Below are 60,948 nucleotides of genomic sequence, written 5' to 3' on the forward strand. Positions count from 1 at the left end.
CACTTTATTAGGGTCCCTTTATTGGTCCATGGCCTCTCTACCCATTCTTCACTCCCCTTCCCATTCTCTTTTCCCATTCACTCCTTCCAGGAGCTGCTAAAAAACTAATATTTTTTATTAATTTTTCTTGATCAGATTTTTCCTTTTCAGTAATTCTGAAGTCCCTCCTCGAGCCACCACCATCAAGATGAGCCTTACTAGTTGCAGAAAGCTTCTTGCAAACTACTCTTTGAGACAGAAGCATACTTTCCCAAACCTGTCTTAAGAGGTTTTTCAAAGCCCCGCTGCCTGGGCGGCAAACTTTCTGGAGAGTTTATTAGAATCCTATGTAAATTCTAGAACATGAGTTTTTGGTATGAATTCCAACACGAAACTTGAAGTCATTTGTTTATTTATATATAAAGCTGCGCCTTTTAGACTCCTTTCGGCGACTTCCCTATACTTAGTCACCACTGCTTCCTGAAGAACTGTGGAAAACTGATTCCAAGTGGCTGAGCACAATGGGGATGTGGTCATTACCTGGAGAAAGGTAAGGTGAAGTCTTTTTCTAGGGTCTGAGGAACCGCTTGGGCTCAGACTCTGAGGCATGGAGATGTGTCTGTTTCAAAGGTGGGGAATGAAATATCTTTGTCAATGTGAAGATAGGCTAGCAGCTGGCCTGACAAGAGGTTCTAGGAAAAACCTGTGCTATACTTATAAGTTCTTTTCCAAGTAGTAACACTCTTTCAGCATTCCTAAATTTTCAGTAAAATATATTAACAGGTATTGTGTTTTCTTTATTGTATTCTGTTCCCTAAGGAAAGGTTCTGTGTCCATGCCAAAAATGAAATGGTGCAGGATAGTGTTGTGTTTCCTTCTCCCAAGCCAGACTGGATGTGCTCTGGCCTGGACAGCTGTGTCAGAGGAGCAAACCCACAAGGGTAGCCTCAGGGCTGGGAGGGTTGGACTTTCTATGAGGCAATTCCCAGAGAAACACTGAGAAAGGTCTGGAAAACCTAGAAATGCAGCTTTCTGGGTCCCATCCCAGATTAGTTGAATTGGAATCTTCAGAAGAGAGGCTCAGGAATTTCAACAGGCTTCTCCGGTGATTCTGAGGCAACTGACTGTTCCATGTTATGAAACAGCCTTTAGGAAAGACCACTCCTTCTATACTAGGACTTCTCTTAAACAGCTACATGAGCAAAGGGAGGCCAGAATTCAGTAGTTTTAACAGTCCTTTTTTGCTGCTATGGTATAAGGTAGACCTGAAAATTTCTGTCAGGATCTCAGTGGGTATCTTCAGCACCCTTCTCTCATTTTCCTTCCCAAATCTGCTTGCTCCATCTTGTTTCCTAGCATTATAGACCTTTCCCCTTAAATCCACTTTTTAATTCCCTGCCCAGTCACCACTGGAGCCATTCATTTTAAGGACAAATGGCCCAAAGACCTCATTCTATTATTGCCCTGAAGAAAAAAAAAAGAGCATTTATAAAGACCATGACTCTCATCAATAAAGTTAAATTATATTTAACACCCACTCTGTAGAAGGCAGGAAAACTTAAAGTTCATTTCAGAAAGATTGCTTACCAAAGTTGATTTATGTTGAGTAATTAGGAAAATTTAAACCAAAACTACAGTGAAATGACATTTCACACACAACAGATTGGCCAAAAAAAAATTATTTCCGACATTTCTGAGTGTTGTTGAATGTAGGGAACAATGAAAAGACTCCTACAATGCTGATAGAAGGGTAACTTTGTCTAGTCACTTTGGAGAACAATTTGGCATGTTTTTTCATTACTAAAATAGAATATTTGCATATCCAGTGAAAAAGTAATTTGAGTTCTAAATATAGAAATGAAAGGAGCTCTAACATCTGTCTTCAAGGAAAGAAGTACATATAATGTTGATTGTAGCATTGTTTGTAAGAGAATAAAAAAGAAAGCAAATTAAATTTCCATTAACAGAAGAAAGGGTAAAATAAATTCAAATTCATGTAAAATGTATAAATTTATTCATATAAAATGGCATTCTGTGCAGCAGATAAAATTAATTAACTAGAACTACATTGTATCATATGAAAAACTCTCAAAAACATTTTTAGCAAAAATCACAGTAATTTCAGAAAGTTCCATACAGTATGAGACCATTTATAAAAGACTTTCAAGCATTCAAAAGAGTATTATATTGTTTAAGGATATATGTATATGCAGGAAAAGTAATAAATACATGTATAAGGATAATAAAAATGTAACTCCTGAAGACATTTACCTCTGTTGGGTAAAGGTAAAAAATGTGATCAGAGGGAGTCCAGAGGATTCCTAACTAGTGTTATTTCTTAGAGAATTTGCATTGTGGGGACATGGGTATTTATTATATATACCATGTAAAATAAATATAAATATATGCATAAAATGTTAAAGGTTGAAGGTTTAAAAGAAAAGATTACATGCTTAAAAGAACCATTTCAGTTATCTAAAAAACTCCATTTCCATCCCCATTTTAAAGTAGACTGTGATAAGTTAAAGATGCAAACCGCTGAAAGCAAACACTAAAACATAAAACAAAAAGTATAGTTATTAAAGAAATAATTAATATAAAACAATGAAGAAAAAGAGGAAAAGGGTAACAAAAAAAATAGAAAACAAATAGCAAGATGGTACATTTAAATTCAAAACATCAATAATCACATTACATATAGATAATCTAAACACCCCAAATAATAGGCAAAGATTTTCAGATTTGTCAGATTTGACTTAAAAGGCAAGATCCAAATAGATGCTGTGTATAAGAAATCTTCTTCATGAAAACAAAATAAGTAAAAAGGATAAGGATGGAAAAAGATATGACATGCAAATGCTAATTTTAAAAAGGCAAAGAGGCTATACTCATATCAGATAAAGCTGATTTCAAGCAAGGAATTTTACACGAAATAAAATGGGTCATGCATAATGATAAAGGGGTCAGTTCATCAATAACAATTGTAAACATTGATATACCTAATAGCAGAGTTTAAGAATACATGAAGCAAAAGGTATTAAAACTGAAAGGAGAAATAGACAAATCCAAAATTAGAGTTGGAGATATATCAAAAAACTTCAATATTCTATAAAAGCAAGTAGCCAGAAAATCATGAGGGACAAGACTTAAACAATATAATCAAGCAATTTGACCTAACTGACATTTACAGAGGATTCTATCCAAACAGCACAATACACATTCTTTTTAAGTGCAAAACATAAATTACCAAGGTACACCATATTCTGGGCCATGAAACAGTCCTCAGTAAGTGTAAAAGGATTGAAAACATATAAAGTACATTCTCTGATCATAATGGAATTAAATTAGAAATCAATAAAAAAAGATATCTGAATTATCTCCAAATATCTGGAAATTAATACAATTCTAAATCACCCATGGATCAAAAAGGAAATCATAGGAAAATTAGAAAATATTTTGAACTGTGAAAATCAAAACCCAACACATCAAAATTTGTGGGATACAGCTAAAGCAGTGATCAGAGGGAAATTTATAGCTCTGGATGTCTATATTAGAAAAGAAGAAAATTAAAAATTAATAGCCTCTGCTTCCACCTTAACAAACTTAAAAAAATTTAGAACAAATGAAACCCAAAGTAATTAGAAGAAAGGGAATAGTAAATATCAGAGATAAAGTCGATGAAATAGGAAAGAGAAAAACAACAGATAAAATCAATTAAAATGAAAGCTGGTTCTATGAGAAGACCAATAGAATTTATAAACCCTTAGCCAGACTGATAAATGGAAGAAAAGGAAAAAGGATACAAATGATCAATATCAGGAATAGGAGAGGTGATATCACTATTGATCATACAGGTGTTAAAAGGATAGTAAGGGAATATTGTGAACTACTTTATACCAAAAATTCATCAATGTTAATGAAATGGACAAATTCCTTGAAAGACAGAAACCATCAAAGCCCACTCAAAAAGACATAACCTGAATGAATCTCTATTTACTGAATAAATTGAATTTATCATTAAAAGCCTTTTCACAAAGAAAGTTTCAGGTTTAGATGATTTCATTGGTGGATTCTACCTAATATTGAAAAAAAATATATTATTGATTCTACGTAAACTCTTGAAGGAAGAAAGATGAGGAGAAATACTTTCCAACTCATTCTATAAGACCAGCAACATACTGAGAGGAAAGTCAGACAAGGAAAAAAAAAAAAACTACAGCCCATATCACTCATGAATATAGATGCAAAAAATATTTCTAAAAACTTAGAAATCAAATCCAATAATATATTAAAATATAATACATATGACCAAGTAGGCATTCAGCCTAGGAATGCAAGGCTATTTTAACATCTGAAGCTCAATTAAAGTAATTCAGGCTCTCTACAAAATCAAGAATGGGGCTGGCAGCACTCTTCCTGAACAATGGGACAATAGGCCCATCCCTCCAAGTGCCAGGGCAGATGGCCTGCGCCCTCCAAGCTCAGGGATAGACCCACCCTTTCCACACACTTGGGTGGGGCCCACTGTTTTTGCCCAAGGAGATCCTTTCACTCCAGACCTTGGCTTCCATGGATCTTCCCTTGAAGTAATTCTTCCTTCAGTTCATCCCTTCTAGCTCCTTATAGTCCAGGCTGGCAGCAGTTCCACCCATATAAATTTTTCACACACAAAAAGAACTTATCAGCTTTGCATGCAATTCGCAGGGGTCCAAACTTTCAGACAACAGAACTTTCCACAGATCTTTCCTGAATAACTTATTTTCCAATTCTGATTTCCACAGAAATGGCTGCCTGGTTCCATGTTCAGGTAAACCCTTACATGGAGCCCTATTCTCTAGAGATTTGTTTTCCAGAAGCTCGAGGAGTTCCCTGATAGAGCTATGTCTGATCTAGTCACAGAGCATACAATCTAGATAGGCTCATAATTGTCCAAACAATCAACTTCTGGTTTCTTTGTGCCCAGGAGTTTAGTTTTCAGCTTAACCCTTTCCTCTTACAATTTACTATAAGCTGTAAGGAGAAACAAGGCTACAGTTTCCACACTTAGTTTGGAATCTCCTCAGATAAATATCCAAGTTCACTGCTTTCACGTTCTGCCTTTCATCCAACATTAGAACTCAATTTTGCCAAGTTCTCTGCCACTTTAATATAAGGGTTGCTTATCTTTCAGTTTCTCTGGGTTTTTTACACATTTTTTATTAAAGTTAATAGGTCACAAAGAACATTATATTAAAAAACATTAAAAAAAAAAGAGGTTCCCATATATCCTACTTCCCACCCCCACCCATAATTTTTGTAAATTATATTTTTTGAAGATATATACATCACACAAAAAAAATTACATTAAATAAAATGTAAGAGGTTCCCTTATACCCCCCACCCCACCCCCACCGCACTCCTCCCACACCAACCACCTCCTCCATCATTGTGGCACACTCGTCGCACTCGGTGAACACATTTTGGAGCACTGCTCCACCACATAGATAAGAATTTACCCTGTAGTTCACACTCTCCCCCAGTCCATTCAGTGGGTTATGGCAGGATATATAAAGTTCAGCATCTGACCCTGCATTATTATTTGGGACAACTCAAAGTCCCAAAAATGCTTCCACATCACATCTCTTCTTCCCTCTCCCTGCCTTCAGCAACTACTGTGGCCACTTTCTCCAACTCAAGGTTACAATTTCTACTATTACTAGTCACAATAGTTTTATAGTAGAATATCAGTAAGTCCACTCTAATCCATACTCTATTCATCCATTCTGTGGACCCTAGAATGGTGATGTCCACTCCACCTCTAGATCAAGAGGGAGATTAGATTCAACATAGATGATGGATGCAATTCCTCTGCTTGCAGTTGGCACTCTTGATTCCCTGATGTGGTGGTTGACCATCTTCACCTCCCTGTTAGCTGACCTGGGTAAGTCCAATGAACCAGAGAGTAGGAGTTGCAAGTCTGCTGAGGTTCAGGGCCCAGCAGGGCTTAAAGAATGGCCACATTTGACCAACATGGAGACTCTCAGGAGGTAACTCTTAGGCTCTGCAGCTCTAGGCCTAGTTCATATCTCAGGCATACAGGCTCATAAGCATAATCATCAGTATCAAGGGCTCATTATTGGACCATCCTTCCTTGTTGGTCTTTGCTGTTGCACTTGGGGGATTGCTGTTGTTCCACTGGGATATGTGACAGAGCTCCCCTGGGTCCTTCAGTTTCTTTTAACACAGTCATCATTTCCTTCCAAGGCATTATTGCTGTATCTTTAACACCCATAGTTCTACCATCAGTTTCTTCAAAGAAATTTAGGTTTTTTCTATCAACCACATCACAATTCTTCCAGCTTCTTTCCATTACCCATTTCCAAGGACTTGACTACATTTTTTGGTATTTGCAATAGCAGCACTCCACTCTCCTGGTACCAAAAAAGTCTTTGTTTCCTCATTGCTGAAATAAATGCCATGCGCTGGGTTGGCTTCAATGATGGGATTTACTGGTTCATGGTTTTGAGGCTAGGTGAAGTCCAAATCAAGTTGTCATCAAGATAATGTTTTCTTCTCAGAGACTGGTATTCTAAGGCTGGCTGCTGGAGATCTTGGTTCTCACTTTTCTGGTCTCTCATGAATGCTCGCTCTCTTGTGTGTTACATTGACTTTCAACTCTTGGCTGCTCCCTTTGTGGCTTTTTCTCTCTGTTACCTCTCCTATAAGGCCTTCAGTAATAAGATTAAGACCCAGCCTCATCAAAAGGTCCTATTTACAAGGGTTCACACCACAGGAATGGATTAAGTTTAAGAACATGTTTTCTCTGGAGTCCATAACTCCAAACCACCACACCATGTATAACAGTTTGGTATAATTTATTAATTCCAAAAATAGTCTGCTCCTCTGGATACATTAGATTGTATTGAATTCAGAGGTTTCACTTTTACTTGATTAAATTATGATTAAGGCTTTGATTGGGCCACATTAGTAGAATGTTGAATCCCTGCCCCTTTGGTGGGCAGGGATTCACGAGAAGATGACAAGGCAGAGGATCAGAGTCTTAATGCTAGAGCCCAGGAAGTAAATACACAGAGAAGCAGATATGTGAGGAAAGATAGAAAGCTCCATTAGACACAGCAGAGGCCCTGGGAAGAGAGACAAGCCATTCCCTTGATAGTTTACAGCTGGCCTTGTGGAGAGGACAGAGCAGGTAAGCCTGGCTCAAGACCCAGGAGAGAGACAAGACTTATCTTAGCCTACAGCTGATATTAGAAGAAGCTGGGACCACGGAGCCATAAGAGGAGGAGGAAGCCTGAATCCTTGCAGACGATGGCAGCCATCTTGCTCCAATACATGGCAACAGACTTTGGTGAGAGAAGTAACTTACATTTTATGGCCTGGAAATTGTAAGAATTTACCCCAAATAAATACCCTTTATGAAACCCAACAGATTTCTGGTATTTTGCATCAGCACCCCTTTGGCTAAATAATACACCATGTGACAGAGAATTGCCAAAAAGTCATCACCAGAACACTACAGACTTTGGAGAAAGTGTGGTCTTGTCAATACCCTGATTTTGGACTTCTAACCTCCAAAACTGTGTGACATAAATTCCTGTTGCTTAAGCCAACCAAAATATGTTATTTGTTATAGCAGTCCTAGAAAACCAAGACAGGTGGAAACAATCCAAACATCTATCAACCAATGAATGGATAAACAAAATGTGTCTTATATGTACAATGGAATATTATTTAATGATAAAAAAAAAGAATGAAGGAGTGCTTCAGCATGAATGATCCTCAAAAACAATGAAAAAAGTCGTTGATCAAAGGTCATATATTGTTTAATTCCATTTATCTGAAATGAAACGGGTAATCCCATATACACAGAAAGCAATTTAGTGGTTGCCAAGACCTTAAAGGAGTGGAATATGGAAAGCAACTGTTTAATGGGTGTGGGGTCTCCTTTGGAAATAATGATAATATTTGGGAACTACAAAGAAATAATAGTTGCACAACATTGTGAATGTACTAAATGTCACTAAATTATCTGCTTTAAAATGGTTAATTTTATGTTATTTTTAAAAATTAAATAAGTTTTTTAAAAAATAAATAAGAGGATGGAGAATAATGTACCATGCTAACCCTAACCAAAAAAAAATCTAGAGGAAAAAAAGAACAGTATCAAGCAAAAATAAAGAAAGCTTGAGTAGCTATATTAATCTCAGACAATGAAGACTTCAAAATAAGGAAAATTATCAGCAATAAAGAAAGATATTTGATATTTTGGAAAAGGTAAAATTATAGATATAGATAGTAGAAAGATTAGGGGTTGCCAGGGATTTGAAGGAGGTGGGTGGGATATAGGAAAAGCGCAGGGTTTTTAAGTAGTAAAACTATTCCATGTAATACTATAATTGCAGTTACATGACATTATGCATTTGTAAAAACCCATAGAAGTGTATAACACAAAGAATATGAAAACTATGAACTTTAGTTAATAATAATGTATTAATACTAGTTCATTAATTGTAACAAATACACCACACTAATATTAAAGCAACAATAATAAGGGGAAAACAGGGGGATGGAATATGGGAACTCTCTGTATTATCAGCTCAATTTTGTTGTAAAAATAAAATTGTTCTAAAAAATTTCTGTTTGAAAAGTAAGTGGTTTAAATACTCTAACTGAAAAAACAAAACCCAACTATAGGGAAGCAGATTTGGCCCAATGGATAGGGCATCCGCCTACCATATGGGAGGTCCAAGGTTCAAACCCAGGGCCTCCTGACCCCTGTGATGAGCTGGCCCACGCACAATGCTGATGCACACAAGGAGTACCATGTCATGCAGGGGTGTCCCCCATGTAGGGGAGCCCCACGCATAAAGAGTGCACCCCATAAGGAGAGTTGCCCAGTGCAAAAAATGTGCAGCCTGCCCAGGAATGGTGCTGCACACACGGAGAGCTGACACAACAAGATGACGCAACAAAAAAGAGACACAATTTCCGGGTGCCACTGACAAGAATACAAGCAGACACAGAAGAACACACAGTGAATGGACACAGAGCAGACAACTGGAGTGGGGAAGGGGAGAGACATAAATAAAAAATAAATCTTTAAAAAAAAAAAAGACCTAACTATATGCTTTCCACAAAAAACAAACTTCAATTATAAAGACATAGATATTTTAAAAGTAAAAGGATACAGAAAGCTATTTTATGTGGACATTTAAATAAAGCTAGAGTGGATATATTAATATCAGACAAAGTAAATTTCAAAATAATAGATACGTCTGGGTTAGAAAGTGATATTGCATAATGATAAAGGTGTTGATCTATCAAAAAGATTTAACAGTCCTAACTGTGCATGCACTAATCTTAAAAGCTTCAAAGTACATAAAGCAAAACTTGAGAGAACTGAATAGAGAAATATATAATTCCCAATGTTAGTTGAAGATGTCATTACTCCCCTCCAATCAATTGTTTGGACTAGTAGAAAGAAAGTCAACACAGTTATAAAAGACTTGAACACTGTCAACCAACTTGATCTTTGTAGAACACTCTACCCAAATCAGCAAGATATATATTCTTTTCCATTTCATATAGAACATTCACCAAGATAGACCATATTCATGACCATAAAACCAATCTCAACAACTTAAAAGAACTGAAATCATATAAACTATGTTCTCTGACCATGGTAGAATTCAGTGAGAATTTAATAACATAAAAATAACTGGGAAATTCTCTCCAAAAATATTTGGAAATTAAACAATATAGTTCTAAGTAACTCATGATTCAAAGAATAAATCACCAAAGAAAGGAAAATATTTTTAATTGAATGAAAATCAAAACACTATATATGTTTTTTAAAAATATAAATACAAATAAACAAGAGAGACAGAAACAGAATAGCAGCTTTGTATGTCAGGGGAAGCACAGAAAGATTGAGAGGTGATGAAGCTTTTTTTGCTTGTTTGTCTGTGTTTTTTTGTTTATTATTGTTACTATTATTGGAATAATGAAAATGCTCTAACAATGATTGAAGTGATGAATGCACAACTATGTGATTATACCAAATACCACTGATTGTACACTTTGGATGAATTTATGTTTTATTAGTATGTATCAGTAAAATTCATTTGTAAAAAAAAACACAACATATAAAATTTGGAAGACATAGTTAAAGCAGTATTTAGAAAGAAATTTATAGCTTTGAATGCTTCTGTTGGAAAAAAAAATTAAGGTTGCAAATCAATGATTTAACTTTCCACCTTAAGAAAGTAGAAAAAGAAAATACTAAATTTACCCCAAAGTAAGCAAACGAAAGTAAGTAGTAAAGGTAAAAGCAAAAACCAGTGACATAAAAAAAAAAAAACAGAAGATCAATGGAGAAAAATCACTGAAATTCAAAGCTAGTTCTTTAAAAGATAAATAAAATTTATTAACCTCTAATCAGATTAAATTTCTGATATCAATAATATGAGAAGTGATATCAATACAGACCCTGTAGACATTTAAAGGACAGTAAGGGATTGTCATAAACAATGTAAGCAAAAACAATTCTAAAACTTAAACAAAATATTCAAATTTCCTGAAAGACACAAACAACAAAGTTTACTCATAAATAAATAGATAGCCTGATTAGTCCTAGAACTATTGAAGAAATTGAATTTGTAGCTAAAAACATTCTTGCAAAGAAAATTCCAGACCCAGATAATATCATTCACTTTATGAGGCTAGCATTACCTTGAAACTAGGAACAGACAAGGCACTAGAGATCAATATCCCACATGAACACAAATGAAAAAAAAAAAAATTTAACAAGATAATAAAAAACTGGATCCAATGATATATAAAAAGATAATTAATTCATCTAATCGACTGCAGATTTATCCCAGAAAAGCAAGGGTCATTCAACATTTGAAAACCTGCCAATACAATCCAACTTCTCAGAGACTAGAAAAAGAAAAACCATTTTATCGTCTCAATAAATGTTTTAAAAAGTATTTAACAGGGAAGCGGCTGTGACTCAATCAGTTGGGGTCCCATCTACCATATAGGAGGCCCTGGGTTCTTGTCCTGGGGACTCCTTGTGAAGGCAGGCTTGCCTGCACACTGCAGAGAGCCACTGGCTTGCCAGCGCTGCAGAGCGCCGTCTCAGGAAGGTGATGCAACAAAAAGGGAGACAAGCAAAAAAAACACAGAAGAGCACACAGTGAATGGACACAGAGAGCAGACAACAAGCAAGCCACAAGGGAGGGAGGGGAATAAATAAATACAGACACAGAAGAATGCACAGTGAATGGACACAGAGAGCAGACAGCAAGCAAAAATCCACAAGGGATGGGGAAGGGGATAAACTTTTAAAAGTTATTTAACAAAATTCAACATCCACTCATGACAAAACAAAAACAACAACAAAAATTTCTTAGCAAACTAGGAATAGACTGTCCTTAATGTATTAAAGGGCATCTAAAGCTAACATCATACTTAATAGTGAGAGTCTGAATGCTTCTTCCCTACAATTGGGAACAAGCAAAGGATATCCCTTCTCTCCACTTCTATTCAATATTGTACTGCAGTTCTTAACCAGTGTAATAAGACAAGAAAAAGAAATACAGTCATTTAGGTTGTAAAAAAAAAAAGGGGGGGGGGGGAAGAAAACTTCATTTATCTCCAAAACATCTTGTCTATGTAGACAAACAAAAAGTCTACAAAAAATACTACTAGAACTAGAAGATGAGTTCAGCAAGATGCAAAAATCAATTGTATTTCTGTAAACTAGCAATGAACATTGGAAGTTGAAATAAAAAAACATATCCAATAATTTTTTCATCAAAAAATATGAAATACTTGGGGATGAATTTAACAGAATAACTACAAAACCTGTGCACTGAAAACTACAATATACTGGTTAAAGAAATTAAATAAAAGATAAATAAATTTAGATACACACTCTGCTCATGGATCAGAAAACTCAGTATTGTTAAGATGTCAGATATCCTCTAATTGATCCTCTGCAGATGTTAGCAAGTTGTATTTTGTAAAGAACTATATGATAAGTATTATAGGCTCTATGGACCATATGGTCTCTGTCCCAGCTGCCCAACTCTGTCATTTCAGTTCAAAAGCATCCACAGACAAAACAAAAACAAATGAGTGTGGCCATGTTCCTATAAAATTTTATTACAGACACTGAAATTTAATTTCATAAAATTTTCATATATCATAAAATATTATTCTTCCCTTCATTTTTTTCAATCATTTTAAAATGTAAAAACCATTCTTAGCTTACAGGCCACACAAAATTAGACAATGGGCCAGATTTGGTCCATGTGTTGTGGCTTGCCAAACTCTGACCTATGACTCAATGCAATCCCCATGAAAATTCCATCAAATATTTTGTAGATATTGTCATATTGATCCAAAAACTTAAATGGAAATTCAAATAAGTTAAAAGAGCTAAAGCAAATTTGAAGGAAAAAAAATAAAGAATTCACACTACCCAATCAGAAGACTTACAAAGTGACAACAATAAAGATAGTGTAGTATTGGTTTTGTAGATCAATGGAATGAAAGACAGAGTTCAGAAATAGATCTACACACAAATGATCAATTGATTTTCAACAAAGATGCCAAGGCAATTCTATAAGCAAAGATTAGTTTTTTTAACAATTGGTGCTAGAAAAATTGGATATCCACATACAAAAAAAAAAAGTCAACCTTTACATTATACCATATGCAAAAATTAATTCAAAGTGGATCATAGATTTAAATTTAAAAACTAAAACTATTAAACTTCTAGAAGAAAATGTAAGAGAAAATCTCTGTAACCTTGGGTTAGGCAGAGATTTCTTAGATAAGAAATAAGCAACACAAATCACAATTAAAATTTTTAAATTCAACTTCTTCAAAATTAAAAACATATGCTATTTGAAGAGTAATTTTTAGAGAAAGAAAAGAAAATCCACAGGCTAGAATATGTCTGATAAAGGGCTTGTATCCATACAGATTTTTTTTTAACTCTCAAAAACAATAATAGGATGAGAAATAATCCCAATTAAATAATGGGCAAAAGATTTGAACAGACATTGAACAAAGATAATATAAAGATGCCAACTAAGCATATGACAAGATGCTTAACATGATTAATCATTAGGGAAATGCTAATTAAAACCACAATAAAATACCACTACAAACCCACTGAAATGGCTAAAGTTAAAAGACTAACAATACCAAGTGGTGATAACGAAGTACCTGGAAATCTTATGCACTGCAAAATAGAACAGTCACTTTGGAAAACAGTACGGCAATTTCTTTTAAAAATTAATTTATGTTTACCATACAACCCAGAAATTCCACTCTCAGTTATTTACCCAAGAGAAATGTGAAAACACATGTTCACATAAAACCCCGTACAGCAATGTTTATAGCAGCTTTATTCACAGTAGTCAAAAACAGTCCAACATCTGATGAATGGTAAACAAATTGTGGTACATCTGTACGTGGAATATTATTCAGCAATAAAAATGAATGAACTACTGCATTCATACAACAATATGGATCAATCTCAAAAGCAGTATCCTAAATGAAAGAAGCTAGGCAATGTAGGCTACATACTACATGAGTGCATTTACATGTCATTCAAGAAAAGGAAACAGGAAATCAGGGGTTGGGGGGAGGAGGGAAGTAGTCATAACAGAGGGAATAGAGAATTTTGGGGATGATAGAAATATTCTGTTTCATAATGCAATAGCATACAATTGTGAAAACTCATCAAATGGAATACTTTAAAAGGATGAATTTTATTGTAAGGAAAACTGACATGAAAATTCAAAACTCTAGTAGAAAGTAAAGGTGCTTATATCTCAGACCTTGGGCTAGGGAAAGGTAGAATTCCAGACCAGACCTAGGTAGGCCTGCTTATGTGTTGGAAAGTAGGGCAGGTGGACCTGAGAAAAGAGTCTCGTTCCTCCAGTACTTCAAGTTCACATTGAAGGGCCGTGTTTCCAATGAATAAATTGCTCCACTGAGATACTACCATGCCTAATTCTTAATCACTACCAAACTTTTAACCACAGATGACACTTAATTAAATCACAAAGAACTTCCCTGAGTGGCTAATTAGTGCCAAAGCAGAGTCGCCAGGAGATCTTCAAATGGAGTTCCCCCAGGGCCTCATTAACAAAGCCAAGAAATGGGCCAGGCCCCACAGAGGCAGTCCCAGGTGTACTGAAACTTTTTTTTAATTTATTTGTTTTTGATGTCTTTTTTTTTTTTTAAGATACATAGATGACACAAATTATTACACTAAAAATATAAGAGGTTCCCATAAATCCCACTCCCCACCCCACCCCCCACTCCTCCCACATCAACAGCCTCTTTCCTCAGTGTGGCACATTCATTGCATTTGATAAATACATTTTGGAGCACTGCTACACAGTGTGGATTATAATTTACATTGTAGTTTACACTCCCCTCCCCCAGTCCATTCAGTGGGTATGGCAGGATATATAATGTCCTGCATCCGTCTGTGCAATATCATTCAGGACAACTCCAAGTCCTGAAAATGCCCCCAAATCACACCTCTTCTTCCTCTCCCTGCCCTCAGCAACTCCCGTGGCCACTGTCTCCACATCAATGATATGGTTTCTAGATTACTAGAGTCACAATAGTTCTATAGAAGAATACTAGTAAGTCCACTCTAATCCATATTTTATTCCTCCATCCATTTCTGATATTTTACACTTAAAGCCTCCTGGCTTCCCCAAGAGGTTAAAATCACCACCACCATCACCAGAAGCCTCTTTACAGCCTGGGCTCTACCTAACTCCCCAGTCTCATTTTTCTTCAAAACCTATAATTCTCCCAATTCCTAGAATAACAAATAGGTTTTATCTCTTTTGCCACTACTATTTAATTAAGAGTGCCCACCTAGGGTGCTGTTTTGAAAATGATTCAAAAGCTCTGTTCAATATCAATGAGAAATAATTCTCTATGAGATTAGCAATGTCTGCTATGGACAAGGAATGGGGGAGATAGTAGCACACAAGCTATATTCACCCTGCCCCAAACCAAATCTTAAACCTTGCTGCATTCCCTAAAATACTAAACACTTCCTCACACCTCCATGTTTTTGGATGTCATTTAATGTCCTTGCTTCTCTTCTCCACTTAGTCAATGCCTAGTTGCCATCCTTCAACACCTGACTTCTCTATAGTAGTCTCTGAATGGGATTAATAACTGTCTCTTCAGTATTCCCACTGTGACTTGAATATTTGCTTATCATTGCAATTATTACACTTCTATAATGATCTGGCTAATTGGGGTGCTGTGCAAGAATAACTTCTAGAGAGTAGTTCTTGGTGGAAGGGGTAAGAGGACAGGCCACAAGGGAGACTAGTAATGACCCTCTAGTGGGAAAAAGAAAACAAAAAAGTAGAGCTATTGGGGTAAAGGGGGTAGAAAAAGGAGAAGCTATAAGAATAGCCAAACCAAGAAACATGAGACACCCTTCCCCTTAGAGATATCAGTGAGGAGTTAGGTATATTGTAGACTAGGTTCTGTAGAGAAAAGTGAGTTATCAGTGAACAAAGTACAATGCAGGGATAATAACTGCCAGAAGTCCTGCACTAAAATGAGCACTGAAGGGTGTTCTTTAAGGAGAAGAACCCAGTTCTGATTCCAGAAATGGCAAAGTAGCTTGACTCAAACTGACCCTCCCATAATCATTATAAACTTCAGAAAAAAAAACATTTACTTGAAGGTATTGGAGATTAACCAAATGCAAGCAGAAAATGGAACAGGTTTGAACCTTGCAAAAAGGGAACCATTCTGGGTTGGCTTTTCTCCTGAGGGTACTCTCTAGGCCATACAATGCAAGGTGGCTAAAAGTCAAGCAGGGTACCAATATACCATGATCCAGAATGATAGAGGGGACAGCACTACATATCCTATGAACATTAAAAATATAATTAGGGAAGATTATGAACCTTTTAAAGTCAAAAATACAAGTAGGTTGACCATGAGAGGATGAAAAAAATACACCATGAAAGTAGTAAGCAAAAAAGAGCCAGGGTGACTGACAATATGCACCTAACAGCAGATCCCCAAAATACATGAAGCAAAAACTGACAGATTTGAAGAAGCAATTGACAGTTCTGCATTAATAGTAGGAGATTAATTTAGTACTTTCAATAATCAATAGAGGGAAGAAGATTTGGCTCAACTGATAAGAGTGTCCGCCTACCACATAGGAGGTTCAAACCCAGGTCTCTTGGCCCATGTGGTGAGCTGGCCCACACACAGCACTGATGTGCGCAAGGAGTGTTATGCCAGCAAGGGTGTCCCCCATGTAGGGGAGCCCCAAGCTCAAGGAGTGCACCCATCAAGGAGAGCTGTCCTGCACAGGAAAAAAAAAGCACAGCCTGCCCAGGAATGGTACTGCATACACAGAGAGCTGACACAGCAAGATAATGCAACAAAAAGAGACACAGATGCCCAGTGCCACTGACAAGAATGCAGATGGACACAGAAGAACACACATTAAGTGGACACAGAGAGCAGACAATGAGACAACAGGAGAGGGGAAAGGAGAGAGAAATAAATAAAATATATATATATAAATTAAATTTTTTTTTTAAAAATCAATAGAACATCAAATCAGAAGATCAATAAGGAAGTACAGGACCTGAATGATACACTAAACTCACTAGAACTAACAGACATATATAGAACACTGCACGCATATGTAGGGTCACTAAACAAGTAAATTCAAAAATATTGAAATCATAAAATGTATATTGTCCAACCAAAATGGAATGAAAGTAGAAATCAATACCAGGAGGAGAAAGGGAAAATACACAAATTTGAGGAAATTAAACAACTTACTCAAACAATAAATGGGTTAAAGAGAAAACCAGAAACAAAAATAAGGAAATACCCTTAGGTGAATGAAAATGAAAATACAATATAACAAAGTTTATGGGATGCAGTGAAGGCAGTGCTGACAAAAAAATTTATAGTTCTAAAGCTTATATTAAAAAAGAAGAAAGACTTCAAATCAGAGATCTAACCTCAAAACTGGAATAACTAGAAAAAGCAAACTAAACCCAAAACAAGCAAAAGGAAGGAAATAGCAAAGATTAGACTGGAGACAAATGAAGTAGGAAAAAAAATAGAATCAACAAAACCAAAAGTTGGTTCTTAGAAAAGATCAACAAAATTGACAAACCCTTAGTAAGACTGAAAAAGAAAAAAACAGAGAGGATGCAAATATATTATACAAATGATGAAATACAGAAATGAAAAGGGGGACATTACTACTGACTCTGTACTGAAATAAAAAAGACTATAAGTGGACACTATGAATAAATGTATGCCAATAAATTATATAATCTAGATGAAATGGACAAATTCTTATAAACACACAAACTACTTACATTGACTCAGGAGGAAATACAAAATCTCAACCAACAATTTACTAAGAAAAAGATTAAATCAGTCATCAAAAATCTCCCAACAAAGAAAAGCCCAGGACCAGATGGTTTCACAGGGGAATTCTACCAATCATTCCAAGAAGACATGACTTCAATTCTACTCAAACTCTTCCAAAAAGTTGAAGAGAGGGAACACTCCCTGACTCATTCTATGAGGTTAACATCACTCTCCTACCAAAGCCGGATAAAGGTACAACAAGAATGGAAAACTACAGACCACTATCTCTTATGTATATAGATGCAAAAGTTCCTAAACAAAATACTAGCAGACTGTACCCAACAGTATATTAAAAGAATTATACACCATGATTAACTGGGATTTATCCCTGGTATGCAAGGTTGACTCAACATAAGGATATCAATTAATGAAATGCACCACACTAACAGAATGAAGGGGGAAAAAAACCCATGATTATCTCAATTGACACAGAAAAGGCATTTGACAAAATACAGCACAATTTCTTGATAAAAACATTAAAACACTAGAAATAGAGGGAAACTTCCTCAACATGACAAAGGTCATAAATGAAAAGCCCACAGTTAACAGCCTATTTAATGGTGAAAGACTGAAAACTTTCCATCTAAGATCAGGAACAAGACAAGGATACCCACTATCACCACTGTTATTGAACTTTGTACTGGAGGTGCTTGCCAGAGCAACTGGGCAAAAAAAGGAGAAAAAAAGGCATCCAAATTAGAAAAGAATAAGTAAAATTTTCCCAACATTCAGATGATATTATCCTATATACAGAAAACCCTGGAAAATACACAAAGAAGCTCCTAGAGCTAATGAATGAATTCAGCAAAGTGGCAGGGCACAAGATTAACACCCAAAAATCAGTAGTGTTTCTATACACTAGAAATGAACATTCAGAACAAGAAATCAAGAAAAATATTCCACTCACAAAGCAACTAAATCAAATATCTAGAAATAAATATAAACAAGGATATAAAAGACTTGTACACAGAAAAGTACAAAACACTGTTAAAAGAAATTAAAGAAGACCTAAATAAATGGAAGGATATTCCATGCTCATGAATTGGAAGACTAAATATTATTAAGATATCAACACTACACAAAGCAACTTACAGATTCAGTGCAATCCCAGTCAAAATTCCAGCAACTTTCTTTGCAAAAATGGAAAGCCAGTCATCAAATTTATATGGAAGAGTAAGGGGCCCAAAATAGTTAAAGCCATCTTGATAAAGAAGAATAAAATTTGAAGACTCACACTTCCCAATCTTAGAGCTTATAACAAAGCCATATTAATCAAGACAGCATAGTACTGTCACAAAGACAGACATATAGACGGGTGGACTAGAATTGAGAGTTCAGAAATCAACCCTCACATTTATGATCAACTGATTTTTGACAAGGTGGCAAAAACTACTCAATTGGGAAAGAAAAACCTTTTCAACAAATGGTTCTGGGAAATCTGGATCTACATTTGAAAAAAATAAAAAGAAAGAGGACTCCTACCTCACACCATATACAAAAATCAACTCAAAATGGATCAAAGACCTAAATATAAGAACTAGAACTGTCAGACTCCTAGAAGAAAATGTAGGGAAGCATCTTCAGGACCCTATATTGGGCAATGACTTCTTAGACTTTACATCCAAAGCACAAGCAACAAAAGAAAAATGAGATAAATGGGACTCCATAAAAAAAGAAAAAAAAACTTTTATTCCTCAAAGGACTTTATTATGAAAATAAAAAGACAACCTACACAATGGAAGTAAATATTTGGAAACCACATATCCGTTAAAGGATTAATACCAGTGTACAAAGAGAAATCCTTAAACTTGACAACAAAAAGACAAACAACCCAATTAAACAATAGGCAAAAGACTTGAAGAGACATCTTCCCAAAGAAGATACACAAATGGCCAGAAAGCACATGAAAAGATGCTCAACATCATTAGCCACGATGGAAATGCAAACCACAATGAGATATCATTTCACACCCATTGGAATGGCTGTTATCAAAAAATAAAATAAAATAAAATAACGAGTGTTGGAGAGGATGCAGAGAACTAGGAATACTCATTCCTTGCTGGTGGCAAGGTAAAATGTGACAGCCACTTCGTGGTTCCTCAGAAAGCTAACTATAGAACTACCATAAGACCTGGCCATTCCACTACTAATTATATACCCAAAAGAATTGAAAAGGGGCCCAAACAGATATTTTCACACCAATGTTCATAACAGCATTATTCACAATTGCCAAAAGAGTCTGTCACTTTTGACACTTACCAAGGGTCTGTCAACCAATGAAAAGATAAAATGTAGTATATACATGCATGGAATATTACTCAGCCATAAAAAGGTACTGAGTCCCAATCATTTCATAACAGGGATGAACCCTGAAAATATCATGTTGAGTAAAGTAAGCCAGACACAAAAGGACAAATATTGTATGATTTCACTGATTTGAAACAATCAAAATAAGCAAACTCACAGAGTCAAAATCTAGAATATAAATTACCCAGGGATGGGATGGGAATAGGGAATGGGAAGCTAAAGCTTAAAATGTATGGAGTTCCTATTTAGAATGGTGGAAATGTTTTGTTAATGGATGGTGGTAACAGTAGCACAACATTGTGAATGCAACTAGCAGCCCAGAAATATATATCTAAATATGATTGAAAGGGGAAATGTTAGATTGCATATATGTAACAGAATATTTTTTTTTAATCCTTGGAACTATACTATACAAATAGGAAATCCTAATTTAAACATGGACTCTAATTAATAGTACAATTATAAAAAAGTGTCATCATAAATTGTAACAAATGTTCCATGCCAAAGCAAGGTGTTGGTGCTGGGATGGTATATGGGAATCCTGTATCTTGTGCTAGATAGTTTTGTAAACCCACACCTTCTCTAATAAAGGAAAAAATCATAGTATGTTAACTAGTCAACTAAAATGCATCTTAACTATATATATGTAAATTATATTAAGTGTTTATGGATGCATTTTAATATGTTCAGTATAATGTTGAATGGGGCATCCAAAAAAGATTTAACTTGGCCCAAAGGCTAGGAAAATATTGCCTTGATTACATGTCATATTATAAATCTTCAGTTAAGCTTATTAAACTTACCTTTCTTTTTGTGGACAAGGAGATTGCAATTGCTTTTTTCATTTCCAATTCCCCAAGTCAAATTTTATAGGATCTTGCCATCAAGCTACACCTCTTAACCCAGCATCCCAGATCCTGGAAAATTCCTAGAGCACACATCATTTGAATGTGTGCTGACCGCATGTTTTGCTACAGCTAATCTCTGAAATGGGAAGAATATGGGCTTTGAAGTCACCCAGACTTATTATGTTCATCACAAGAAAGGGCCTCTTAGATCTTGGTCATCATTTAGCATATGTTAGAAATAGCACTGGGCTGGGAGCGCTAGTCCAGGATCTGCCATTTTCAGGATTTGTGACCTCACCAAAATCTCTTTTCTCTTAGCCTTGATCTTCTCATTTATGAAATGGGAGCAAGAACCCCATTTTCAGAGCTGCTTTTGAGGTAATTAATAAGGTATTTGTATAAAGAGATTAATACAGTACCTGACATGTAGTGAATGCTCAAAAACTGTCAGACCCCATTCTCCACCCCAAGAAGTGAATGAGAAGGAGGAGGAAATTAGACTCCATCCTGAAATCCTCCCTTGTGGACAAGAATTGAGACAGAACCAAGACAAGAACAGACACGTGAGTATCGCTATGCGTGGAAGAGGACACGGAGGAGGAGGAGGCAAAGTTCTAGGGCTGGAGCATCACGCACTTGGCTAAAAGGGAGGGAGGGAAGAAGGGTAAGAGAACCAACAGATGGGGAGATAAATGGGCAAAGTTGTGCCCATTTGCAGGGGGGTAGACAGGGGTTCATGCTATTTTCAGGCTTCAGGAAACCAATTCTATTCAGTGAACATCGGCATGACATGCAGAATGCAAGTCACAGATCAGAAGAGAGTTAGCAAGCCTGGAAAAAGTGAGTCATGGAGAGATGGAAGAAAATGTCACTCATTCGAAGAAGAAAATAATGGCCAAGAGGCAGCAAGATATGACATAAAAGTCTCCATTTGAGGTTTATTGAAAGAATGATCAAGATGTATTAGGATCACCAATGCCCACCATACCACTCCACTCTATTCCTTCCATTCCCCCACCCCTACTGATTCGTTCATTCCCTAATTCAGTTCTGGAGGACTTAGGTGGGGCTACATGATAGAAAGAAGCCAAACTTGGGAATTTCTATGCTGCCTCCCACCGCTTCACATCTGTATGTCTCTGGACAAGTCACCTAACTTCTCTGCATCTCTAGCAAAATAGGAAACCTACTTAGGACTATTATGACAATATTACAAGATACAGAGATACAAAGTAGACTCATAATAAACATTTGTTTCCTTTTCCCTTCTCTCATGGTGCATGTCACACTCGTGAATCTATTTTCTCTTCCATCAATCTACAAAGCAAGAGAAAACACAGCAGGAGATTTTGAATAGAGAACAGAAACCCATTTCCATAATAAATATATATAAAAAGATGATGTTTTAAATAGAGTCTTTTCATGGGAGGCAAAATCTGCCATTTATTCATTATAGCCAGAAAATGCTCACAACCCAAATGCCCATCAACAATAGACTAGATAAATCAATTGTTTATTTATATAAAGAAATACTTAAATAGCAATGAAACAGATCAAACTACCAATACACACAACATGGATGTCAACAGATGTTAGGTTGAACAAAAGAAGCCAGACACAAAAAATAGATACTGTTCAACTCCAGGTATATGAAGTTCATGAAGAGGCAAAACTAATCAATGATGAAGGAAGTCAGAATAGTGGTTATCTGTGGGAGATTGTTGACTTGGAAGGGGCATAGGACAGCCTTCCAGAGTTCTGGAAATGTTCTCTATCTTCATTTGGTGGTTACTTGAGTTTATTATACATATGTAAATATTAATCAGGCTGTACACTTAAGATCAGTGCACTTTATTGTATGCAAATTATCCTCCAAAGGGGGTGGAAGGATGTACTGCCATATTGTCCTGAAACTCAAAATACCAAGCCTGAGGTTGCACAAATGTCTCAAAAGGCCATTTGACTAAAAGTATAAACATTGAGAGCAAAAGTAGTAGTTGATCAAGTCTGGGAGAAAAATAAACTTAAATTAAACAGGTAAGATGGTGGGAAAATATTTCATTATAGCATCTCTAATAATGTTCCAAAAAGTACTTTCTGAATGTAGTATTCTGTAGTATCATTCATACGTAGCTATTTTAGTATAAAAGTCCATTTTCATGAGAAAAGCATAATTAAGTAGAAAAGTGTGTTTTTCACTTTTTTTCACTCAAACATGAGATTGGACTACATGTACTATATGGCCCTTTGTATCCCTGCTATTCTTCTATAATTTCACTTCTTAAATTCTTTGCAATTATATTTAGCTGCTACCAGGTAACACTGTTATGTGATGTTTTCTGTGATATTTAATGGATAGTGCCCACCTAGTCAAAGAACTAAGAAAATGTGGATCCACTGGGACAGATTTTTTTTACATTTCCCAGTCCCTTTGATTACTCTTTCCCCTGTGTGGAGAGTTTCTCCCATTATGGGTCCTTCCCTTCACCCTCCTCCCCAAGATACAAGCCAGAAAGCTCGTTTTCCCACCATCTCTTGGAACATACAAGCACATGAGCTAGGCTGCAACCCTCAGATGTGAATTAGAGATGACTTTAATTCTAAGTAGCACAAAGTGAGGAAGGAGACACCACAGAATCCATTTTCTAGAAAGGCTGGATGTGGAAGCAGTCAACTTTTTGGGGCAACAGCAGTAGGCATTTGGGCAGCAGAGGTGCCATGGGAGATATCTGAGCCTGCTGGCAGCAGAGGCATCTCACTGGAGTAGTGGGTGCTCTTCCTGGGGGCAAGGATCCATCTAATTCTCTGGCTTTCCAGTGGTTCCATGAGCTACTCACTGTCCTATAACAAATTCCTTCCTGCTTAAACTGACCAGAAGAGGTTTTGTTGTTTACACTAAGAGCCCTAAATGAATCACCCATCAAATCAAAACACCAGGAGTACTCAAATTGTGAGCATCAAGATCATTCACTCTTGGGAAACAGATGTGGCTCAACCAATTGGACTCCTGTCTACCATATAGGAAGTCCAGGGTTTGATGCCCATGGTCTCCTGGTGAGGGCAAGCTGGCCTATGCAGAGTGCCAACCCATGCAGGGAATGTCACCCCACGCAGGAGTGTTGCCCTGCATGGGAATGCCATCCTACACAAGAAAGCTGCCCTGCACAGGAGTGCTGGCTGATGTGGAGAGCTGGCACAGCAAGATGATGCAACCAGAGACACAGAGGAGAGAAAATAAGAAGGTGGAGCAGAACAAGAAGCAGAGGTGTGCAGGAGAGTAATTGCCTCTCTCCTACTCCAGAAGGTCCCAGGATCGGGTCCCAGATTCTCCTAATGAGAATACAAGCAGACACAAAAGAATACACAGTAAATGGATACAGAGAGCAGACAACTGGCGGGGGGAGAAATAAAAAAAAATAAATCTTTAAAAAAAAAGATCATTCATTCTAAAGAAGTCAGCTTGGTACATTTAACATAAGTTTCCATTTGCAAAAATTTCCTACACAGGTGTCCAAGCAAAGCAAGATCCACAAAATTTAGGCTCCTGCATTTAATAGAGGAATATTCCTGGAATCTATTCCAACCTCCCATTCCCACATTCTTCTGCTGGCCTCCAACTCTTCCTGCTGTAGGCTATTGTCCACCCTACCCAAGGGCACTTTTTCTAAAGCATACTTAGATTGTGTTTACCTGATTAAAATTTCCTCCAGAGCCATTATAGTGCTTGTGTCATCTCAGGGCACAGCCTCCTGCCAGCAACCATTAGGATTTGGTTGCAAGCAACAGATACCAACTCTGATTTAAGCAAATGAAGAATTCATGGAGTGGCCCCCAAGATAGAAGGAAAAGCTAAGAGTCTTGAGAAGGTCAGGAATCTAGGATGGCCCCAGGATCTTTGAAGCAGGGGCTAATGGGCCGTCTTTTCAGAGATGAGCTGTCTATAGGAATCACACCGAGTCATCTTCAGTCTCCATGTACCTCCAGTCTGGAGTCAAATTAATGAAAGAACTTGTCAATGTGGGAGGAAAGGGGGGTGTGGGGAATGGGGTATATGGGAACCTCATATTTTTTTATGTAACATTTTGTGTGATTTATGTATCTTTTTTTAAAAAAAAAAGATAATTTTTTTTAAAAAGGAGAAAAAAAAATTACAAGGAGAGATTATCCAGTTGACTGAGATTGATGCACTCCTTGGCCAAGACGGGGACACTGACAGAACCACCAAGGCTGAAATTAATGATGGAGGAATAGGGATTCCCAGGCAAATTAGGGGTGTTAGCAGAAGAAGGAGAAGAGCTACTGAGCAAGTAAGGCCAAGACACAGACACTACAAGCTCTCTCTTTCAGCACCCCAAAGGATTCTCCTACATCTGAGCAACCGGGGCAGAATTCTCTGCAATCAACAGGTCCCAGATGGTCCAGGGGTCAAACCCCAGGCCTCCTTGACCTGTGTGGATCTGGCCCATGTGCAGTGCTTATGCACACAGGAGTACCGCGCCACACAGGGGTGTCTCCCGCGTAGGGGAGCCCCATGCGCAAGGAGTGCACCCTGTAAGGAGAGCCGCCCAGCGGGAAAGAACGTGCAGCCTGCCAGGAATGGCGCTGCACACACAGAGAGCTGACACAGCAAGATGACGCAACAAAAAGAAACACAGATTCCCAGAGCCACTGATAAGGATAGAAGCGGTCACAGAAGAACACACAGTGAATGGACACAGAGAGCAGACAACTGGGGGGGGGAGTGGGAAGGAGAAGGGGAGAGAAATAAATTTTTAAAAATTTAATCTTTAAATAAATAAATAAATAAATAAACAAGACCCAGAGGGAATGGTGGGAGCAGTCCCAACTAACTAAGGAAGAAACAAGGTCCTTTTGGACTATAGGACAAGAGGTCCAGCCCAGTGACCCTTTCTTGGACCTCAATTTCCTCTATTGTTTCTGGCCCATCATTCTTTCTGAGGAACTCTAAGCCCATGAGTGTGGAGCACAAGGGACACCTTTCCCTTTTCCTCTAGACTCTTGCTTTCACCCCCTCTGTCCTCTCTTCTGTCTTCATGTGGCTAGGAAAATGGTCTCAGTGTTAGGACTGGAGGGAAAATGGCATGTATGTCCTTCAATCGCTGCAGCTCCATCTCAGGTCTCCGGAGTAAAGTAAGAGACAGAATGTAGTGGCTTAGAAGGGATGTCTCACTCACCTTTTATTTATTTTACTTAATTGTTTTCGTGTTTACTGTCTGTTCTGCCATACAGAAATGTGAGGTCCATATGGGCAGAAGCCTTGTCAGTCCTGATCACACACTACTGTATCCCCAACTCAATACTATTAATTGGCATGTAGTAGGCTCTTAGGAAAATTAATTTTTTTACTAAATGAATAGCATGCATATAAAGTGGAGGCTACACAGTTGTATTCCATTCTTCAGTCTTTGACCCTGGGCCAGACAGGCAAGGTCAGGCTAGGCATTGAGTCAAACCAAGAAGCCAGGGAACACTGGATTTCAAAGAGCGTAAACTCTAGACTCAGACAGACCTGGGTTCCAGTCTGGCTTTGGCAACTGTGGGGCATGTTACTTTAACCACTCTGGGTCTCAATTTCCTTGGTTTTAAAATGGGGATTATACCACCTACCTTGTATGGTTGGTCTGAAGATAAATGAGAATTAACAGTGTGAAAGTGGCACACAGTAAGTGCTCTCCCCATATGGCCTTCATCTCTGTTGAACCCTCTGTTAGGGAAGAAGTTGTTTTAATCAGATGGTGGGAATGGAATGCAACATCTCCTGGAACTTGGGAATCATGTAGTTTCAGAAAGCAGTGTGGAAAAGATAGTACTTGACCCACAGGGATAAATGGAGCCGCAGTGGTGGAATATCTATACCATGAAAGGCCCCAGGAATCCCAGTGGAAAATCTAATGCTGTAATCTCTATCACACCTACCTTGTGGCTAGGAGAAGGGCCACTTCATTATTGCCTCTGCTTGTGAGGATGGAACCAAAAGAGATACATAGCAGGCAACTTTGGAAAGAGAACTTTATTTAGCCTCATGAGAAACAGCTGCCATGATTCAAAATTTGGATGGGATTGAGCTCTAGTGGTTTCCAATTAATGACATGGAAAACATCCAATCATTTTCTCTACATCCTCAGACCAGGGTCTAAGTGGGGATTCCAAGAACACCCCACCTCCTCACATCCTCAGATTCAGGCAATGCATTCTTGTTGTACATTAGATTTTCCTGCTCTATGGATATCTCATCAAACAGGAAAATTAATCAAACCAACATTCTAGACATTCATATCAGCACCGATCTGGTATATTAGCTGTTGTTCTGGATCATTAACCAGGAACACGACATTCTGTATCACCAATCAAAATATCAACATCCTAGAGAACCACCCAGAATTCTAGATTGCAAAATAAGAACTTCCTAACTTTCTAGATGATTTCATCAGGAGTTCCACATGCTAGAATGCCTATTTTTCAAATTAACCAGAAAGCTGACATTCTAGGTTGTCAGCTAGGAACCCAGTATTCTGGCATGCCAAATGAGAATGACTTCTAACATTCTAGATCATTAAACAGGAATTCAGCATTCTAGAATGACAAACAAACCACAGTATCCCAGATAATCAGTGAGGGACCCAAAGTTCTAAATGTCAACTCCAACACTCTCAATGCCTAACCAGAAACCCAATATTTAAGACTATAAACCCTGGCCTCAGCATTCTGGAATAAGAAGCACAAAGCTCCACCCTCTAGAATGCTGCTGCCCTGCCCCCTCAGAGTTCTGGGGATGGCCGCTCCACACCAGGCCAATGGTCCTGGCTGGGGTTGGGCACACGGAAGGAAACATAGGGACAGGTTTTGGTGTTGAGGCAAACCAGCTTCTTCAGCGTGGCAGTCTTGACAATGTTGAAGCCCTTCTCGCCACCAAATGTGCTGGGCTTCCAGTACTCTGGAGAACAGATGGCATTCCCTAGGAGGCCCTTGAGGGAAAAAGGAGCCCCAATTTCTATCATGCTCTCCCCAAAGATGGAGTTTGGATGGCACTTCTCAAGAAGAAGCCCTGGGTAGAACTCCAGGGCATCGATGTCTCCATATAACTCCTCCAGCTCAGCTGCAATCTCCTTCTCTCCTATAAAAGAGAAGCTAGGTCAGAGCCATGGTGCCAATAAGGTCAGTTTGGAGAGGGAATCTTCCCCATCCACCTTTATCTGGAGAGAATAAGGAACTCCAGGGAAGCGGATTTGGCTCACCTGATAGAGTCTCCACCTACCACAGGGAGGTCCAGGGTTCAAACCTAGGGCCTCCTGATCTGTGTGGTGAGTTGGCAATGCACAGTTCTGATGCATGCAAGGAGTGCCCTGCCATGCAGGGGTGTCCCCTGCAGAGGGGGGCCCCATACACAAGGAGTGTGCCCCATAATGAGAGCCACCCCATGCAAAAAAGAGCAGCCTGCCCAGGAGTGGCACCGCACACACCAAGAGCTGCCACAGCAAGATGACACAACAAAAAGAGACACAGATTCCCAGTGTCAGAGACAAGAATGCAAGTGGACACAGAAGAACACACAGTGAATGGACACAGAGAGCAGACAAGGGGAGGGGAGAGAAATAAATAAATCTTTAAAAAAAAAAAAAAGGAACTCCAGAAGAGCAATTTGAACAACTGAGCACATGTCCTAAAATCTAGCCCTGCTGACATTGGGGCAAAGGGTCGGGAAGTAAAGCATAGATTGATCTTCTTCCAAGGCTGGGTCTAGGGGAGAAGGTGCTTCTGAAGAAAAAGTCAAGGAGCCTGAATCTGCCACCAAACAGCATGTGACCTTGAGGATCTTGTCCACTTCTCCAGGCCCTCACTATCTGATCTTACAACAGGAGAATTCTACCCATCTTACTTCCTTCAATGGCAGGTTTTAAGGTCTTATGACAGTCCAAACCCCTTCATTCTACTGGAGCTTAGAGATGTAATGTAACTTGCCCAGGCTTACACAGAGATTTAGTGCAACTCTGGACTGTTTGTCATAGGAGATTAAAAAGTAAGCACTCCTTGGCAAATCCAAAGGTTGCTGTTCCAGGATTATAAGGAACTCATCCACTCATCCCAGGAACTGCCCAATTCTGTGAGACCCACATGTTCACAGAGAGTGACCAAGGAAAGGCAGATGAGGAGCTTTCTTGTGTTTCCATCCTCCATGGAGTCTTGCAGATTTGGATCATTCCATACCCTGCTCAAAACCCTTCAATAATTCCCATTATCTGTGACAAGGAATCCCAAATGTGACTGTCCAACAGCTGGGAAGTTTGAATAAAAAATATAAATATACAGATTCTTGGGCACCACCCAGGCCTACTAAATCATAATCTCTGGAAGAGATATCTGGAATTTGTTTTTTTTAACCAATTTTCCAAGTGATCCTTATGCAGCTCATACATGAGTGGACATTTAGGAACCATTAGACAGAATAAAATCTAAAAAAATCTTTAGCAAGGGATCCAAGATTCTTTCCAATTTGGCCCCAACTTCCCATCATTAATCATCCACATAAGCCTCCCACTCCAGCCACCCTACCACTACTGTTCTTCCAAATGGGTGGGTTCTTTCTGACCCTGTGCCTTTGTACTGGCTTTTTCTTTACCTAAAGGGCATCTTCCTTCTATTCTCCACCTAGAAAATTCCATTTATTCTTCAAACCCAGCTAACAAGCCACCTTCTCTCCCTTAGCAGGGTTCCTTACTCTACCATCCCTCTCCCCCTCCACACAGTGCCCCCACACCCCTCAGCGCTCTCGCAGTCAGGGTTGGTCTGGACGCGTTGTTGAATTCTGTTGGCCTATGTCTCTCTCACGTCACTGTAAGTCCCTGAGGGCAGGGACTGTGTTCAGGATGCAACTGCTCACCTGTGAGCTCCTGGAAAGAGGTGTAGGGCTTCATGGCAAACCTCTTGCGGTACTCATTGAAGGGCTGCAGCCGCAACTCTCGAGACTCCTTGATTACCTCCGTGGCCACATGCAGGACGTGCTGGTTTATGTTCCTACCCCCACCGATCTGCCAAGAGATAATCATAGCTATCACCTGAGAGGCAGGCCAGACTGTCCTAGGGCCTGTGTTAGGGCCCCCGGAAAAGGACTGCAGGACAAGAGTCTTCCCTGAGCTAGTACAGAGAGCACGGGCCAGGCTTAGAGCCACACTACTGGGGATCTGGCCTCAGGTCTGCCACCATCATGGACTCAAGGACCCTCTGAGTCTCAACTTCCTCATCTTTAAAGTATGGAGTGGGGAAGTGGACTTGGCCCAGTGGATAGGGCATCCGCCTACCACATGGGAGGTCTGAGGTTCAAACCCTGGGCCTCCTTGACCCGTGGTGAGTTGGCCCACATGCAGTGCTGATGCACGCAAGGAGTGCCATGCCATGCAGGGGTGTCCCCGCGTAGGGGAGCCCCACGTGCAAGGAGTGCACCCCGTAAGGAGAGCCACCCAGCATGAAAGAAAGTTCAGCCTGCCCAGGAATGGCACCGCACACATGGAGAGCTGACGCACAAGATGATGCAACAAAAAAAAACACAAATTCCCGTGCCACTGACAACAACAGAAGCGGACAAAGAACACACAGCAAATGGACACAGAGAGCAGACATTGGGGGGGGGGATAAATAATAAATAAATAAGGTATGGCATGGGCCAGGGGAACTTCTCTAGTGGCTCACCAGCTCACCTTCTTCCCCGACCATTTGAATCTAGGTGGAAGCCCTCTAAGTCCTGTTAAGGAAGGTTCTAGAACTATGAGGTTCAGCTATTAGGACTTTGTAGAGGAACTGCACGGTCACAGCCAAGAGCTCAAGCAGAGGGTGAGGGCACCCTAGCTCTGGAGGTGAAAGTTGGAAGGGCAGAAGGGTGTCTAAACCAGCAAGAGATGGGACTGGAAGAATGGAGGAATACTAGTTTGGGGTTTGAGAATTGGAGGGATCCTATAAGAAATCCACTTTCTGGAGATTTTTTTTTAGATTATGTTCTGGCAGAGATGACATGTGTTTGTCACTTTCCAAATAAGTTGGTTTGTTTTGTCATAGACCAGAGATCATCTTTTAAGGACCCTGCTAAGGAACCTGTTTATATTGCTTTTCATTTTCTATATCACAGTATTAAGATTCAACAAAATTTACTGAGCATCTAATATTAAAAAATGAACCCCTAGTAAAGGACCACTGCTCAGAAGGAGAAACTCAGAGCTAGAAGGTAGGAACACAAAGTATCAAGTCACTCCACTCAGACCAGATAAAGCCAATCACAGTAACATAGGCAACTACATTTATTCTTTCTCCTTTTTTCTGCCAAACTGCCTTGAAGGGGAGGATCATTAGCTAGAAGGGAGGGAGCTAAAATGTTCCCATAAAACCATAGCATCTAAACAAGTTTAGTTTAACTAAACTTAGAATTTTACTCCAAATGGGTAATAGCCTGAGAAGGGGAGGGAAATAGGGCTCAAAATCCAGGCAACAGAAGCGCACAAAGAAAAACACGCAGCAAATAGACACAGAGAACAGACAACTCGGGCAGTGGGGGGAGAGAAATAAATAAATAAATAAATACATCTTTTAAAAAAAAAAAAAAGACAGAAAATGTATAATTGGGTGGGAAAGAGGATGAACATGGTTGCATGCAAACAAGAATGTTGGAGCAAATTAGAGGCTGGTTTCAATCCTGGCTCCACCATTTACACGCTGTGAGCAAGTGATCTGAGCTATGTCCCAGTTTCCTCATATGTAAAAATGGAGAGGGGTAAGAGCACCCATCTCATAGGGTTGTAGTAAAGTAAATGACAAAAAGCATGCCAAGCAGTTATTATTAGAATCGGTTACATAGTAATCCCCAAGATGCCAGCAGTCAGTGAAGATTAATTACCAGGGGAAACTCTGCTTTATTGCTTTTCACACTCTTTTCAATACCCTTAGAGCAACACATTTCTGTCACCCTTCTGCCTTGACCCAAGCACCATGCTGAAGCTGTTCACACACATCATCCTGTTCATTCCTTGAAAATGCTCCAGAAGTCACACAGCATCACACAAATACTATTGTGTCTGCCCATTTCTGTGTCCCCACAATGAACAGAAACCCTAAACTAGCCAGCAGCCGCTCAAAGGTGGCAGCAGATGCTAACTGCAGTCAAAGACAGGAGGAAACGTAAATCCTTACAGTGCCACAGCTGCAAGCAGGGCAGCAGTTAGGAATTCCAAGGACAGAGACCTATGATTCAATGAACACCTATTATGCTCCAGTCACTTCCACATACATGAATGCCCTCCTGTTCCTCAAATCATCATGCCCTCTGACTTATAAGCCATTGTCTCCAAGGTGTCCCCTCTATCTGGAGCACAATCATCCCCTGCCACTAACACTACCTTCTCCCAGAATCTCTTTTCCTGGAAAACGCTTACTAATCCTTCAGATCTCAGTTCGGGCATCACTTCCTTACCCATAACTCTCAAATCTAGGCCAGAAGTTCCTCTCTGAGCCCCCAGAGCACCACGGGCTTTTAGTATTATGATTCTTATCATGTTCCTAAAATTCTGATAATATCAGGAAAGCACTTAGCACAGTGCCTAACACATAGCAAGTGCACAAATGATGTTAGCCATCGCATGACTCTTAGCCATTTCAGGGGTGCAAGCTCCAAAAGAATAAGGACCCAAGAACTATACCTGTCTTGTTCACCACTATCACCCCAGTTCCTGGCATATTATTGAATGGATAAACAAAGCAAAGAATTAATGAAGGAGGGAAGCAGATTTGGCTCAACTGATAGAGCATCCGCCTACCGCATGGGAGGTCCAGGGTTCAAACCTAGGGCCTCCTGACCCATATGGTGAGCTGGCCCACACGCAGTGCTGATGCACGCAAGGAGTGCTGCGCCACTCAGGGGTGTTCCCCGTATAGGAGAGCCCCACACGCAAGGAGTGTGCCACGCAAGGAATGCGCCCCGTAAGGAGAGCCGCCCTGTGTCAAAAAAGCACAGCCTGCCCAGGAGTGGTGCTGCACACACGGAGAGCTGCCACAGCAAGATGACACAACAAAAAGAGACACAGATTCCTGGTGTGACTGACAAGAATGCCAGCAGACACAGAAGAACACACAGTGAATGGACACAGGAGAGCAGACAACTGGGGGCGGGGAGAAGGGGAGAGAAATAAATAAAAAATAAATAAGTCTTAAAAAAAAAAAAAAAAGAATTAGTGAAGGAACGCTCACCAACCCCATTTTATAGAAGAGGACACTGGGATTTGGACCCAGACCTGTTGGAGCTCAGAGCCCACAGGCCTTAATCAAAGCTTCCTCCAAGGCTTACCTTACCAGCTCTCTGGCGAGAGAAGGCATCCACCAGGGCCTCAACCCCATAGTCCACCAGCATGGAGGTGTTGAACAAGAACTGCTTGTAGCTGTACTCTTGGGAGCCCACCTGGAAGGAGTCGGGCATGAGTGGATGCCAGTGGTAGAGCTGGTTGAACTCCATAGCAATGCGGTTGCGGTACTGGAACTGGGCGCTGAACAGCAGCTCAGGGTCAAACTTGAGCTGCAGGAAGTAGCCACTCAGCTGCTGCACATACTCCTCGATTACAATCTTGATGGTCTCCCCTGCACAGGGGAGGAGTGGAAGAGGGTCAACAGAACACAGTGGCTTGGGAGGCAGGCCAATTCATGGGGGAAGAAAAGTGCTTGTTTTTCACTTCTTTCTTATTATATTTTAAATTTTAGTTGGCCACTTTTCGCTTTGTCTTTCTGAACTGGGATGTTAAAATGGAACTGTCTCCGTTTTGACTGAAGTCCCAAGACAAGAGGCACCAGCCACTCCCACATTTCAAAAAGAGGATTTCTAGATCCAGCTAAACAGAAAGGACAAAGAAGGCACCTCACCCTCCACCAGCCCATTAAAAGGTGGGGGAGGCCACAAATGTGGAAAGTGGAAGATTTGCTTGTTGAGGGCTTGCAGCATGAGGGGGCTTTGGAGAGACAACTTTGAGAGCTGCTGAAGCAGCCGTCAAGGGCATAAGGAGAACCTGGCCTCTGATATGTTTGAAAAAATATATTTCTTATACGTTTCTATATAAAAGAATTCTTATGAATAGATATCTTCTTCTGCCTTCTCAATGACCATCTATAACAGCTAGGTGCTGGGGAAGAAGGAAACTGAACAATCCATAACAAAATGAAAACTGGTCAACTAAACATTAAAAGAAACTGATATTTCAGTCCATTGGCTATCAGACAAATTGGATTTTGCAAATTGATCTGGAGCTACTGGTTTGGGGATCAGCAGACCTGAGTCCAAATCCTGGCTCTGCTGTTAACATGTTACCATGTTCCTTAATCTCTCTGAACCTCACTTTGTTGATCTGCAAAATGTTTTTCATAAAAGTAGCATAGTAATAGTTGTGGGTAATTCACAATGAATGCATCTAATGGTCTGGCACATAACAGGCATCGATACATTTCTGCTGGAACTATAGCGTTAGGAGAGAATTCCCTCCACAAACTTGCACATCACAAAAGTTCAGAACGAAGCTTGCAACCCCCTGTGGTAGATTGAATTATGTACCCCAATTTAGACACGTTCTTAGTCTTAATCCACTTTCCTGTGGGTGTAAACCCACTCTCAATAGGACCTCTCAAAGGTGTTATTTTTGTTTAAGGCTTGGCCCAACTGAATGAAGGTGTGGGTCTCAACCCACACTACTGGAGGCCTTATAAAGAGAAGAAACCAGAAGCCGGAAGTTGGTGAAGGCCACAGGGAGAAGCCAGAAGTGGAAAAAGCAGAAGGGCAGGCACAAAGAGAGATCGCCATGTGGCAGGAGTCAGTGATGCAGGCCAAGGGCCCCAGCACCAGAATGCTAGTCTTCAGAGAGAAAGCCTGGTCCTACTAACACCTTGGCTTTGACTTCTTGCCTCTGAACGGGTTGCACCAATCCATTGCTTGGTATTTGTCATAGCAAACTGGCAAACTAAGAAACCCCTCCCCACTCAGGAAAGATCTCCCTTCATGACCTGGTGGAAAGTAGCAGGACTTCTGGTGGCAGCCAGACCTGGGCTCAGGTCTCCCTCTGCTGAGTGGCCTTGGGGAATTCACTTAACTTCTCTGAATCTTAATTTTCACCAAAGATAATCCTATCTAGCTGACAAGGCTATTGGGGAGGGCTAGGTGAAGAACTGGATGGACAGTGCCCTGTCTTGATTACCACTCAGTATGCTGGGCAGCTGCCTGCTACAGACTTTCCCTCTCTGGGCAAAGTCTCTGCAATGCTGGAAACTTGAAACCAGCCCCTCTTCCCTCTCCTGGACATTCCTGTCCCCAGTGCCTGACTCTTCCAGGCTCCAGTGAATCAGGACCTATCATTGAAACTAGCCATACCCAGTGACGTGTGGAGATGGGGAAAAGGCGTGACTCAGAAAGAACATGATCCAGACAGGGGTATCAGGGGCCAAATTCCAGGCAGGAAACCATCTGACATTTTAGGCTGCAGACTCGCCCCCATAGAAGGTACGAAAATATCCTGTCCCTGAGTCACTCAGAAATTTCCAAACTCCAGAAAGGCAGATGCATGCAGGGCAGGAAACATGCAGATTCCTAAAGGTTGGGCAAGCTGGGGATTGGATCTGCACACACTGAGGACATCACTGCATGCATCTGGGTGCAATACAAGGAAACTGAAATTTGGGGTGGAGAGTCAAATTTCACGACCACCCATTTTCAAAAAGCTTCCTATGTGCTAGCTGCCTTCCCATGCATCACCTCAACACATCCTTACAACCACCATTATCCCCGATATACAGATTTGGAAAGTGAGGCTCATGGAAGTGAAAGGACCTGCCTAAATTCTCATACTAAGCAGCAGAGCCAGGATTCTCATCCCAACTCCCTGTCCCCAAGCCCACCCATTTCTCAGGGTAGAGGTCATGACCTCCCGGGGTAGGGCTGGTGTGGATCCTCACCTATAAGGATGAGGCGTGCCGTCTGGAAGAGCTGCTCGTCGTCCCAGGTGGGGTGCTCAGCCTTCAGCAGGTCACATACACGGTTGTGTTCACGCAGCCAGAGCGTGGCGTAGAGCATGAGCCCGGGAAGCAGCCCAAACACCTCCTGGCCCACAGCCATCTGGCTCTGAGGAGGCACATTCTGCGGGTAGTGCATCAACACGGGCGCCTCTTCCACAGATGGCGGGTACACCTCTCCATCCAGCACCTAAGGGATGGGGCTGCCTGGCAACCTGGGGCACGGTGCCCACACCTGCCCACAGCTGGCACCCTTCCACTCCCACTTACAACTCCCATGTCACGGCCAGGCAGCTGCCCTGTCATCCTCAACCGAGGCTTCTTGGTTATACCTCCTAAATCTCTTTTAAAATCAGCCCCCTTCCTCCATTCCCTCTACTACCACCCTTGCGCAGGCCACCCTCATGTCCCTCCCCAATTACCCTTTGTAAGTGGGCACCCTACGTCCACTCCTGCCCCATGACAGGCCATCTCTGCACTGCAGCCAGAGCAATGCTTTAAAAACATACACAGATCTGGTTCATGCCCTAACTTGCAAACATTCACGATCCTCCCTCTGCTCTTGGCAGAAATTTCTAACTCCTTAAATATGCTCCCACAGACGTCTCCACCCTCATCAGGATGCATTCTTATCCTCAGTCACTGTGGATAAGAATGTGAAATATCTTATCAATGAATTTCATACGCTTACATATTGAAATGATATTTTAGATATATTGGGTTATTGTTATTATTATAAAAATTAATATATTACTAAAAACTAATTTCACCTGTTTCTTTTTACTTTTTTAACATGGCCACTAGGACGCTCTTAATTACATATGTTAGCTCACATCATATTTCTATTGCACAGCTCTGGTTGAGACAAAAGGCCTGCATGAAGCTAGCATCAGAGTTTGGCTGTGGCCCTGTAAGTTCCTTGTGGGCACAACTATGATGTTCACTCCTCTGTCATCTGTGCCAGGCATAACATAGTGCCTAATTAATAATTGTGAAATAAATAGAGGTAGATGGAGAGATAGAAAGATAGAGCCTAAGAATGCCCATCTCCTATTAAGCCCCAAAACCCACCTCCCAAGAGGACAGGAGAGGCCATGTCTGCTCCTCGTCTGCTTGTCTTGCCTGTCACCTTCCAGTGAGTTCCTGTTGTCCCCAACTCTCTCTCTCCCTGCACACATACCACCATCTCCTGCAGGTGGTCCTCTCAGGAGATCACCCAGGACACCCAGGAGCTTTTGCCAGGAAAGATCCTAGGAGGCCTTTCCCATTACCCCCACCCCCAGATCCAGTGCTACCTGGTACTTGAGTTTCCCATCCTTAAAGAGCCGCAGCTGATACTGACGTTCCAGATTGTCTCCATAAATATGGCCAAGGTCTACCTGAGGAAAGAGAGATGGTCCATTTGGATCACCCAGTCCTGCCCCAAAACGATGGCCTGTTGTGCCAAGTTAGGTCCCAAAGAAGTCCTGGGTTCCTCCTACATACTCACACCATGACCCAAGGCCTTGGTGAAGCCAGGGCCCATCTTGCCAGAAGTTTTGAAGAACTGGTGGGTGAAATGTTGTGCAAAGAAGGCAAACATGAGGTTGGCGCCTTGGGGGTCAGGTATGAATTTCCTCCTGAGCAGGAAGCGACGGGCCAGGAGCTGCGCATCTGGCAGCTGCTTCTTCCCTAGGTGGGGCAAGCAGGAAAGAGTAAGTACTGCCTTCCGTCTGGACCTCCCTGGACCAGGGCCTACTGGACTCACTAGGCCAAACCCACCCCCAAGCAGGAAGCCAAGACCACCTCCCTCCCACCAGGGGACCCCCTGAGACTTCTTCCTTACCAAAAGAACTTACAAGTATTGATGGGTGAAATGACAAGAAATCTGGAATTTTCTTTAAAATACTCCATAAAAATTAAGTGAGAGGGAAATGGATGAACTAAGATTGGTTACTTGTAGGCAAGTATTGAAACTGGGAGATGGATATATGGGATTCACTACACTTTCCTCTGGGGCAAGGTAGTCTGTGTTTAAACCTGGCTGTGCCATTTACCAGCTGCATGAATACAGATGTCATTTAATCTCTCTGAGCCTAAACTTCTCATCTGTAAAATATGTAAATGATATCAATTTTATAAAGTGGATTTAAGGATTGTATGAGACAATTAAGCCTGACAGGGTTCTGGTGAAGGAGAGTCTTTTATTTATTTTTTTTTGTTTTTGTTTTTTGTTTTGTTTTGTTTTGTTGAGTACGGTCTTTTAAATCAAGGGTCTGCAAACTTTTTCTGTACGAGTCCATAGTAAATATTTTAGGCTTTGTAGACCATACAGTCTCTATCTTATCTGATCAACTTTTCTGTTGCAGCACAAAAACAGTCAGAGTATAACTGTCTTCCAGTAAAATTTTATTTAGAAAAGCAGGGAGGTGGGCTGGATTTGACATATAGGCTATAGTTTTCTGACCCATTGTAAATGATGCCAGTATTTCTATGTCTGGAGTAAAGACAAGAAATCATCTGGAAGCAGGTGTCTGTTAAGGAATAAACACTTAAGAGGCCTTCCTTAATTAAATGTCAGACGAGTTAGCACCTAGTACCTTCACAGAAAGAAACAATAGAATTTTTTGTGTTCTGGTAAAGGCATCCTTTCATGATACCTCTTTGTGAGAACTAATGTTGAAGGTTCGAGATTAACAGAACCTCTTTGGATTAAGATGGCCAACTGGATTCCACCGGTGAAAAAAGGATACCAAGCACTCCAAAAAAGAAACGCCAAAAGGGAATTTGGAGGGTTGGTCTGTACCCATAACCTTGAAACGTCACTTGGGTTGATGGTGGGTAAGGACTGATTTCCAACATGTGTTGGCAGAGTCCAGAAACTCCACTAGACCTGACGGAATGATCGTGCTTTGGAAATAGCTAATACGTAAGTACAACCCATCAGAGTGGTACCCTTGAGGCCTAAGTATGGGCATCAATACCTATGCAACATTCTGAATCTACAAAAGCACACACCCATGGGACTGGCACAGACCAGAATTCAACAGTGACACCATGTGGCAGCAACTAAAATTATGGCAATTGTGATTGATTAGCCTCTCTTATCCTCTGCACTTGAAGCCGAATTGATGGCTCTGAACTAAGTAAAACCACCAGGTTATTAGCCAATTAAGGATAGAGTAGGAAGAAGGCCTTAGGAGGAAGACCCCTGCCAATGAGAAGATGTGGGCACCTGTATATATATATTTTTTTTAATTAAAATTATTTATTTATTTTTAAAAATTACATTAAAAAAATATGAGGTCCCAATCAACCCCACCACCCCCATCCCCCACTCCCCCCACAGCAACAGTCTCTCCCATCATCGTGACACATCCATTGCACCCGGTAAGTACATCTCTGAACATCACTGCACCCCGTAGTCAATGGTCCACATCATAGCCCACACTCTCCCACGTTCCATCCAGTGGGCCCTGGGGGGATCTACAATGTCCCATAATTGTCCGTGAAGCACCCCCAGGACAACTCCATGTCCTGAAAACGCCTCCACATCTCATCTCTTCCTCCCATTCCCCAAACCCAGCAGCCACCATGGCTACCCTTCCCACACCCATTCCACATTTTCTCTGTGGACATTGGATTGGTTGTATCCATTGTACATCTATGTCAAGTGGGGCTTAGATTCCACATGGATACTGGATGCACATATATTTGTAACCTACACTTATGAAGCATGTGAAACCATTTATATTAGTAAAACAATAAAGTAAAAACATGAAAAAACAGGACCAGAGTTAGCAACCAACAAATAGCAAGCTCTTCCTACTTTCCCACTTCTCAATTTTCAAGTCATCCCCGTCCCAACAAGGACCCACCCATTCAGAAGGCAAGGTTCAGGCAAAGCGGCAACCTGAAAATATGAAAGCACTAATCTGACTCAGCTACTGACTTTCTCAGTGACTTTAGGCAAGACCCTGCACTGCCCTTTCCTGTTCTCATTCTGGACATGTCATAAATCAAGTCCTGGGCATGTCATATATCTAGTCTTGGATATGTCATATATCTTGCCTTTGGCCCACCCATCTGTGAATTGGGCCAATCATTGCTCTTCTGCCTGCATTTCCCCAAAAGGAGAACTGCTCATCTCTTCTGATCCCCAAGCCCTGTCCCCACACCCACCCCATCTCGGTTACCTTTGGTTCCCATGGGCGTGGGGCAGTCTTGAGGCACAGAAGGCAGAACACGAGTGTAATAGGTCACGTTAGAGAAGGATTCCCAGCTGATGTAGTCATATGCAAAGTTGTAGGTTGGAGGGCTGGGGATAAGGTTGGAACGTGCTGCAGAGGGTGAAAATAATAGTGACAAGGGGGTTCTACACCCTTGAGTTGGAACTTATCTTATATGGGATCATAGAGTCTCCCCACCCACTGCCTTTATCAGCTGTCAAAAATTCCAAGAACTGGCAGACCCAACATCTTGTCTGATGCTCCTCAGATTAGGGGGACCCTGCTCCCCACCTACCTGTGAGTACCAGGCGCATGAGCATATCACGGACGAAGGTGGCATTTACAAATTCCCAGAACCAGCGCCCATGTGTCAGCAGGAAGTGGAGGAAAGAGGGGCTGGGTTTCAAGGAAATCCGGAGCCAGGTCCATAGGTCAGCTGCAGGGCAGGGGGAGCCACTCAGTAGGGCACTCCTGGCAGGACCAAAAGTACCCAGAGTGGAAGGTGGGAACTAGGGATGAGGGCCAGGGCAGAACAGGGTCATGCACATGGTATGGGATTGGTAAGTTTAGGGTCCTGGGAGTGAGAACATGCAAGAGCCAGGACCAAAAATGAGGACAGAACAGGGCCAGGGAATGAGATCAGGGCTGGGCAACAAAGACTCACTACAGAGCCCAGAAGCAGGGAGTGAGAGTTCATGATGGAACCAAGTCTGGAGTGTCAGAGCCAGGCAAGGAATGAGAATGGGGCCATAGCCAGAGACAAAGATGGGAATGGGGGGTCTGAGAGGAGGAGCCCATGGGAGCAGGAGGGGCCCAGGAGAGAAGGAGAGGGGCTGGAGGCCCGGCTTACGGACGGTGCAGTTGGGGCCGGAATAGCCCGTGCGGGTGCAGTCACACTGGTAGCGGTCAAGGCCGTAGCGGACACAGATACCCTGGTGCTGGCAAGGGTAGTAACAGCAGGGGTTCACTGTGGATGAGAAACGGGAAACATGGACTACTCTCGGGTGACCCCAGGATCCCTATCCTGCCTTTGATGGGGAAATGAGGGGCCAGAGGCATGGATTCAAGTCAGAGCTCTGTCCTAAATCACGGAGTAGCTGCTCGCTGGACTTCAGTACAGCCCTAAGGGCCCTCCTTGTTCCCACTGCTATGAACATAAAACCCCCAACACTGCTGCTCCCAGGCTCTGCTCTGCATCTCCAGCTGCACCCACATCAGGCCCCCAAGGGGAAGTCCCCCCTCCCTCCCTGCTGTCACCAGTGGAGGACAGGGGAAGAGTCCAGACCCCAGGCTGTGACATCAAAGGCTAGGAAATAGCTGATAAGGCACTGAAGCCACAGGCTTCTAGATCATTCACTTCCTGCTAAGTCAGGGCCCAGCAGCAAGGGCAGGGTTTGTGTAGTTCAGGAAAGGGACAAGTATGGGGGGAGGATATTCCCCCAGCCCAGCCCCCAAGCCCTGAGTACCTGGACACTAGGAAAATGCAGGCTCCACCCATCCCTCCACTTTTGCAGAAGGGAGGAGACAGTAAGCATCACCATACCCACTTTGCAAATGGGGAAACCAAGGCCAGGAAAGAGGAAACTCAGAGAGGTCACCCAGTAAGTCATGTTAGACCACTGCCAACCCTTCACTTCCACCCACCCCCACAAGCTTGGCAATCAAGTCCAAGAAAAGGCATTTTCCAGAACTGTGGGCTAGAGTGAGGGTTTGAATGGGGTAGGGCAGCCCCACAGTCTCAGTTTCCTCAGCCCCAGTTACTGAAAGGCCCAGACTTGGCTCCTGAAGAGGGTCAGGGACCAAGGGAAGAGGAGAGAACTGGTTGGAAGCTCTGGCATCAGCCCTCCTGCCTCCCAAAGAAACCCCCAAAAGGAGGTCCCTCCTTGCCTCTAACCCAGGTCTCACTGACCACAGCCCCCTTGCTCAAATCTGCACTGCCTCAGTGATTCTCCCAACATCAAACTTAGAGACTCCTTAGAGCTCATTCCACACTGGTCAGCTAGGGAAACTGAGGCTCAGAGGTGACAACTTGGCCAAGGACACAGAGCAGTGGCTTCTGCAGCCCCAGGACTCAGGGCTTTTGGCAGGAGGCTCGCTCCCCAGCCTTACCCAGCAAATGCCAAGCGCCCTCTGCAAACACACGTATTTCCTCACCTGGGCTCAGAGCCAACATTACGGGGAACTATTATTCTTTGTATGACTGATTATTGCGGGACAAGAGGGTAGCAAAAGGGAGCAGGAGCCTGGGATGAATGTAAGGTCACCTCAGGGGACTACAATCTGCGGGTGGGGTCTTGGGCAAGGCTTGACCCCCACACACACCAGTCTCAGCCTCCCCCTTCTGCAGCCTGGGTTCAGCCTGGTCAGGGACCTCCTAGCCCCCACCTCAGAGAGGGCCCCCAGCACCACACCTACACACACACACACACACACACCGCAGCAAGAATCATGCAAATAGTTTTGTTTAAGCTCTGGCGACTTCCCGTAGCCCCACAAAGGGCATCTGTGTGGCCCCAACAGAGGTGTAAGAGGGAGTGGTCAAAGGGAAGAAGTGGGACACAATGGCCTTATCAGGCTGACACAGGCAGGCCTGGCAGCCAGGACTCAGGGAAAGGGCCTGGCAGGACCCCAGGCTCCCCACACACACACACACAGGCCCAGAAATGCCACAGAGCCTAGGGATCATGCCCCCCATTGCCAGGGATCCAGTCCCTCAAAGGAAAGATTCCTCACTCCTGCCCAAGTTCTGCTCATTTGTTTCCTCCTGCTCTCAACACTCTGCTGACCTCCCTAATTCACCTGCCCAGGAGCCCTTCTAGCTCCCCAGTGCCCGGCTCCCAGCTTAGCACACAAAATCCTTTAACTCCAATCAATGGGCACAGAGAAGCCCATTCCTTCTCTGGGCTCGTTTCCCACCCCACCAAGAAGGGGTCTCAGAAGGTCCTGCTAGTTCAAACATTCTGTGACAGTCCCCTCTCTTAATCCCAAAGCCAAAAGGTCTTCATCCTTTACCCAGCTGTTGTACCTCCCTAATAAATTTTCTCCAAACCTACCTGACCCTCTCGATTGAAACAATCAATGCCTTGCCCCCACCGGGAAGCCTCTCCCAAATATCCCACACTCCAGCTCCTCTCACTCTCCCTCCCCCGGCTCCGGGTCCCAGCGTACCCTGCTCTTCTCCACCCTAAGCTCCTGAGGGAAAGGGCTACACCTGCCCATCGTTTTCTTCCCCCTACTATGGCTGTGCACAAAGCTGGATCTCAGTCCAGGTCCTGGAGAAATCCAGGGGCTCGGGGGAGGAGGGGGGTGGCCATTTATGGTGGCCAGATGTTGACAAATACGTGTTGAATTTATAAAATGAGGTGAGAAAACTGGCCAAGCCCAGCTTGGCCACAAAGACTCTCTCATCTTTCCCAGCCTTCAGTAGCTTGTTCTGAAGTCTAGCTTGGAGCCATCCTGCTATAAGTCTAGAGTTCTGTCCCAGCAGGCAGCAGAGATGGAAGCTCCAGAAAGCTCCACAGCTTTCTCCTGCTAGACAGAGAATGCATGCTGAGCTGAGGCTCCTCCCTCCCAGACAGGCTGTCCAACCTTCCCGCCTTCCTCCTTCACATTTTTCCATAAACACTAGCTGCCCCAGGGCAGGAAGAGCTCTCCCCAGCAAGAGGCCAGCTGCCGCTGAGGCCTCAGGGGTGCCAGGTGGTCAGAGAGGAGCCTGGGTCCGCTTCCCCTGAGATGAGCTCCACCACGGCTGGATTGTACAGTTGGGCCCAGGGAGCCAGGGCTTTAGCTGACCAAGCCCACGTGACCTTGCACACCTACCATTTATTTCTCTTCCCAGCACTCACTAGGAGGGGTGGGCTAGAATCTGCATCACACAGATGAAGAACGTGAGGCTCAAGCAAGGCAGAAGATTTGCCCATGCCCCACTGCTTCTAGGTTGCAGAGCTAAGATTCGAAACCCCTTCTCTTCCTACCCTCCACCTCCTAGAGGTGCCCCAGACCTGGATCTGGGAAAGGGATGGGGAGGGAGAGTCACCTTGGCCCACAGATGAGGTAGCTCCATCACCCTTCTTTCAAGGTGGACCTGAACATCCTGAATGAATAGAGCTAGTGCTCCAGAGGGATCACCATCCTGTGCCACAACCAGAGAGCCCTGTGAACTCTTCATACAGGAAGGTCTTCCTTCCGTCTAACCTAAATCCTGCATGCTTTCACACCAGTTCTGTGTTCAGTGGAGGACATCCTATAAAATAAACCACCAGGAAAGAGAACTAGGGAAATGCAGGCGCTGAGTCTATTTCATCTTGAGTGCCAGCACCCAGCACAGGGCTAGGCACCAAGTAGATAACTGCAAAAAATGTATTAGTGCTCTACCTGATTGGCTGTGTGTTCTTAGGCAAATCCCTTACCCACTCCGGGCATCCATTTTCCTGTGTGTCCCGTGAGGATGATAAAGCAGATGGGCTCTAAGGAGGCCCCGTGCACTGACGTCCTGCCCCCCACTTGTTCTCTCCTCTCCATTATTTGTATCGGTATGACTGCCCCTGCCACATCAGCAGAGAATGTAAACTTGCTCTTGAGAAGCCCTCGACAACCCCGAGGTGAGGATGATGAGCACGCCCACATTCCGTGAGGTGAACGAGACCCTAAGGCCAGCAACCGGTCCACATTCACCCAGACGAGGCCTGTCCAGGGCTGCCTGGCCCCAACCCTGTCTGAGGATTCGGGCAAGGTAATGCCCCCTTCTCACTGGCCCCGGCTCTAAGCTCAGGGCTGGCGTGACTAGGGCTGAGGCATAGCAGGGGAACACCAAGTCCTCCAGGATGTGGAGGCGACAGGCTGTAAGAGGGCCTGTTGCAGGGGCTGGACCAAAATCCCCTAAGAATAATATTTAGAGAAGCTCCAGGAGCCTGGCAGTGGAAGAGCACAAAAATGGCCCTGACTCGTAGGCCTGGGACCGCAACCCCTATACCCAGCGTGATCAAAAACCAGAGGCCAGACAGCACCAATCAGGCCTGGACAGCTGGGTCTAGCAGCTGGAAGAGCCCAGCTGGAGAGGAAGGCCCTCCCAGCCTGCAGGCCCAGCTGATGCTGGAGATAGGAGCAGGGAGGCAGCAGGGAGGGCTTGGCACACTGGGCCCCCCTCCCGCAACGTGCCAGGATAAACTGGCCTTGGGTCACTCCCTCTCCCTGGCATGGTTGTCTGTGCCTCCAGGTCATGCCCTGCCCCTGGCGGGGAGAGGGTGGTGCTAGGTCAAGTCTGAGTCTGGAGGGGGTGAACCCAAGTATCAAGAATCCCCTGGCACAGCCTTGCCCTCCAAGCTGGAGACTCCATCTCTTCCCCCTCAAGAGAGGCAGAAATAACATACTCTACCACCACCTGCCCTTTCCTGTGACACTGCAGCCCTCATCTCGGGATCCACCTTTGCTGCCCCTCTGGGGTTAACTAAGCCCAGGCCCGGGCTTCCTGGGGCAGATCCTCAGGCAGCTTGGGCTTGGGCCTCAGTTCGCTCACAGACTTGGAAGCAGAGGCAGCCCAAACCCTCTGACCCTGCATCCCATTTGTCTTGCCCTCTGCTCTTCCCTTGACCTCTGCAGCAGCCTCATTACTGGTTTCCAGGCCTCCAATCTCACCCCTCTAAGCCATCCACCCAAACTCACTCTTCTGCTCTCAACTACCCTCAGGTCAATGTGCAAGCACCTTACCCTTGCATACAAAGGCCCCTGTTGTCCACCACCAGCTTCATGTCCTACTGCTCCATATGCCCCCATCTTCCTCCTGTTCTTCAGACCTTTGTGCCTTTGAGCTGACCAGAAAGGCCCTTCTCATAGTGCCCCCACCTCCTTCAGCATCCAGTTCATGTGTCACCACCTCCATGAAGCCGACCTCAACTCCTCACACTGAGAGGCAATTGCTCCCTGCCCTGAGCTCAACAGATCTCTGTGCTTCCTTCAGTCATGGCCTTGATGTCCTGGAATGATAGTCTAGTGGCATTTCTGTCTCCACCATCAGACTGTGAGCTCCTCCCCACTCCATATCTCCAGCCCCCAGGAAGTCTGGCATAAAGCAAGCCCTTGGGAATGTTTGTGGAGTTATGGGACAGGCTGGTCAACCCAGCCCCTTGTCACAACTTAGACACGTGGGCTCACCCATCTAAACCCTTCTGTGCAATGGGTCTACACATGTCCCTCACAGAGCTGCTGTGAGCACCAAGGAAGAGGATACCCATAGCCATGTTTTGTAAACTGTTCAATGCTGACCATCTAAGTTTTCTCCCTCTTCTTTCCAAACTCCTTGCCTGGAGCACTCTCCATCCTCTTTTTGGCTTTCCCAAATGCCACACACTCAAACCGTCTCCTCCAGGAAGCCTAGTCTGATTTGCAGTTCACCTGGATATCTTTCCTCTCTCTTCCAGAACATCAAATCCCTAGAATATCACAGCAGAAAGCTCAGGTCCCCCTTTCCCACCTATCCTCCCTCACCCCCATTTTAGAGATGGGAAATGGAGACCCAGAGAGGGATAGGTCACACAGATAGGTGATGGTGGAGGCTGTCGGGCAGCCCCCGCCACTCCCTACCCCCATACTACCTGCCTCCACCCCACACACAAAAGTATCCTGGGGGAGGGCTGCCTGAGTGAAGAGATGAATCCCATCACCTGGAACCTCTCACCTGCATTGCGGGAGGGGTGGGATTTCACAGACCTGACTTTGCCCATCATCTTCTGGGTGCTGAAACTTGAAGGGGCCCAGGGTCCACTGAGCAGGGCAGGAGCAAACTCTGAGCTCCCAGAGGAAAGATCTTGCAAAGTACTTGGAGTAAGACAGACCCTGGTTCAAGTCCTGTCCCTACCACACCCTGTGTGAGCTTGGGGACATCACTGCACCCATCTGAGCCTCTGTTTCCTCATCTGACCAGTGGGGAGCTCATGAGTGAGGATTAAACTTCAAGGAAGCCACCCAGCTTTCTTGAAGTTTCTTCACCAAAAACCAGCCTACACTTAGGCTGGGAATCAGGATGGGTCCACAGAAAGTTAGAGGAGTGGAGAAAGGGAACTCATCCTCAGGCCTTTCTCCCCGGTGCCTCCAGCTTCCTCTGAAGGATGGACCCCACAGGAAAGAGTGGAAGTGTTCCCAGCGGAGGTGGCTTGACAGCTGGGGGACCCTGGACAGGTGAGGGGCTGGAGGAGGGCTGTCCCCTTCCCCAAGCCAGTACGAAATCCCAGCCGGCCTTTCCTCTCCCCCCCCCCCCAAAGAAAAAGAAGCAACTCACCCAAGGCCCAGTTTTCAGAGAACCCCCATTCCTCCAGAGTTAGACCCCGCTCCCCTCCCCAGGCACCTCCAGCAGAAAGGGAGGATTGACCCGCTGGAGGGGAGAGGAGAAAGGGAATGGGACGCAGCCAGAGGTGCGGGACCAGAAACTCCCCGTGGGCAGGGAGGGGGCCGCCTACCTGGCGTGGGCGCCCCGGGGGCCGCGAGCAGGACCAGGGACGGCTGCGGCAGCAGCAGCAGGAGCAGCGGGAACCGGAGCGAGAGACTCCGCCCTGCAGAGGGAGAAAGACGGGGGACTGAGCCTGGCATTCAAGGCTCCGCCAAGAAGGGAAGATTCCTGGGTGCGCGGGGGCATGGGGGCCGGGCTCACCGCTCATGGTACGGGGGTGGCACGGGTGCGGGGCGCAGACTGTGGACTCCTGGCTGCGTCTCCAACACTGCCCTGGAGCTTTGGCCCGGCTGGCCCGCCCCCTTCCCACCCATCTCCGGGCTCCACCCCCACTCCCCCCTCCAGCTGTCACCTCAGCCGCCGCCCACTTCCTCTGCACCGTCCCAGCCAAGCCATTTTATTAATTATTGTATAATTGATGCTAGGGAGATTATTCACCCAAAATCCTTGAGGCTCTTGATCTTTTAAAAGCCTGATGGAGCCGGAATTGAGTCCATCTAGTAATGGAAATGAGGCTCAGAGAACTGATGTACAATGCTGCGGTCTCCCAGGGCTTAGGGGCAGAAGGGAGTATTTCAGGCTGGAAGTGGCTGGTCTGGACAACACTCCCTGGGCCTCCCTCTCCCCCCCGCCCATCCCCCAAGAAAAGTGGCTAAAAAAGGGGGCGGTGCAGTCTGGTCTGCACATGGTTTCCTTCAGACAGCTCCAACAGGGAGAACTTACTTCCTCCAGGGGCTAGACTCTTTTCTCTGAAGCCACGGAGCCCTTCACGAGTTTCTACAGGCAGAAATTAAGAGCACAGGCTCCATGAACTCAAATCCAGACTCCACTGCTTACTGTGTCACCTCAGACAAGGTACTTGTCTTCTCTAGTCCTCAGTATTCCCCTCTGCAAAAGGGAAATAATGAAAACCATCCTGAAGGGTTATTGTAAAAGTCAATGAGATAATGCACCCAAAACTCCAGATGCAGTACCTAGCACATAGAAGGCACTCAATTGTCAGGAGGCTTTTTTCCCCAAAGATTCCATGTGTCGGGAAGCGGATGTGGCTCAACTGATAGAGCTTCCGTCTACCATACGGGAGGTCCAGGGCTCAAACCCAGGGCCTCCTTACCCGCATGGAGCTGGCCCACACGCAGCACTGCTGCACGCAAGGAGAGCCATGCCACGCAGGGGTGTCCCTCACATAGAGGAGCCCCACGCACAAGGAGTTTGCCCTGCATTGAGCCACCCAGAGCAAAAAGAGCACAACCTGCCCAAGAGTGGCGCTGCACACACACAGAGCTGACGCAGCAAGACTACGCAACAAAAAGAGACACAGATTCCCAGTGCCACTGAGAATGCAAGAGGACACAGAAGAACACACAGCGAATGGACACAAGAGAGCAGAGAACAAGGGTGGAGGGGGTGGAGGGAATAAATGAAATTAAATTAAAAATATATATATATTCCATGTGTCAAGGATCAGTGCTCCAGCTGGAGTCACATCCACCCACCAACTTTACAGAATCCTAGCATCTAGCTTCTCTTTTTAAAGGTGGGGAAAATGAGCCTAGAACAGGGAAGGGATGGGCCCAAGGTCACACAGACTCTTCTGGTCCCTACACCCACAGGCTCTCTCCTTCAGTTTCCCCACCACCTCCAGCCATTCTGCAGTCATGCAGGAGGGCTAAGAGGTCTTTGTGCAGCTCCAGGCATCCCCTGGTAAGGCTTGGGAACCATGCCAGGTGAGAGCTGTTCCCATGTTCCACTGGGGAAAAAGCCAACTGCCCTGAGGAGACAGAAGCAAGCCAGGACAGACCCAGGGAAGGAGTGGGGCAGGTAGAGGACCTGGGGCCCAGGGTGTACTGGGATGGGCTCCAGCCCTCCCCACCACTCCAGATCCACAGCACAGAGTTGCTGTGGGATACTCCTGGGATTATCCGCAAAAGGGATGGGGTCAGGGTGGGAATTTGGGTGGTCTAGTTACCCAGAGAAAAGGGGTTTTCTGGAAATAAAGAAAGGAGAGAAGAGCTTGAACTCTGCCCTACTTTCCATTCCCAGGCTCTCCCTCCCTTCAGGCCCTGGGCCCAGCAGTTACCACACCTGTACCTCCTTCTGACTTCTTACTCCCAAGCCACCCTCCTGATATGCAGAATAACAAACCCTTGGTTTGCACTGGCTTTGGGGGGAAAAACCTTAACCTGGGAGTCAAGGGAACTGGGTTCAAATCTCAGTTCTTCTACAGTATGTCCTCAGACAAGTCTCTTGACATCTCTGGGCCTCTAATTCCACCACTTGAACAATAGAAAGTTTAAAGCAGATGGTCTCTGAGGCCAGACCCAATTCCAGCATATGGTGATTGAGCCCTCACTGTGGCCAGGCTCTGTGACCAGCACTGGAGATCTTGAGATGGAAACAGTGAAGGAGAGGCCCAAAGCCAAGATAGCAGAGAGGGTGCCAGTGCAATCCCCCAGTGACAGGGCTCGGGACGAGAAGGCAGGGTGGGGAGAAATAGGCAGAGCAGACAGAAATGTTGCAGTAATGCCAGGGCTTGGTGACCTGTTGGCACTGATGTTTCAGGGAAAGAGAGCTGTCAAGAGGACGTATGGGTTTCTGCCTTGATGCTGGTGGTAATACATAAGGAAGGAACCAAGGAATTAGATAAGTGGAGTTCAGATTTGGACTTGCTGTGCTTTGGGCAATCTCAGGAAAGGTCCAGCATGCAACTGAATATACAGGGGGAAAGTCCAGGCTTGCCCTTACCCCACCCCTGGGACAGGGGCCGCAGCACAGGGTCACTTTTCCCTGTACCTCTTGCCTAAAACCTAAACATCTAGGCAGGTTTTCTAAGCCTCAGGTTGGTGAATTCCACTCATGGGGTAAGACTTAGTTCAAATGTCCCCTGGAGTCTCCTATGACATGTCTCCCCCTCCTTCTCTCCTCTGAGGAAGCCCCCGTACCTTCCCTATTTACAGGAAGTAGCACTCTGGATTGAGTTGTCCCTCTCTCTTCCTTATTGCACTGCAAGCATCTTGATCAATCTTGTATCTCCAGGGCCACAAGGTGGCCAAATCTCCAAGATTTGACATACAGATGTCCAGCAAATGTCAGTTGAATAAAGAAATGATTGAGTGTCCATGCAAGGGATTAAATGCATGAAAAAATGTAGACCTTCTGTGAGTAAGTGAGGGTCCAGGGCAGCCTCATCAAGATGACTGCCAACTCATCCATCTGCTGTGACTACCACTAAAAGTGCCAGTGCTCTGCCTCAGCTTCCCTGCCTTCTGCAGCTGGGCCCATTGACCAGAACCCACAAAACTCCTACAGGTCCAGTTCCACCCCAGGCCCTGAGCCCCTCCCAGCTAAGTTGGCAAGGACCCTCTTCCCTTGGGCCCCACTGGTGACACAGGTGGGGTTTCTCTCTCTGTATACCCCAATCCTTGCTCCACACCAATTACATGCCCTCCTGCCCATCCTCACCAAGGGTTGCATTTTAACATTTGTAGACACGTCTCACCTCTGCTTACCTCACCCACTCTTTGGAAATCCGCAGCTGACTCTCACCTGAATCACTCATGGGTGCAGCCCCACTCAGCCCCACCTCTGCAGGCAGTGTCAGTGCTAGGCAGGGCAACTCTGGAATCAGTCCAACATCTCTTCAAACCCCAGTCCCTCTACAAAGTCTTAGTGTGACCTCAGGCAGCCAACTGTCCCCCTTGGGCCTTAGTTTCCCCATTTGTAAAATTACTGCAAGACGTATTGTGAAGACAAAATAAGATGGTCTATGTGAATATGCCTAGCATCCAGTAAGAGCGCAACATCAGGTCTTTACCTGCCCTTCCTGTCATCCCCTACCCAAGCAAGAAGGTTTCATGCAAAGTTCTGCCTCCGTCCTCCTCTTTACCTACTCAGGACCAGACTAGACTTGGGCATTGGAGGTAATAATTACAATTGCTAATATTTCTTAAATGTCTACTACGTACTGGCAGAGTGCTATGTGTCTTGCATGCACTATCACAGCCCAATGAAACCCTACAAAATCAGTATTAGCACCGTCATTTCATTTATTTATTTTTTAAAGATTTATTTATTTATGTATTTCTCTCCCCTTCCCCCCAACCTGGTTGTTTGTTCTCTGTGTCCATTTGCTGCATCTTCTTTGTCTGCTTCTGTTGTTGTCAGTGGCACAGGAATCTGTGTTTCTTTTTGTTGCATCATCTTGTTGTGTCAGTTCTCTGTGTGTGCAGCACCATTCCTGAGCAGGCTGCACTTTCTTTTGTGCTGGGCGGCTCTCCTTACGGGGTGCACTCCTTGTGCGCTGGGCTCCCCTAAGCGGGGGTCACCCCTGCATGGCAGGGCACTCCTTGCGCACATCAGCACTGCTCATGGGCCAGCTGCACACGGGTCAAGAAGGCCTGGGGTTTGAACTGTGGGCCTCCCATGTGGTAGACAGACGCCCTAACCACTGGGTCAAGACTGCCGCCAACACCGCCATTTTATAGAGAATGAAATTGACCCAAAGAGCTGAAGTGATTTGCCCAAAGTTACACCATTAGTAAGGGTTAGGTTTCCAGGCCCAACCCCTTTGTCCTGGAATACCAGGTGCCAAATACCTAAGCCCCAGCACAGCCAGTGTTTAGAGTTAATAGGAAACAGAAAGGTGATACTGATAACTCTGCTTATGAGCCTGTGTGCCTGAAATATGAACTAGGCCTAGAGCTGCAGGGTGCCTAAGAGTTACCTCCTGAGAGCCTCCATGTTCCTCAAATGTGGCCATTCTCTAAGCCAAACTCAGCATGTAAATGCATTACCTTCTCCCCAGCATGGGACATGACTCCCAGGGATGAGCCTCCCTGGTGCCAAGGGATTGCTACCAAACACCAGCTGGTGATGTAACCAGAAAAAGTCCTGGAATAAAAGGGCCAACTCAGACCAGCAGAATGCCTCAGCCTACGTGTAGGATCATGTGTTAAAAACTGCTTTTTGACCTTGAAAAAAGGGGGAAATGGCAAAGACAAATGAGTTTATATGGCTAAGAGTCTTCAAAAAAGAGTTGGGACGTCATCAGAAGGGTCGCGCTTATGCATGTCTCAGCAGGACCCCAGAGACAGCCAAAGTAGATACAACCTAGGCACTGGTTCTCCTGAGGGCTACAGAGACCCACAGGGTCTATGGTCATAGCAAATGGCTTTGGACTTCAGTGCCATGTCAGTGGGCCCTACTTTGGAATTTGTGTTCCTGAGTGTGATGGAGTTGAACTCAGTTGTGACCTTCCTACACATGCCTCTGTCACTTTTACTTAACTTGTGGTTGATGCTGGAGTTGGTGTATACTCAGGAGACTTGAATCTCTGGACTGTTCATGTACTAGCTGGGTCCTGAGCCTCAGCAGACTTGCAACTCCTACCCTCTGGTTCATTGGATTTACCCAGGCCAGCTAACAGGGAGGTGAAGATGGTCAACCACCATACCGCGAAACCAAGAGTGCCTACAACTGCAAGTAAGAGTATTGCATCCATCATCCATGTGGAATCTAAGTCCCTTCTCGATAAAGAGGTGGAGTGGACATCACCATCCTAGGGTCCACAGGATGGAGGAGTATGGATTAGAGTGGATTACTGATATTCTACTATGGAACTATTGTGACTAGTAATGGAAGAAATTGTAGCATTGATGTGGAGAAAATGGCCACGGTAGTTGCTGAGGGCAGGGAGAGGGAAGAAGAGATGTGATGTGGGGGCATTTTCTGGGCTTGGAGTTGTCCTAAATGATACTGCAGGGAGAGATGCTGGACATTATATATATCCTGCCATAACCCACTGAAGGGACTGGGCGAGAGAATAAACTACAATGTAAACTATTATCCATGTGGTGCAGCAGTGCTCCAAAATGTATTCACCAAATGCAATGAATGTGCCACAATGATGAAAAGAAAAAGAGGAAACAGAAAGGCACTGCTGGGTGGTGGTTGGCTGTGAGGGGATGGGGATCCCATTTGAGCAACATTGTTCAGCCAAGAACTGAGAGTCACAAAATGATTTTACATCACTTTCTCAGTGAAATATAACAGCCCCCAAGAGGAAGGTATCATTATTTCATTATGCAAAAGAGGAAACTGAGGTGCAAAGATTTCCCTCGATCATGCAGTAAACAGTAATTGTGATAATAATAATAATATTAAAAATAACAACCACTTCTGGGGCAATTACTATATGACAAGCATTATGCTAAGGGCTTTCAGTGCATCATCTTTGGACCTCATAACAGCCCTAGGAGGTTTATTTTCTTCTTGTCCCCATCTTTGTAAACAGGAAAACTGACTGCTTTCTAAAAGGCACATGCTAGTAGGAGGTAGAGTTGGCATTTGAACCCCAGTCTGTTTCATTTCAACATCTACAAGCTTAATTCCGTGCTTTGTTCCATCCTTGACTCACTTGAGTCCCAAACCCTGGATCTTTAAAACAAACACCCAAATCCTGGCAGAACAGGCAGATAAACAAGCAGCATATTGGCAAGTGGAGAGTCTCCAAACCTTTCTGGGGAGTTTCCACTGCATGGTCCCCTGCCCTACAAGCCTTTCCACTAGGCAGCTGGCGCCATCTGATCAGCACAGAACGGCCATGCGGTCACATTGCCAGCATCCTCCCCGCCCGCCCCACCATCAGCACAATCTGCTGAGCATCAGACATCAGCTCCTAGGATCTGGGGGCCCAGCTTCCTGTGACAGAAGAACTGTGGAAGAGGCCACTGTTTGGCTAAGGGATGATAGTTGTTTAGGAGGTTGCTAGGGTTTAAAATGTCTGTCCCCTCCTCCCACTCCTCCTTTGGTGTATGAAACACCCTCCTAACTCTGCTCAGAATTCTTCATAGCTCCCACTGACCCCAGACCTTAGCCTGATCTTCAAGCCCCTTCATTTTCTAACAAGCAGTTTGTCTTTGCAAGATCTCTGGAATGGGGAACCAGGTGGCCTGATTTCTAATAACATGACCTCCCTGAAATTCACTGTGTGACCTTGGGCTAACCTCTCTCCCTCTTGAACCTCAGTTTCTCTCCCTTAAATGAGCATGTTGCTAATGAGCAAAGTTTTGGCTAGGGGGGATGAAAAAGTTTTGGTAATGGATAGTGGAGATGGTAGAACAACATTGTGAAAGTAATTAACAGCACTGAATTGTATACTTGAAAGTGGTTAAAATAAGAAAGGTAGTGTATATGCTATCAACAAAAGGAAAACAAAAAGAAGAAAGAAAAGACACATTGAATGAGATGTGCTTATGGTGGAGAGCAGGGGGTTTGGGGTCAGGGGGATATGGATTTGGAGTCCAGTTTCAGTACTTCCAGCTGAATGACTATGAGCCAATCACTGGTCATCTCTGAGTTCAAGTTTCCTCATCTGAAATGGAAATATTGGTACCTATTTCCTAGGTCCCTTGTAAGGAAAAGATCACTTTGCTCAATTCCTGGCACTAAGGAAGACTTGGGAAATGATAATTATTGGTGGAATTATTATAATTAATCCAATTGTCACTGTGGTCCTAGATGAAAAAACTTGTACTAGACACCTAGAAAGAGTTTTAAGAGAGAATGGGCAACAGGCAAGCGTAAGTCTAGTGTATCAGGAATGCATTTGACTGTGTACAACAAAGGCCCAAACATGGAGGCTTAACAAAAAAAGAAGGGGATGGCATTCTTTTTCTGAAATAACCAGAAGCCCAGGTAAGCAGCCCAGGTCTGTTGCAGCTGCTTCAAGAACACTGTCAGGAGCCCAGGCTCTTTCCATTTTCCTGCCAAGTCATTTTCACAATGAGTTACTTCCTTGTGCTTAGCATCTCATGTCCACATTCCAAGCAGAAAAAAAAGAGGAAAGGGAAGAGGCAGCACCAGCAGATTTCCACTTGAATCTCTTTCAGCCACCTGTATCATGTGACCTCTCTTGGCTACAAAGGAGGCTGGAAATTTTAGTTTTGAGAATGGGCAGCAAGAGAAAAGAAGTTGGAAATGGAGATTGGGTCAGCCAATCTCCAGGGTCTGCCAGATTCCAAATAGAGTCTCTTTCTGGTGTGGACTATGATTTAGTATCCCTGGGTGTATTAGTCAACCAAAGGGGTGCTGATGCAAAATACCCAGAAATTGGTTGGTTTTTATAAAGGGTATTTATTTGGGGTAGGAGCTTACAGATACCAGGCCATAAAGCATAAGTTACTTCCCTTACCAAAGTCTATTTGGAGCAAGATGGCTGCCGACATCTGCGAGGGTTCAGGCTTCCTGGGTTCCTACGTTCCTGGGGCTTGCTTTTCTCTAGGTTCAAGGTTCCTTTCTTCCTGGGACTGGCTTCTCTTTCCTCTATGAGCTTGTTTCCCAGGGCTCCAGCTTAAGACTTCAGCATCAAACTCCAACATCAAAACTCCAACATCAGAAACCCTCAACTCTGTTCCTTGCCATGCCTTTTATCTGTGAGTCCCCACCCACCAAGGGGTGAGGACTCAATGCCCTAATCATAACTCAATCATGCCTGGGTACAGATCATATTACAAGCATAATCCAATATTTCTTTTTAGATTTCATTGATAATATTGAACTGCTACACTGGGAAATCCAAGAATGGGTATATGTACAGTCTCCAGAAGTGAGCAGACACTCCTTGTCCTTGGGCAGAGTTTGGGAATTGCAGGACTGCAGTGGGTCGGAACCATGAGGTTCCTAAGAGATGGTCCAATCCAGCCTCTGTCAGGTGACAGGCACAGAATCAGAGACTAAGAGCAAGGCAAGAAGTCGCCCAAGTGTCTATAGCTGATGACTCTCAGGGTCAGGCCTGAGATCTTCTCCCTGCATCATATGGCTTCTTGGAAAATAGGCAACCTTGAAATAAAGTCACCTCAAAAACATTGTGCCCCAAATCAAGAACACTTCACTCTTTGAAAATCTGTACCAAGTAAACTACAAATTAAGGGGACAAAACTCACATTTCTAAACGACTCTTCAGCTCTCATGCAAAGCCCTTAAAGGCCATTTTTTTAGCCTTTTGGAAAGAACTGGACTGACTCATCATTCGCATGGAATGTGTGTTGCTGCTTTAACACCTTGTTAATAACTCACCATCATTCAGCCACATACAGTTTATAAAAACATTTTCACTTACCTCATCTTCTCCTTTGATCCATACAGCAACATTTTGATGTAGGTTTTTTTAGCCCCAGAATAAGTCAAGATTCTTTCCATTACGGGTGACAGATGCCCAGTTACAACTGGTTTAGACAAAAGTAGAAAAAGTATTGGCTCCTGAACTGAAAATTCAGGAACATATGTGGCTGGATCAGGTCTCAGATGAATTCTCTCTCTCTCCCTCCCTCCCTTTCTCTTTTTCCCTCTATCTGTCTCTCTTGATCTTAGTCTCCGATCTCTCTCTTTCTCTTTTTGGCCTTGTTCTTAGGTATTTTCTCCCTAAGTGATATTACAAAGGTCTTAGGCAGCTCCAGGCTTGCACTGCCTTGCGTACCAATACCACATGAAGAGAGAATGCCTCTTTCCCGGAGGTCCCAAGAAACTTGCCTGGGACAATTCTGACTTCTCTTACTTAGGTCATGTGTCCATCCCTGAACCCACTACTGTGACCAGGAAGATGGAATACCCTATTTCTGATTGGCCAGCCCTTGACCATGTGCCCACGTGAACTAAGAAAGGCAGAGGAACGTTCCTCCAGAGAAGCCAAGTGTGGTTATCAAAAGTGGAGGGAAGGGATATAGAGCAGGCAGAAGCAGCAGGTATCTACCAAAGCTCTGTTTCTCCATTGGACAGATGAGGAAACCAGGGATCAGAGAGGTCTCTGAGGCTCATAGCTGATAGTTCAAGAGACTTTCTGGTCTTTCACCCTGGACCTGGGTAGAGAGAAGAGCCTACCTTGATTAGAGCCTCCTAGAGAATTTTCCTTAGTACCTCCTCAAGAGGGAGAGAGAAAGGTTTGGAGGGACTAGAAGTCCAAGCTGCTTCCCCTTTGCATCTTCTTTCATTTGCTTGGGCAGGAAAGGATGCCCATGTTTGTTGAGCCATCACAGCCTGCCAGACACTATGGGAACATCATATTCATAATCTCTCTAGCTATGTTTTTCAGATGGGGAAGCTGAGGCTCAAAGGATGAAATGATTTGTCTAAGGTCACATGACCTTAGAATGGCAGCACCAAGACTCAATCCAAGTCTGGGATGACGCCAAAGCCCATGCTCTTTCCTTCAATGGTTTCCCAGTGGGGAACTATTGACACTTTGTATAAGATTGCCCCACACAGGACAAGAAAAATTTTTTTTATAGATGTTCATAGCTTTATTCATAGTAGCCGAAAATTGGAAACAACTCAAATGTCCATCAACAAAAGAATGGATAAGCAAATTGTGGCATCTTTGTGCAATATAATACTACTCAGCAATAAAAAAAAATGAACTACTGATACATGTGAGAACATGGATGAACCTCAAAAACATCATGCTGAATGAAACAAACCAGACACAAAAGAGTTAGTTGGGTCTCCCAAGAAAAGGACAGGAAATTTAGCTGGCTAATAATAGGCTCAGTCATGGCAACAACCAAAAACTGTCCTCATGCATTTCCAATCCCCCCACAGGGCCTTTATTAAGAAAATGCACTTAATAAAGGTTTGAATGGATGAATGAATGAAATACTCTGGAATTAAACAGGACTAGGTTCAAATCCCAGCTCTACCACTAGTAAGTGGTAAATTACTTAACTCCTCTGTGCTTCAGTTTCCCCATATGTAAAATGGGGGTGATACTAGTACCATCCTCACAGGATTGTTATGAGGATTAAATGAGTCGATTTTAATAAACCACTTTTCTAAGTGTTGCCAGATGTTTAAAAAGCACTGTATCAGTATTTGTTAAATAAATGATCAAATGAATTAATAAATGACTATCACTTATATATGTATATAAATGATATATATACACACACATATATAAACATACATGCATATGCCTGTGTAAATATAATCAGGAGTGTGCAGTTTACAAACACTTTCATATTTGCTATCTAGTGTGATACTCTCCATTACCTTCTGAGATAATTATGCCCATTTTACAGATGAGGAAACTCAGGTTCAGAGAGGCGAGGTAACTTGACTAGAGTCTTCTGCTTGTTCAATTGCAGCTCCGGAAGTCAGACTCTAACTTTTCCTTTTTAATCAAAGAGTGAATGAGTAAATGAAGGAGCTACAGGGAGCAGGAACTCTTAGAGAAGCTGGACAGCAAGAGGCTCCCTGGGAGTTGTGGCTCGTACTCATCCAACACGGTCTCTTTCCTGGAGCCACCCTGTGGTATGTGGTGTATGTGATTGCGTGTGTGTGTGTGCGCGCACGCACGTGTGTGCATGTGAGTCTGGGATCTGGGGAGGGAAGGCCGAGCCATCTGGCCAACACCACAGGACCAAAAGAGAGAACTGGATGGTGGGTGAGGGCTGGTCAGCTGCCTGCCCATGGCCTTCACTCTAGGAAGAGAGGAGCACTGGCTCTGTGGAAACTCCAGGGCCCCCACACCTGCACTCCTCCCCAGGCTGCGCACAGGACAGGAACTGGACATCTCTTCAGAGCACAGCACCCAGCACACAGGAGGGATCTCATTGCTCCATTCCACCCATTCTACAAATACTCGTGAGAAGGCATTTTGGCCAACCTCTAGATCAGCTACTGGAGGTGAGCTTTAGAGAAACAGAAAATGAAAGAAGGGGGAAGGAGGTGCTTGGAATCTCCTTGCAAGGCACCACCTGCCCAGAATTTAGGAGGACTCCAATTCCCAAATTGGAAGGTTCGTAAAGCAAGAATTGGCCCCGCTGCTTAGCAGAGGCAATACATTCCATAATAAGCGTCGATTAACATGGTGCCTCTGGGCTGCCCTTATCTTCTTATTTTCTATCTCACCCTTCAATCTACCCTGTCTCTCCACCCCCAGCCCCTAACCTCTTCTCACCCTCAACCTCACTCTTACTTCCCCGAAATTTCCTCCCTACCCCTGAACTTGCTTCACTCCCTCTGCCCATCCAAACCCTTCAGACTTTCTCTCACTCTCTTGGAACAAAGGAAAGAACATGGTCTTTAGAGATATACTGACCTGGGTTTGTATCACATTAGCTGTGTGATCTTGGCCATGTTGCTTCAATTCCCAGGGCTACAGTTTCTCCATTGTAAAACGGAGAGATTTTATAAGGATTTAATAGAATGAGGAATGTGAAAATTGAGCAGTAGGTGCTCAAATAAATACTATGTTCTCTTTTCTGGCCTTTGTTCCCTCACCTTCCATACCCCACTCACTCATTCTTCTCTTAAAATATTCATGCCAGTGATTAACCCAAACAGAACCCCTTCTCTGCAGAAGTCAAGACTTGCTATGGGATAGCGATTCTCAAAGGGGGGAATGTCCCAGCTTGGATGGTATTAATATTTAAGAATCACCTCTGTGTGTTTTTTTCAAGTTACACACATGCACACATATACACAATGAGATTCTTATATTCCCTTCTTCCCATGTGTGATGATTTGGAGCTATGTACCCCAAAAAAAAACATGTTATTATACTTAATCCACTCCTATGGGTATGAATTCGTTGTAAGTAGGACCTTTTGATGAGGTTACTTCAGGTAGGGTGTTGCCCAACTCAGTCAGGGTGGGTCTTAATCTTATTACTGGAATCCTTTAGGAACAGAATGAAATTCATACAGAGAGAAAGCCTCAGGATGCAAGAAGCTGAATGTCAGTGGAACCCAGAAGAGAAGGGAGAGGCCAGAAGAGGCTGCCATGTGCATTGCCATATGACAGAGGACCCAGAATGCCAGTCTTCAGAAAGAAAGCATCACCTTGATGATGCCTTGATTTGGACTTCTCTTAGCCTCAAAACTGAGCCAATAAATTCCTGTTGTTTAAGCCAACCCATTGCATAGTGTTGGCTTTGGCAGCCAATAACTTAAAACACCATGTCAAGATGCAAAATCACAGCCCTAGTGAACCTCTGTTACCAGTAGAAGCATAGAGGAGAAAAAAGTAAAGAAACACTGAGATGATATTTTTCATGTAACATTTATGTAATTGAAGCATCTTTTTTAAAAAAGTAAACATATTTTAAAAAAGAAACACTGAGATGGATCAACATCATACATCAAACCATCTCAAACTCAGGATCTGCTTAGATCTCAGTCTCGGACATCTCCCCTCACCAGATCCCTGCTTGTTGAGATCTCACTCTACCTTCTTCAGACATGGCTTTCCTGATTCTGGGCTCCTCGTTATCTACTTGGAGACTTTTTTTTAGAGATGTTGCATCTTTACAGAAAAATCATGCATAAAATACAGGGTTCCCATATACCACCCTATTATTAACACCTTTCATGAGAGTGGTACATTTGCTACAATTCATGAAAGAACATTTTCATAATTGTACTATTACCTATAGTTCACAGTTTACAATAGGGTTCATTGTTTATGTTGTATAGTCCTAGGGTTTAATTTTTTTTATGTTTTTCTAGTAACATATATACAACTAAAATTTCACCTTTCAACCACATTCAAATATACAATTCAGCACTGTAAATTACATTCATCATGTTGAAGACTTAACTTTCTTATCCAGATCAATCCAGACTAATTCAACTCAACCTGACCCAGCTCAAAA

At 43.5% G+C, this 60,948-nt stretch overlaps 1 protein-coding gene across 2 annotated transcripts; it reads right to left on the bottom strand.

Annotated features, from left to right (window-relative positions):
- Positions 1–26,628: 26,628 nt before the first annotated feature.
- Positions 26,629–47,615, bottom strand: PTGS1 (prostaglandin-endoperoxide synthase 1). Of its 2 annotated transcripts, none has more exons than XM_004453897.5 (11): positions 47,505–47,615; positions 47,314–47,406; positions 40,713–40,829; positions 40,158–40,298; positions 39,830–39,973; positions 37,144–37,325; positions 36,950–37,033; positions 35,598–35,844; positions 32,959–33,245; positions 29,515–29,662; positions 26,629–27,750 (listed from the first exon to the last, which is right to left on the bottom strand). In XM_004453897.5, exons 1-11 carry the CDS (start codon positions 47,509–47,511, stop codon positions 27,395–27,397), a joined length of 1,806 nt encoding a protein of 601 aa, XP_004453954.2. In that variant the 5' UTR covers positions 47,512–47,615; the 3' UTR covers positions 26,629–27,394. The 2 variants fall into 2 exon arrangements, with proteins under 2 accessions (XP_004453954.2, XP_004453955.2); XM_004453898.5 differs by having other exon boundaries at positions 47,314–47,430; positions 47,505–47,603.
- Positions 47,616–60,948: the final 13,333 nt, after the last annotated feature.

The sequence above is a fragment of the Dasypus novemcinctus genome, chromosome 8 (assembly GCF_030445035.2).
Source record: "Dasypus novemcinctus isolate mDasNov1 chromosome 8, mDasNov1.1.hap2, whole genome shotgun sequence".
NCBI classification, from domain to species: Eukaryota; Metazoa; Chordata; class Mammalia; order Cingulata; family Dasypodidae; genus Dasypus; species Dasypus novemcinctus.

Excerpts from the sequence above, each read along its gene's own strand:
- PTGS1 (XM_004453898.5), bottom strand. Across the intron at positions 35,845-36,949 it reads ATGGGAAACTCAAGTACCAG|GTGCTGGATGGAGAGGTGTA; the intron begins GTAGCACTGGAT and ends CCCATCCCTTAG. Across the intron at positions 29,663-32,958 it reads CTCGCCAGAGAGCTGGTAAG|ATCGGTGGGGGTAGGAACAT; the intron begins GTAAGCCTTGGA and ends ATCTCTTGGCAG.